General features: G+C 35.0%; 1 protein-coding gene and 1 non-coding gene across 2 annotated transcripts; one reads left to right on the top strand and one right to left on the bottom strand.

Annotated features, from left to right (window-relative positions):
- Positions 1 to 30059: 30059 nt before the first annotated feature.
- On the top strand, positions 30060 to 30149 carry LOC132639029 (small nucleolar RNA snoR8a). The gene has a single exon (XR_009582076.1). It is a non-coding gene; the product is annotated as a small nucleolar RNA snoR8a (small nucleolar RNA).
- A 10852-nt stretch (positions 30150 to 41001) lies between these two features.
- LOC132635908 (NDR1/HIN1-like protein 6) lies at positions 41002 to 42412 on the bottom strand. Its single transcript, XM_060352507.1, has one exon. The coding sequence runs from the start codon at positions 42145 to 42147 to the stop codon at positions 41338 to 41340; it is 810 nt and encodes a 269-aa protein (XP_060208490.1). The 5' UTR covers positions 42148 to 42412; the 3' UTR covers positions 41002 to 41337.
- Positions 42413 to 72089: the final 29677 nt, after the last annotated feature.

Here is a 72089-nt window from a genome sequence, read left to right as displayed (position 1 = left end):
AACAAATAGAGCAACAATAAATGCAAAAATAAAGAAAAACAACCAAACATCCAACAAATTAATTATTAACCTAAGTTGTTATGGTTAAGAACCTAAAAGTCCCCAGCAGAGTCGCCAAGCTGTTATACCCCATTTTAACCGGGTTGAAGCGGAGTACAACATTTTGGTGATTCCTATATGCTTTTGTTTTAAGGAGTCGCCACCTAATTAATTTAACGGTGAATTAGGGCACCTAATTATTAACTAAGGTAAAGCTAACTAAACCATCGTTAATAGTCTGCTTAATCAGTATGATTCTAGGTAAGAGTTCTATATTATCCTAAAGGGAAGGGGTTAGGCATCCTTTAGAGTCCGTTAACTACGGTTATCCGGCCAAACTTAGGTTAATTAATTAAGGTTAAATAAGATGCTTAAATTTTAAGAAAAAAAAAGGAATAATAAGTGTTGCTAAGTTTTAAGAATATATAAAAAACGCGGCCTGAAATAAGATTTAGAAAATATAATAATTTACATAACAGAAGATTTTAAATGCATTTCGAAAATAAGATTTATAAAATGTGGCTAAAAGCCTTAAACAAAATATAATGAGGCGATTTAAACTGAGACTTGCTGAAAAGATAATAGTTTGCACATAAATAATAGCTTTTAGTAAATTTAAACTTTGAATAAAATTATGTTATGTAAATACAGCGATGTAAACAAAATCTAGCTTTATTTTATAAATATGATATAAAAGGACGTGAGTTTCTTTTTTTTCTTTTATTATTTAGCTCAGCTAAACTACATTCGGCTAATTGGACGAATCACGGAAAGTTATTTATAGACATACGTGAATTCATTTTTTGGCATATCCATCATATTTCCAATTTTAAGATAATAAAGAAACAAAAGGAATCCTTTAATTTAAAATATATGCTCACGCTAATTGAAAGTCAATTATTCGAATGAAAACAAATATTATAAGTACTATGAAAATTTTAACAAAAAGAGAAGAATCTTAGGTAATTAACTATTGGTTTTCCTTAAGTTAATTACCCATTGTCCCAAAACTAAGCCCACTAATTTACTAGAATTCCTCTAAATTAAGAAAATAAAATAAGATAGGATGTTAGTCATACAAGCAAAAAATACACAACAATAAAATATGGAAGAGAGGAAACGTTAAATGGGTCTAGCCCATTTTTAGGGCCCAACTCCTGCTGTTTTCATTTGGGCTTTGGCCCAGAATTCGATTTGCTGTTTCTCTGGCTGCGGGTAGAACCAGATACGGAGGAGGCGTCGTCGGGCTTTTAGCCCAACATAGAATGCGGGAGAAGAACGAGCCCCCTCGGACTCGTATGCGGTGGTCATGCATAAAAAGTGGAAAGAAAGAGGATTAGAATATAATCAAAATGAAGAATATCAACCACGTCAGATATACATTCAAACAGATTGTGTATATACTGCGTATAACCCATGTATATCATACAGCAGTAGTATAATAGCAAAGAGGGAAAAGATAAGTAGCAGGGGTCTGCCAATACATTGCAGTTCATATTTTAGGACTGATCATTTAGATGCTCAGGTACCATGACCAAACTTTAATGGATTTCATCAAAAACTAAACTAAAACTAAGGAAGAAGCTAAACATTTTACAACCTGTATACTTCACAACCAACCGAGCCAAGCACTAAGCGTTATTGTTTTTTAAATAATGCATTAAACCAAGTGAATTACTGGAAATTGAAAGTTGAAGTATTCAAACTCCTTAATATGATTTAACTACACTCCTCATTAATGTGTTTCAGTGAAACTATATTAATAATATGCATAAATATACATAATCAAACATATTGCACATTGTAAAGTAAGAGTATATAATGAGCAACATCCCAGCAGGTAGGTAGGCAGGAAAACTAACAGGCTAACCATTTGAGGTTTATATGATATTAACTGGTTGCTTACAGGTTAGTAAAGGGTATGATCCTTTTCCACATTCATACTATTTAAAGAAGTCAAATGAAATGTACAGTTATAGAACATAAGCAATAACAAACACAGAATTAGCATGCTTGAGATCAGTTTGTGAAAGTAAGATCTATTCAAATCATGTGTTCCAGACAGAGATGAATATGTAGACACTGAACTATCCTAGTGAATTACAGCCAATTAGTTCATTCAAGGCACATCAATATTATAAACATTTTACTCATATAAGATTTTAGAACCACTTCAAGCGTACCAGGACAGCAGATGCACTGATTTAGACTGGGTAAAGACAAGTATGTTGAAGTCTCAAAATAGGTTTTTTTTTCCGGTTCATTATGCATACAAAGATCCCATTAAACCAGTTTTGAAACTCATTTTTTAGCATTTTTTGTTAAATTTAAAGCCCCTATGAACCTTAAGAGATGAGAACAGTTACAACAAATCGTATGAACACTCATAAATCATAGTACTAAAGCATTTTAAAAGGGTCAAGTAAGAATTTTGATTCAAACTCCTATATGCATATCTAAACCCCAATTCGACTTCATAAATACAGCCTCATTATACTATTAACACATGATAAGGACCAATATTTTCCGCAAGAATGAATTAACAACACACCAAAAGCCTATAGAATATGCTGCAGATAATCAAGAACGAAATTTGTTTAAACACATGCTGGAAATAGGATCTGGAAGTTGATAATTCTCAAGTCACATCATCTCCACTGTGTAAAGCAAACTAAACCAACATGAACATGTTTGACTGGAATATAATTAATCCAAGCTATCAGGTAGTCAGGCTAAGCGGACCAACACATAAACATTCTAAACAAAGAAAAAAAAACAGGGATAACTAATGCGTAATCATGCTTAGCCGAGATGAAATGATCATATAAGACCTACTGGTCTTAAACTAATCCAGGCATACCGTACAGGTTTAGCTATTAAAACAAAGCAGAGGGCATTATTCAATTCAGACAGCATGGTGAGATGACAAACAAACTAGTGCACCAAATAGGGGTCACAAATGATTTTAAACCTAAGCTCCAAGCAAGTATAAGCATGCTTCAATTATCAATAAACTCTAGGTCCATAATTTAGTATACTGGTCTGATTATAACAAAGAAGAAAGAAAAGAAAAAAAGAAAGAATCAGGGGGGCATGTTGGACATACATTTAGACAGGGTGGTTTCAGAACAGAGTATTTCCACTAGCTATAAATTTCATTTTTTAACCAACATATAGTACATGCAGATTCCAAGAAAAAGCTAAAAAAAAAACATGCTTATTCAATCTATATTTGGCAGAACTTAATGCAAAATCTTAAGCTATACAAGGATTTCCCGTAATCACCTCAAGTCGTGTTATACTAAATCTTTAGCCAACTGACAAAGTTTATACCAGTCTCAAACCACTTAACTGAAGTAATATTACAAAGCATACTAGTGAAGGAAGACAAATTATACTAATCTTATGCACGTAACTTGGACTTATGTAAACTCTCTACGGCATAAGGCAAATGTAAAACATGGACGAACAACAATTTAAAATAGCTTTAAGCTGTATTAATAGCAAGGTAGGGCCTAATTCTACATGATTGAGATTCAACCCTCAATAACAAACTAAGATTAACTTAGAAGGGCTACGCAGGAAGCTAATACTCTTAAACATGATCAAACAGGATTCAAATATGAGCAAACATCTCCAGACTAATAACTAATGAGCAGGTTAGGCAGCAATGATTATCGAACCCATAAGTAAAAGGGTAAACAAGCAATTAACTACCATAATAACGTCGTAGAACACACATAAGCAGAGAAATCATTATAAATTCAAAATAACTAAAAAGAGAAGATTTACTGACCTTCTTCGGGTGCAACGAAGTGAGGCTTCGAGTCTCCGATCTACCTCGACACACCACGAAACCCGAATTTGTATACGCACGAGTATAAACAAATACCCAGGGCGAAAACAGAAACTAATTTAGATTTTTTGACTCGATAGCAAGAAATATTACGATTGCTAAAGGAATTAATATCTTTGAAAAGTTTTAGACGGCTCAATTTATGCTTTGTAGGGATTTTTGCGGCTGAAGAAAAAGACCTAGTTCTTGGGGGGTTTTCCCTAATCCAGAAAAATCCTCAGTATTTGGAGAGTTTTTCACAACCTAGATTCTATGGTTTTTTTTTTTCCGAACTTGATTTTTTCCGCAATCCTTTTTCCGATCCCTTTTCCTTATTCCAAAACTCCTATTTATAAGGGAATTTCCCTCGTTTGCTTTGTACCGTGTTGAATAAAAATAGATACGCGTGGGGAACTGGGGGAATTTGGTAGCAGTGAGCGTGGGGAGCAGGAGAAGATGGGGGTGGTGACAACGTGTGGAAGTTCAGTGGAACAAAGGGATGGAGAACACGAGAAAATGGAGGTGTCAGAGGAAACGTGGGGAAGACATGGGAGAGCAGAGAGGGAGAAGAGAGATGAAGGGGGGGGGGGGGGGGGGGAGCGTGTGCGGCGGCTAGGGTTTTAGGGGTAAAGGGAAAGAGGAGAAGAGAATAGGAGGCAGAGGTGAAAAGGAAAATGAGGGGAAACCCTTGGTTTCCCTTATTTTGAATAAAATGGATCGGACCCGGTCCATTTGTGGACTGGGTCGATTTTTAGACCGAGTATTAAAAGAATGGGCTAATAAATTTAAATATGGACTGGTCTAAAATTTGGGTCAAAATATAGGCTGGCCAAAAAATATTTATGAGTTGATTGGACTTTGATTTGGAATCCGATAAATCAAAATACGGACTGAGTGCAAGAAATAGTTTGGCTTCTAAATTTGAATAAAAGACCCATTTTAATTAACGATATACTGAGCGTGACAAAATATTGCTTAATACAAAATGTGTGATTATTAGGACTCGGGTAATAAAATGCTATGATGTTGCAATAGCCGTGCAATAATATTTTAACAATAAATAAACGTTGTCATTAAAATGCGCGAAATAAAATGCGATGTGTATGCGGAAGTGGGTAAAACATTGAAATGCACATTTTAATAATACTAAATAATAGTAGCGAGTGAATAGCGGTAATAATACTGCTAATAATAACAATGGTACTATTTGTTGTAATGACCATAATAATAATAATAATAATGATAATGGTAAATATAATAATAATCAATAATAATAATAATAATAACTTAATAATAATGATAATAATGATAATAATTAATAATGATAATAACGGTAGTAGTGACGGCAATAAAGATAAATGCCAGGATAATGAAATGTCAGTATTAATAAAAGCTAATAATTATAGTAAAAAATGCAAATAATTATTTTTTAAAGTTGCCAAAATATTAGAAGCGAAAAGATAGGTATTTTGGAGGAGAGGCGGGACAAAATTGGGTGTCAACAGGGGGCACAACACCCACATTGAAGCACGCCACGATAAAGAGAAACGAAGAAGCTCAGCATTTGCCACGGCAAAAACAAAGGCTGGCCACCGGTCATCGCCTTCGATGTAAGGACCAAACGATCATAATGAATCGTGTCCCATTCAGCATTTGCCACGGCAAAAACAAAGGCTGGCAATCGGTTATCGCCTTCGATGTAAGGACCAAACGATCATAATGAATCGTGTCCCATTTAGTGTTTGCTACGGCAAAGATACAAGAAATAAAAATTCTCATATGTACGAACATTTACAACACAAAGACCATGGCATTGGTCGTATTTTGGCATTGTTCGACAAGGTCAACGAGGTCATTACGAACCGGTCACAAAAAATGCCGGTCCTAAAGAAGCGCCTATCACGGGCACGGAAAGATCCGAGGTCACAAAACATCTTAGTGGGCCCTACGGGTAGAATTAATCAATGACTACGGGTCATCTTGTCCGAAAAATGGACCGATAATTCAAAGAAAAATAAAAACAAGCACTCAAATGAAGAAACAAGAAAAGTGCAACTTTCATATATACAAAAGGTACTTTTACAAAAAACACTTTTACATCAAAGGTCAAAAAGCCAGCAAAGGCAAAAGGCAAAAGCCATGTAAAAATCCTATGTTAGATGACTGGAGGCAGAATGATCGGACTCGGTTCTCTTGGAATCGTCTGAATCGGACCCGAGGGCGTGGTTTGCCTCCTCCTCCATTTCTTTGGCCTGGTTTATCAGGGTCGGAAGATCGGAGAATCCGTGCTCGGCTTCTTCGAGGGTGAGCCGCCGAGACTTCCACTTCTCGTACTCGGCGACGATGGCAGTATGAGCCTCGGCCGCCTCCACGCCTTTCCAGGCTTCTTCTAAATCAGCCTCGGCTTTAGCTAACTTAGTCTCCAACTCGGCCCGGTTCGCCACAGCAATATTCCTCATGTGAACAGCAGCTTCTAGCTCAGCCTTAAGAACATCGTTGGCGCTCACCGCCTCCTCCAGCTCGGCTTTTAAGCCCTCACATATCCGAGACCGCTCCTCGGCTTTCCCTTCGAAAACTCTCATACGTTCTTTATACAGAGCGGTGTCGGATTCCAGTAGCCGGTTCCTCTCGGCTAGGCCCGTTGCATCGGCTTTCACCAAATCCAGTTCCCCCCGGAGTTGGGATACGGTGGTCTCCAGCTCGTCCAGCCTCGACGAAAATTGGGCTTTGTCTCGGCTAAGGCAAATCTTCTCAGTCTCGAGGCTTCAATTATAATCGGTCATGGCGACCAATTCACTCTTCAAACGATGATTTTCGTCCTTGGTCGCATCGAGCTCGGGACGAAGGTTGGCAAGAACAGCCGCCCGACCCAACTCTTCCTCTTTTTCTCGGAGGAGATGCTTATATTTCTCCGTTTCTCGGCCTTGGGCATCTAGAAGATCGTCCATCTCGTGTTGGGCACGGATGAAGGCCTCATTGACCAGTATCACACTCTGCAAGAAAAACAAACATGAAGAATCAAACAAAGTGAGCACAAAGTCTGCTGATATATAAGGGTGGTTGAGGGTCTTACCCGGTTGCCCGCGTGCATGCCTTCGTTCATAAGGCACTGCCAGGTGACCCCGGTCATTTTACGCTTGTCCGAGTCGGAGACAAGAGGCCGTAAATAGCTTGCTACTCCCACCGAGCGAGATAAAAATCCGCAATCCTCGGGGACGGTGATTACGGCCGATCTAGTCCTCCTTGGTTCTACGCTCGGGGCTGGGAAGATGGTCTCCAGGTTATCTCTAGAGCCAGATTCTGACTGTCGGTTAGCCGGCCTCGTGGCCCGAGGAATTAGCAGATGGCCGAAACCCGCAGTTTCACCGGTACGAGGAGGAGTGGTTGAAAACATATCTTCAAAATCTACAGCCCTCGGAGCCGGGGTAGATGAACTTGGCGTGGACTCAATGTTTCTGGCAAAGACCGGTGGCTCCGCAGTGGAAACTGGTTCATGGTCGGGAGACGGATGAGCGTGAATGGGGGCTTCGGTCTCCGGAACTGGGGCAGTTCTTTGATCAGCTGCAGTGACAGCCGTTTCCCCCGGTCCCTTCCTCCTCTGCAGGGGAGTATCTTCCGGAGAAGTTTCACCTGAAATGTCGACAAAGTCAACCGACCGGAGAGGAGCCGGGGAAAGGATTTCTTCCGCACCTGAAGGAAGAACGGAAATCAAGAGACCTTCGTTGACAGAAGGCAAAGGCGGAACGGAGGCGGTCTCCTCGGGTACTGGAGCCGTTGACGGAGCCAGGTCGACCCTCCGAACTATGATGTCGGGCTCCGGTTCTTCTCTCGGGGGCCGGGCAACACTTCTTGCCTTCTTCCGTTTGGGCGGTTCCCCCATTTCCGAGGGCCGTTTCCTTTTGGCAGCTTCGGAAAGAACACGGGAAGAACCCGCCGTGTCGAACGCGGACGCCGGAGCAGGGGAAGCGACCCCCGACTCTGATCTGGATGCCACCGAGCCCTTCGGCAAACCTGAACGACAAATGCATAGGCAGGGTTGAGAAAACTGACGACCACGAATGGCTAAAGATGCAACAGAAACGAAGGAAAGTCAAACGTTACCATGATTTTGAGCAATCCATCGACCACGTGACAAATGGGCCCATGTTCGGTCCTCATAGGGAAGCTGGCCAAGGAGTGTCGTGACCCATTCACTCAGATCACGAATAACCGGGGGAACAAATTCGTTTGCTGCAAAAAATAAGGAAAGGGCAATAAGGAAACAACACTAAAAATGGCTAAACAAGTAAGGAAGATTGCTCAAAGGATCGAACTTACGCTTGTCGTTCCACTTCTCCGAAAAAGGTAGATGGGCGGCCGGGATTATGTCCTCGGTTTTTACCCAGACATAGCGTTCTAGCCATCCCCTGTCCCGGTCTTCGTCCATCTTCGAGAAGAACGGGTTCCGACTACGCTTGGTTAGTTTTATGACACCGCCCCGGAATATTCTCGGAGAATACAGGCGTATTAGGTGGCCCATCGAGAATTCCTTCTCAGCTCTGTTGGCCAGCAGCCGGAGGCAAGCAACGACCCTCCAAACGATTGGGCCGATCTGTGCCAAAGTCACACCATAGGTCCGGCACATATCTAGTATGACCGGTTCAACCGGGGGGGTCGAGTTTAAGGGTAAAGGGATAAGAGTACACGTATAAGAACCCTTCCCGGTGGTCGGTAATGGATTCGTCCGGCCCGGGTGCAAAAACCCTCACTGGGCGTGTGTTCCACCCGCAGTCTGCCCGAACTATGTCAAGCTTATCCTCGGTTATGGAAGAAGGATATCGCCTCACGTCGTATCCCCGGTCTGAGACGGCAGAGGGATTTTTCGCCTCGAGGTCTTTATTGAACTTAAATTTGGCCGGTATAATATCCGAGGCCGTAGTCTCGGGGTTACTCCTTTGTTTAGTCGGAGACACAGTCCCGGCTCTCGGGGATGAAACTGAGGGAATTTCGAGAGAAGTGGTTTCAGACATATTGTAGGAATGAAGGGAAGGGAATTTCGGAAGATAATGCAAAGGAAACGAAGGAAATGGTGATTTGAAGAGCAACTGGAGCAAAAGGCAGTTGGCGAGAATGGTGACAAAATTAATCTCCCTTTCATGTAAAAATAAGCGAAGATTTGGTAACAGATTTGCTGTAGAAAGGATGAAGGTAGAACGCAGAGGAGAGAAGAAACGAAAACAAAGATCGTAAAAGTGAAAAAATGAGGAGATGAGGGGCTTTATATAGGCATAAGGAGGGGAACGGTTATCGAGGAGGGCCAATCGGGGATCGCCACGTGTCCCATCATTAATGCGAAGCGACCCGAAACGACGTACAAAAGGCGGTTGGCAGGAGCGGACCATCCGGAGCAGGACACGTGGCCGTCGAAGGAAAAGGCGTGACGCAACTATTCCCGCCAAAATAAGGAGATAAGAATAAGCCATCCGGGAGGTCGGTTGTATGATTCATTCACTTCCCGTTACTCCGATGGATCGTTGGCCCGGGAAGTGTGGGGGTTATCTGTATACGGATAAAAACCGGATATGAGTCAATCCGGAGAAACTATGGATCGGAGTAAGAAAAAGGTCGGGAGTTCGCACGAGGGGCGTCACACCTTTCCGGATAAGCGCTTTAATCGAAGCTGAGCAGAGGCACCATTTGGCCCGGTCTCTATGCCAGCGATGGTTCGGGGACTCTTCCCGAGGGTTCATCACTGTTGATCCGGACAACCGTTTGCCCGTGTGTCCGTTGGTCCGTTATGACCGTTGCTGAAGCGCACCAGTGGTGTCACGTCATGGTCGGCTACCAACTATGCGTGTGTCAGACGGCGCCGTCAGTCCAATCCTACCAAATCCGTGCAGGGGCTGTCCTTCTTATTGCTATTTTATTAATTCATATTGTATGAGGCCCATGGGCTCACTGCTATAAATAGGGCATATCCACCTCCCTCAGGGGGGTTCGGCTCTTCTTACTTTCCAAGAACATTTGTAATAGAGGAACTCTTATATACAAATTCTTCCATCATTTAATTCGGCCAAGGCCGCCTGTTATTGTGATTAGTGCATTTCATCTATCAAGTATCATACATTGCTCACAAACCTTTATATCGCTAACCAACTGTCGTCATTAGCCGTTCTACCAAGGAACCTTCAAATACTTTGTTTTCTTTGTCTAGTACACATCAAGAACAAAACACATATCCTATACCCACCTATAAATTTAATTGATTACCCGAATCCGGGGTAAACAATCAGTACCGTAATTAGAACTTTATGCTCAACAATATTTTTCAAAAGAGTTACTTATTAACCAAAACACCACAATTTACTCTAAATTATTTTATTGAAAGATAAAATGTGATTTTTAAGTTGAAATTAGTGGTTAATTGATAAGAGGAATACGTTCAAGTTTGGAAAAAAAAAATATTCTTTTGAATTTTAAAATTTATATTCCTCATACCTTAACTTTTTAGTTAAGGAGATCAAAAGTGAAATTACAATTACAGTATTATCTGCACATTGTAATTTGTAACAATAATAATAATAATTACTATAATACTACTATATTTTAACGTAATCATAAATATTAAATAATATTAGTTTTCAACTGATAGACTTATTGTTTTCTACATTGAATTTTAAATCTGTCTTTTAGTTTCTTTATAAATTTTGACATAAATAAACTTTTATTTAAATTGAAAGATTAAAAAAATTGAATTAAGAATAAAAAGAGAGCCTCTGAATTTGAATTACTAAAAGATATGTAACTGTTTTTGAATTGAGAAAAAAAAAATCAAATTTAAGTTTGAGCCTGTCTATAAGATTGGATAGGCTTTATCTTATGTAACCATAAACCTTATCATACCTTATTTTAGCATATCAAATTGGAATAGCATTAAATTTAAATTTCAAAGCACAACAAATTATTTGTGTAAATAATGCAACAAAGAGAGGAATGCAAAACGTGCAAGTCTTCTCATTTCTTTGCTTCCTTTGCATTGATAGTTTTTTATCATGATGATATTAAATTTCTTCATTTGAGAAAAATTCATATTTTTCCTCTGTGTTTTCATTATTTAATGAATGTATTTTGATTAACGCAAATGATGTAATTTTGCAGGGCTATGCTAAAGAGGAGGCAAGACCACTAAAAAGAATTTTAGGAGACCTTATAAAAGGAGAATCATACTAACAGCTTTATACATATTCCTTCTATGAATTCATTGTTAAATTTACAGTTAACTACTAAGTTAAAATGACATCATTGTCGTTTAGGTACGTGATGCTTCTCTTGAATAAATTTTGTAGAAAAATAATTTTTGCTATAGTGAAATAAGCAATTCTTGAAGTGTACCTTTACTCTTAAAATTATTTCTTTCCTTTTTGTTTGGCCTCTTATATTTACCCCGTCCAACAATTTATAAATTAATATTATATTTTCATTCCTCTTTTGATTACTGATCATTAACTCTATTCGTGCTTATCAAATTTCGCATGACGAACACGTGGTACTAAGAATTGCAAATTTGTTTTTGTCAAATATTAACTTTGATTTCATTCGTGAATTTCAGGTTTTACAATGTTGATATTTGCATGAATTGCCATGATCACAAACTTGAACGTATTAACGACAAAGAAAGGTAAGAGCGTAAGTTCAAACTCTTGAAAATTATTTGCAATCAATTTGACTACTAAAATTTAAGGCTATGAATGATGATAGATTTATCATCTATAAAGTTATGTGATCATTTTTATTTTCATGGTATGATATGTTTATTGATCTCTAAGTAGGAAATAAAAGTAGGATAACATCTTTCTTAGCATTAGTATGGACATTTCAGTTTTTTTTTTCCATCTAATCAGTTTGTTTCATTATTATTTTTTGGTTATGAATTGATATTTTTTTTGAAAAAAAATATAAAAATTGATATAAAATGGAGGTGTACGTATCTAAAGACTAAAAGAAAAACGAGGGTAATGATGATATTAATCAGTAGCTATTACTTATGTTTGAGTTTCAACAATAAATGATTTTATTTTATGTGATTATTAGGCATTATTAATAGCATAGACATTAAGAAATTGAAACTTAGCTTGATATTTAGCAAATTTCTCCTAATCTTATTTTTCTCAGCTTATATTTTATGTTTTAAATTGCAGATCTATCCCACGTAAAATAAGTGAGGCCGGGTCAAAAGCACGAAGAGGAGATATGAACCTTTTTTATGATGGGACAAAGTTTTCATGTATGTTCAATTGATACTATCGGATGCAAATATTAAGCATAATGATGTTTTTGGAAGAGCACTCATAGATGAATATATAGATGCAAATTGCTTCATTTAGATTGCTATTTTTCTATTTTAGAAAAATTAAACAACATTATACATCAATTAGTTGTAAATAAATGAAGCCAGTTGTAGAAATTTGATCGGACAGAGCTAATTTGGTATTGTGAGACGATGATGGTTATTCTCCCTCATTTAGTTGTTTATTTACTTCTCAAAAGTTATTTTTAATTTTATAGATAACATGATAGTAATCTATACAGATGATTTCGACCCTAATTTTCCCTTCAAGGTTGGAAGGTTTCTCATGATCAGTCAATTGTTTGACTCTGTGAATATGAATTGTTCCACGTGTATATCAAATTAAGAATTTAAATCATATTAATATACTTATGACCACATAATTAACTCAATTGATAAACATAGTTTATTCAATTGAAGCCATTTAGGAGTCGTTCTCCTTTCTTTTCTTTTACTTTTTCTAATGGCTAGCTTAACAATTAATACGAAAACATTTCAATTATTTTCGTATATGTTTGAATTTGAATTTAAACTGAATATGGTTAATTTAAATTTGCCTATATTTAAATGATTTTGCATTATTTCAAAAAATCATCCAGCGGATGAGATCAGGTAGCTAAACTTTTAGAAAATGAGATAAAATAAAAATATTGAATAATGAAAATAAAATGGAGATAATATAATTGTATTTATTCTTTGAATTAATTTCCAAACTAAAATAAACAAATAAAAAGGCTGAAAGAGTCTATTGATACACTAGGGTCATTTATAGAATTTTGAGCTATGATTACCATAAATATGTTATTTTCTGATTATATGAAATTCATTTAAAGTATAATATCAAATGACTAAGGCTATTGTTATTAAATATATCGTTATTGATAATAACTATTTTTGTATATCACATGCATTAGGTATATGTTTGGAAGGTTTCTGTTTTCTATCTCAGATAAAAAGATTGAGTTTTTACTACTATAAGTATAGATAAGCCATAATATATGTTAAAAAGAGAAAAAATATATCGTAATATTAAAAAATCACAATAAGACATTATTTAATAATTTAAAGGGTAAAAAGGTACTTGAAGTGTTCAATTGGGAGAGTGTGGCGGTGGGGGGGGGGGGGGGGGGGGAGGGGGGGCAGTGGAGGTGGGGGGGTGCAATTGTTCAAAGTTGGGGGATGTGTTTTGATTTTTAAAGCAAACTAGAAAGGGAAAAATAATTTTCACCTATAAAAGATTGCGATATATTTTGAGCAATAGTTTAAATAATAATATTAAACATATAAAGAGTAAAATAAATTAGATATCTCTTTAAGGAACTAAGAAGATATTCTAGCACTATATATCATTTATTTCATTAATTTCATAAATATTTTATTATTAAGTACATAGCAATATAAGAAACAATATTACAATTTAATTACTTATTTATTAAAAATAATATGGTCTAATGCACTTAAACAAGCCAGATTATAATTTGTCATAATTATGTTCTTTAACGCTTTCCGCGCATCGCGCGGGTACGGATACTAGTTTTTTAATTAAAACATTATACGTTTTACTTCAAAATACTCATTTTGTTTCAAAAATTAATTTATAAACCTATAATAGTGAAAAATGAGGCCCCAAAATTCTTTATTGTATCAGCTTCACCCTAAAGCTAGCAATGGCTCTTACTCGGATATAATTAATTAGGTTTCTTTCATTTTACTTAGCTTTTTGATGAATAGCTCTTTGCTGAGTGAGAATCATGTAGAACGTAAGGTTATGGTTATGAGAAGACTTCAATTCATGGACTTTATGGTGATTGTGAACGTTGAATATGAAAGACTAATATAGCATTCCTTACATGCAAACTAGGCCCATTTGCTATAAGTGAAAATTGGAACTTTTAATGGAAAAAACAAAAAAGTAGAGAGAACCAAAGGTATATAGTAGTTCAATTTCAACTGAAGCAGAGGCTGTCTCTTTAGAAAATTTCACTTAAGTGATTTCCTCTCTTATACTGTCTTCACTCTAGCATATCTCTTATGTTGTAAGAAAGATATGATTCTTTTTCCTTCTCTTTACTCTATTCATCACTTTGAGTCTTGATGTATAGAAAAGCAACGATAACTTTTAATGACTATGTTCTTTCTCAACTAACTTGCCGTGTGACCCCCACGCGCGGCCTAATGCGGCCTCCCGGCGGCCCCCAAACAACGCGTCCGGTGGGGGAACAGATCCCTAACATGGGGACGACAACATCTACTGAAGATCATAAGCAAAAACCATCCTATGCGACCACAATGTCAACACCTGCACCACCTTCACCGGCGGACACGCGATATGGGTGTCCATCAGTGAAAACTGGAAGAACTCATCACAATGGCGTAGCTGCAGTCATATTCAAATCCAAAGACTACTACGGAGTCATGGCTAAAGAGTGCAAGTACACTATAATTGGAAAATTTCTAAAGGGGCGACCCAAGATCGATGTTGTTTGATCAATTTTTCTGGAAAAAATCACCTTGAAGGAAACTGCTGTAGTTGGGGCATACGACCACAATTTTGTGTTCATTGACTTTACCAATGAGGCCGATTGCAAAAGAACATACTTCAGGAGATCAATTGAAAGCATTGGAGCACAGATGTGGCTACAAATGTGGCATCCAGATTTCAAGCCGGAAGAAAACTCACCAATGGCTCCAATTTGGTACTCCTTCCTAAACTCCTTTTTCACTGTCATGCATGGCACTATGTGAGATAGATATTAGCACTTGTAGGAACCCCTCTCATTATGGATGCTGCTACAAGCAGCAGAACTCGACCAAGTATGAGTAAGGTTCGAGTTGAAGTAGATTTAACTAAGCCTCTCCTAGACCAAATATGGGTGGGTTTGGAGGATGAATCACATCCACTCAAAGGTTTCTACCAGAAAATTGAATATGAGAGTGTCCCAAAATTATGTACCCATTGCAGGAAACTAGGACATTCTTTAGTGCAATGTACATTTGCCAAAAAGAAAAAAGAAGATAAGCTTTTGATCAAGCTGAGACAAGTAAGAATAGAGACATCGAGGAGAAGGACAACTTTGAAGAAGTAGTAGATAATAGACAGATTGAGGAAAAAGCAGTGGAAATTCAAGCTGCTAAGACCAAAAGCAAAAAGCACAGGGAGAAGAGAAAGCAAAAAAGAAGAAGAAATTCTCTAAAAGTAGTGAGGAACAAAGGCAAAGGAAATAACAAAAGCAAAGATAAGAATCAGATGGAGGAAGGAGAGAGAGTGTAGCAAGTCCAAGCTAACAGCAACAACATTGATCAAGCAATCAACTATTAATAAAGAGCATCATGGTTCTGCGGATGAAGTTGAGATTCAGAAGACGGATAAGAATAAGGAGAGGAATGGTCAAACTGAGGGATCAAGCCCATCAAAGGAGCAACAAGAAAATCCAAAGGAAAATTAGACTCTTAAAATTGTGGTAGTAATCACCACCAGTGATAAGGAGGAGAGCAGTACACATGATATAAGTATATTTATCAATCCTCCACTCAAGACTCAAAATGTATTTCAGAGTATAACTTATGACACTGGGCAGTTTGAAAAGGAGGAAGAACAAGAACAAAACACTGAGAATACTATATCTGAAGATATTGTTCCAGGAGCAAACCAAAAGAAAATGATGCACATGAAACAAATAGATACAAGTATCCTCAAGGAACCTCTTAAGAAATCAGAAACTGGTTTTAACAATTACAAGAAGCATGATATGGAGAGTCAATCCAAAGAAGATAGGAAAAGTGAACAAGAACATGATGATAGCCTATCTGAGGAAGAAGTGGCTGATAGCCTAATCAATGCTTTTTCACCAAAACCTAATTAGTTTGTGAGGTGGAGAACCCGATCAAGGAAGCTGTGGAGAAAGGGAATTTATCCCCCCAGAGGAACTGAAATTCCAAAAAAAAAAGCAACAAAAAACCTATTACTTCAACCCCTGCAATGGTCACCAGAGGCAAGGGAAGAGGATCAAAGAAGCACTTTTGAATAGTTCCTTATGATTAATACAATCATATGGAATATAAGAGGGGTAGGATCTAAAGGAGCTTTTGACAGACTCAAAAAAGTCATACAAGTTCACAAGGTCACTTTTGTGGCCCTTCAAGAACTTTTTGTGCACATTGCTATTATCAACAAGAATAAGATCCAAAAATACAAAAGAAAGTTGGGATTTGCTAATGCTGTCATAAACAAGAAGGGCGATATGGTGTTTTTGGGAAGCTGATTTCAATTGTAAGGTGATCAGTGATCACAATCAACAACTTACTTAGAACATCAGTATCACATCAGTAAAACATCTTCTAGGAAGAGGAAAAGACTTTGGGATGATTTGAGAACCTTCAATAGTCACGTAAACAGATCATGGACTATAATGGGAGATTTCAATAACATCATAGATGCTGATGAGAAACAAGGGGAAAGACAACATAGATTAAGCAGAAGTCTGGATTTATATGATGTATGGAGGATTGCAACATGATGGATGCTGGATATTCTGGGGATAAATTTACTTGGACTAATGCCAGAAGATTGAGAGGAAGGATCCTTATGAGGATAGATAGGGTTATATATAATTATCAATGGTCTCAGAAATTCTCTATTGTCAATTTCAGGCATTTACCAAGAACAGGATTAGATCACAGGCTTCTTCTAATAAAGTGCGGCAGTATAGAGCCTCCAAAGGCTAAATATTTCAAACTTTTAAACTTTTGGATTGATCAAGATGATTTCATGGTCATTGTGAAAAACTCTTGGCAATCTGAAGTGAGGGGTAATCCCATGTGGATCTTGCAGCAAAATTAAAAAGACGAGCAATTATCTTAGCCAGTGGTCAAAAAACAACATTCGCAATGTGTTGATAAGGTGAAGGAGCTGGAAGAACAAGTGGAAAATGCTGAAGCTTTGTATGCCAATCACAACACTGATCATAATATAAGTCTGCTTCACTCTAAGTATGCTGAGAAAATTCATTGGATCAACAAGGAGACTTCTATGCTAAGACAAAAAGCCAGAATAAAATGGAAAGATGAGGGAGATCGTAACACTGGGTACTTTCATAGTGTTATTAGACAAAAAAAGAAAGCTCATCTTTACAGGATCAAAAATGAACATGATGAATGGATTCAAGGGGATGACAGAATTGCAGATGCTGCCATCAGAAATTTTAACAGATTATTCTCCCAACTTAAGCAGCATACTGAATTTAGAATTTTGGAAAACATTGAGAGAAAGGTGACCAATGAAGATAATGAGATCCTTACTAATATCCCTAGTAGGGAGGAAACTTATCAGGCTATTGTTTCTCTCTATCCTGATAGTACCTTGGGCCTGATGGATATAGTGGAAAATTCTACCAAGCTAATTGGAGTATTATCAAAGATGATGTTTACAATATGGTCAGGGATTTCTTCAGAGGGGGTAAACTCACCAATTTTTATACTCATACTTGTCTGATCTTGCTGCCTAAGGTGGAATCTACAAACAACTTTTCTCAAATGAGACCAACAGTTTGAGTAACTTCTCAAACAAGATCCTCTTCAAGATTTCTCCAACAGACTTACTAACATCTTGCCTAAAATGATCTCTCAAATCAAACTACTTTCATCAGAGGCAGGCTAATTACTGAGAATGTTTTACTCACTCAAGAGTTGGATTAGGACATCAAGAAGAACAACAAATATGGGAACATGGTAATGAAGTTGGACATGGCCAAAGCCTATGACAAGGTGTCTTGGCTATTCCTTAAAGTTATTATCAGGAAAATGGGATTCTTTGAAGTTTCTATTAATCTTATTCATAGGCTCATATCTAAAGTTTGATACTCAGTTATGATCAATGGCATGGGGCATGGTTTCTTTCATTCTACTAGAGGTCTTAAACAAGGTGATCCTCTATCACCTGGTTTATTTGTTTTGGCTGCTAAAACTCTGTCTAAGGCACTGAATCAACTTCACAACAAAGAGAGATATATTGGGTACACTATGCAACAAAAGGGCCCCTTGATCAATCATCTATGTTTTGCAGATGATATAATTATATTCTCTTCAGGAAACAAAAGAATCATCAAAATGATTATCAAGGTTTTGAAATAGCATGAGAAGGAATCTGGTCAAGAGATCAACATTAATAAAAGTGTTTTCTTGACAGCTACTCACTCACTTGATGATAGGAGAAGGATGATTAGCAGAATTACTGGTTATAAGCATCAATTTTTTCCCATGAAGTATTTGGGTTATCCTATATTTTCCTGGAAGGAAAAGACTATCTTATTTTGCTGATATTGCAAAGAGTGTTAGGAACAACGCTCATGAATGGCAAGGCAACATTCTCTCTTCTGGGGGAAGAGAAATCATCATTAAGCATGTGCTCCAATCTCAAACCCTTCATACTCTTGCTGCAATGTCCCCTCCTAAGGGCATTATAAGGCAGCTTGAAAGATATTTTGCAGATTTCTTCTGGAGTCAAACTGATAACAAAAAGAGGTATCATTGGAGTTCTTGGGCCAATATGTGCTACCCTCAAATAGAGAGGGGTACAGGTTTCAAAAGCATTGAAGATATCTATAAAGTTTTTGCAGCCAAAAGATGGTGGAGATTAAGAGTAGAAGATAATTTATGGTCTCAATTCATGATGGTTAAGTACTGCTAAATAGGTCATTAGTTGCTAGAAAAGTCCAAGGTTGTCATTTCTTTATCTGGAAGGAATTACTGAGAATTAAAGCTGATGTTTTACCTTATATTTTATGGAGGATCAATGAAGCTAAAATATCCTTTTGGTGGGATAATTGGACAGGCCTTGGTCCTCTAGCTCTGCATCACCATTCTGAGAGTAATCCTAGTACTCTCATGGTAGCAGATTGTCTAGAAGGTGACAAATGGGATATGGATTACATTTCAAAGTTGCTGCCATCTAAAATTTGCTATATCATTTAGAGGGTGGATATTGGGCCTAGAAACAAGAAGGATCATGCCATTTGGACTGATAACTCTTCAGGAAAGTTCACCTGTGCCAGTGCTTTTCAGGCCTTAAGAAAGAGATTTCCTGAAGCTCCTGTATGGAAATGCATATCGAATAAAGGAAATCCTTTCAAAATGGCCTTTATCAGTTGGAGAATTATCAAGAACAAGATGCCTATGTATGATAGAATAAAAAATTACTCAAGTAATGCTGATCCTATGTGCATTTGTTGTAATCAGCCTAAGGAGGAAAACATCCTCCATGTCTTCATAGAAGGGGATCTAGCCAAGAACATCTGGAAATTCTTTGTTGAATCTATTGGTATCACTATGCAGAACTAGAGTATTCAAGCCAGGTTTATAACATGGTGGAACTTCAACACTAAAAACTGTATGCTAAGAGTGGCATACCAATGCATTCCTGTCTTTATTTGCTGGGAACTGTGGAAAGCTTGGAGCTCTTTTAAATATGGAAACAAGAAATACTCTGTGGCCAAAATCTGTTGTGAAGTTGCTTAGCATGTGAAATGTATCATGAACAAAAATGGGTATAAAGTAGAATTGAGCTACAGTTGGAGCAGGTTTTGCAATATCATGGAAGCTCATAAAGCTATTTTAACCAGTATTCCTATTATTTGGAGCAAACCTCCAAAAAATATCATCAAGATCAACACTGATGGAAGCAGTATGGTGCATAGCAACAAAGCAGGAATTGGAGGAATTGCCAGATATTCTTGAGGAGATATCATCATGGCTTTTGCTAAAGCTTTACGGTTTTGCTCCAATAACAATGCAGAAATTCAGGCTGCAAGTTTTGGTATCAACGGGATTGATCACAATGATATCAACAATAGCATTATGGAAGTTGAGTCAATTTTGGTGGTTAATTGGTTAGATGGAACATATGACATCCCTTGGGAATTCCTGAAGGAAGTAGAAGCTATGAAGAGAATCATTGATAAGAGAAACATTAAAGTCCAACATGTTTCAGGGAAGCAAACACAACAGCTGAAGCTAAATTTGGAAGCAATACACAGTATATTTTGATAGCTAACTTAAATAATTCAATGCAGGAAATTCCAAAAGAAGCTAGGGGAGCAGTGAGAATGGATAATGCTCAACTAGCAAATTTCAGAATTAGAAATTCAAGAACAATATGAGAAGCTACAAGCAGAGAAAGAAGGAAGAATTCAATCAGAAGCAAAGAAAGGAGTGTGATTTTTTGTACAAAATAATAGGCATTTTTTGCCGGACTATTGGCAGCACCTTCATTAGGAATGTGTTCCAAGTCCATTGTAAAATGAGTAGGCTTTTCTTGTACTATAGTTATGATGTCCCATGAGTAGATATAGTCTTCTGTAATGAGAACATAGCTAATTAGAACTTCTTCTAATTAGTAAATGTTCTCTTAGCTTATAGGGACTAGTAGTAAGAAGAGGATTGTCCTCCCAAATGTAAAAAGGGAATCATGGCATAGCCCTCCTCCCATGTATATTTTTGATATGCTATTAACAAGGCAGGGGTCAATGCCAAACCCCCCATGGCCATAGACAAATGTAGTCTATGGAATTGGTTTAATATTAAAAAAAAAAAAAGTCTTGATGTATATATCAGCTGTTTCTATCAGAGCGGAGGGACCCTTTAATTTCGTTCAACTGTTCCCATATGTAGAAAAAAGTTAAGTTCCCGTGGAGGATGTATCATTAGTGTCCATATTCTTGAAATTGCATCTTATTTGTGGTGTTTCATATCATTGCAACTAGTGAAGTGACTCGCGCTTCGCGCGGTTATAAACGACAATAGTAAATTTAAAATTTATATTATTATAAATTTATTAAAGATAGAAGAGATGAAGATTTTCATGTATATGCATAATCAATTACTATATAATTCTAAAATCACAAATATAAATAATTTTAATGAACATTAAATTTTCATTAGCAAATTTTAAAAAAAGATAAAAGTATATATGAGAACATGTGTACGTGTATGCTTAAATTTCATACATAAATCTTCATAAACAAGTGATAACGAACGATGCAATATTTGTCCATTCAATTACATTTCTGCTATCAATTTCATTTCCTTTTCCTTTTGTTTTAACTGTTGTTCCTTTTTTTCTTTTTAACTTTTTTCTAATCCTTAATGTCTCCCAAAATCTTCCGCCCTTAAATAAGCTTAATTTTTGTTCTTACTTTCAACGTCTCATAATGTTAATTATTCTAAATTGTCAATATTGAGAATAATAAAATCATGATTTTGGCTTTAAAAAAAATGAAAGACTCGCGGTCTTTAAACAAAATCAAATATTATATAATTCAAGACAACCATAATTTTTATGCACAAAGCACATGTGATAACCCTCGCTTGCTCAATTTTAGTGTCCACATTATTTATAATATCACTATCTAATTAAAAGCAATCCGATACCATCTTTAAGAGATGTAACAGTATCGATACTGGTTCTTGATCGCTTAACGCTTAATTAGCTTTATAGCTATGCTAAATATGTATAGAATGATAACATTGAATATTTCTGTACCTTATTGATGATGTCTGACGGCTCTAAGGTTTCACCAAATTGTTAAAAGTACATTTTTTCTAGCTTTCATGGTCTCCTTTGAGTCTCCCAATTCAAACCACCAATAGACACCATGGTTTGAATGGTGTTTTTGTTGCTCTCGCTCTATATAGTGTAAATATACTAATGAATATGAAAAGGTAGAGGAATTGACACATTCATTATTCATTTTTAGTAGAAAACATTAGAAATTTGAATTGAAGGAAAAGATTGATTGGAGGAACTTAATTCGACATAATAATTAGCAGTATTTTACCGGAAAAGAAGCTTTTGTATTTTGGTGAAAGTTCAAGAGGATTGCATGTATATAGCTTGAGTATATCTTCATTGCAATTGCTTATGATAATTCAGAAGTTGTATAGAAGTCTACTCAAGCTTCTTGTTGGCTGATGGACCATTCCTGATCCTATAATTGTGGAAATCCTGCAAAATGAGAAAAAAAAAATTAACTAAAGAAGTAATATTACGGAAAAAAGAGAAAAAAAAAAGATTATTAATACTGCCAGATTCAGTGAAATAATGCTAAAAAATAAGTCCACCTAAAAGTTTTTGAAGCCTTTATTGATGTGAGAAAGACTGCAAGGTACTCTTTGTTGCGACTGTTCATTCTCTTCCATTTACTACAATTATTAATTCTTAATTGCCTCTTCATTATTGTCTTCTTCCATTTACTACAATTTTTTATTCTTAATTTCATTCCTAACTCTTCATTTCCCTTCTCTATTACAACAATAACGAATAGAAGTGGAAGAGAGTAAGAGAATTAAGAGGCATAGTTAAGAAAATTAAGAGAGTGATTTGATATTTTAATAAAGCAAACTATTTTTTAAATGAGTAAAAAATTTAAAAAAGGAGAAAAAAGATAAATGGTCTTTTAGGCCATAGAGAGGTACATAGCACCTTGTTTATGCCTAACTTTGTATAATATATAGCTTAGATGGATACTCTTCAACTAAACAAGAATTGAGTTGGAAATTTTCTTGATTCTCTTGTGATTTTCACTAGTGCTTGAACCTCAAATATATTAGGACATTGTTGAAATTATGTTTCACACACTACAATATATATTGAACTAGTTAATTGACCCGCGCTTCGCGCGGTTAGATACGTTATTTTGGTAATTTAATTAATAAAAAAGTAAACTTTAATCTAAGACAAACACAAAAAAAATCAAAAATCAAATGTTTAAGGAAAAAACTATATATGAAAAAATAAAATATTAAAAAAATCAAATAAATAAAATTTCCTATTGTGAAGGGAACTTATTGCGTAGAGGAAAAATTATGTAATGTAAGTCTTCTCGCCCATTTAAATGCAACTCAGAAATGTTAATAACAATCGTATAGTAATAAGATTATGCAAAGAAAGCAGTAAAACTCTCTTTACTTAATATCTTTAGAAGATAATGATATTATTAATGCATGGACTAACAATTAGTAAAACTAATACACAGTTTCAAATTAAAACTGTATTTTAAAACACAAGTTTCTATTTTATTTCCACTTTGTAAAGGAAAAAAGTAGAAACCTAAGAGGTAAAACCCAAAAAAAATTGATATCACCATGAAGTGTTCACCAGAATTAATCACATAATAATTATTAACATATAGAATATCTCAAGAAGGCAACATAGTGGGCATTTTCTCAAGTATCTACAAAAATAAAATTGTCCAGGGAAAAGTAACTTTTTAAAAAATCTTATAAAAGATGGCATGTACAATACAAACAAAAAAAATGCGTTATTTCCCTATTGAAACTATAATAGTTAATTGCTTTATTAAAAAGAAAAACTACAAAAGGTTCTTAGCTGAAAACATCATCTTTGTCAATTAATTTTTACACAAGTGACGCTGGAACCAAGCACTATATTTGCAATTTCTACATCATTAATCCTTTGCCTCAACTATTGTCCGAGTAAAAAGATAATTGTTGTTGTTGTCAAAAATGCTTGTCATATTACACAAGTTTTAATTGGAAAACAAAAAAGTATCAGAAATAACAACATAATGATACCAATTTAAGAATTTTACAAACTTAATTTATGAAATAGTATTTTTCTAATACTCTAATCTTAAACTAACTATAAAATATATTTTTGCAAAAAATAGAATATCTTTTTTTTTCCGATGATGCACACAAATTCATAACACAACAAATAAGTACTTTGAGAAACTTAAATTTCTAAATCAACACATAACTTTAAGAGAAATAAAAAGAAGAGGTCAAGTTGACACAACAAAAAAACAAAAGCAAAAATGTCCGATGTAGTTAATGTCTTTTCCGCTCAAAATAGTCCGATGTCAAACAAAATTAAACAAAAGGCCGTTAAGATATATTTCTAAACACCAAAAGATAAGAAATCAAGAAAAATGTAGAAATCTTCTTACCTAAATCCATGAAGTAGTTTTGAGGAAGTTACTTCGCATTCTCGTAAAAAACAGCAAGGCATAAACTTGAAGAATATCAATTGAATAATGTATGGATGAATGTTAAAAGGTTCAATAATAACCAGGGGCGGATCCACCTTTTAGGGTGGGGGTGGCATGTCACCCCCTAGGTTAATAAAAATTTTATGTACTTATGTCGTGATTTGCTTAAATTAGGTTAAATATTTGATCCTGCAACCCCCAGTCGTAAATTAGACAAAGGTATCACGGCTGATAGACATAAGTTTGAATCTATCTTGAACATTTTTCAACTCTGATTTTTCTTTGTGTTTTTTTACTTCCTTTGTACCAGTAATTCTCTTTTCGGCTCTCCCAATTTTCTGGTTATCTTTTTATTATTTATAATGTCTTTCCTCTTTTCTATTATTTTATCTGTAATCTCTAGCGAGAACACACAAATATAAACTTCAAAATCCCTTAAATTAAGCATTTTTCCTAATCTCAAATCTGTGAGTATTTAAATCGAAAAACTTGGGTCTTAATGGGAATTTTGGATTGAGATCAAAATTCATTTTTTTTATATAATTTCTTTTGTTTATTACTCCCTCTGTCCATGTTTACTTGTCTATATTTGACTTGGGACACTCTTAATAAGTAATAAATAAAATGAGAAATGAATTAGAGTACTTAATAATAAGGGTAAAATAGGTATAAAATGGTAAATTATGTCTTGATTTTTCAAACTATATAACTAACAAATAAAAGTGGACATATATTTTTAGTATAATGGACGGAGGGAGTGTATTATAAAAATTTATGCTATTCTATAGTTGTTAAATTCAATTTAAATCACTTTACTAGTTAAATTGTGATGGAAATTTCGTAAGCACTGCTTAGAAAAAAACATAAAATTTATGATTTATTTTTTAGAACTTGTAGTTTATCTAATTCTACATTTACTTATGGGGTGTATTTACCTATTGAAGAGTTATTCTATTATTTTTCCTATTTTGATTGGTGTAATTCCCTTATTGAAGATGTTATTTTACTTGTGCAAATTAATTTTTTTTAATATACATAAGAGATGCAAGTCCCTTGGTAGAAAGGTTGATTTTACTTCTATTATTAATGGGTGTTAATGAGTGTGATTCCTTATTTAAGATGTTAATTATGTTCGTTTCTTGATTTTTGAAATGTAATTTTCATATTTGCAAATTAAAAAAAGCCTATTAAGTTGACCCGAATAAACTAAAAAGAGATGGACCCAACCCAAATACATGTTCATATCAAGATGTGCATTGAAGAAAATTGTGGCACCCACCACCTTCAAATCCTAGATCTGCCTCTGATAATAACTAGACAAAAAGTTAGGGACAAACTACAACACTGATAGGTAAATATAAATTCAATACTGACTGGCAACCGTCGTGAATAAACTATAACACGGATGAGAACACCTTGCTCCAAAATCAAAACAAATTTCTGAAAAGTTACTAACAAACAATCAAATTCTTATAAAATATTTCTCCATAATAAAGTCACATTCCTAAAAATAAGTTCAATCATCATAAATCAAAAATCTTCAAAAGAAGAAAATTAAAGCAGTCAAATTAAAAAATAAATTGTTGAAAAGGTTTTTAAACTTTGAATTTCCTAAATTTGTCTTCTTCTTTTTTTTTAATCTGGGTAAGTATTACATTAATTTGGCATAAGAGACGGGATTGTGGGCTGAGATGGGAAACAAAGAGTGATATAGAAAGATGAGAGGACAGGGACAAAGAAAGATGTGTTGGGCAGTGAATAATTTTGTAACTAATATGTATAATGAAAGAACGTTATAGAAAATGAGAAATTAAGTGTGGAATTGTAACTAAAAAGTTTAAATTAAATCAAGGCAAAAGACATAGATTGACCCTCAAACTATACCCCAAATGTCGATATCACACTTAAACTTTCATGGTGACCTATTACACACCTATACATTTAAAATGTGAATTTATTTACCCCTTGCAAGCTGATGACCAGTTGCCGATAGGGATGTGTTGTACACTCGCCATTTTTCCTTTTTTTTTTTTTTAATACCAAATTAGTATTTTTTTTTTTAATCCCATCCCCACCCCCACCCCATTTCTTCCTATTTTTCCGCCACTGCTGCCTTCCTCCCGCCCCTTCTCCTCCTCCTCCCCTATCTACACACCCCCTGCCCCTTTCCTCCATTTTTCTCATCACATTGTTTAATTGGGCAATTAATTGTTACTTTCTAATTTCATATTAAAAAAAAATCCACAATCCAATGGAGTTTGCAGAGATTTAGTAGTAACCTAGGTTTCATGGCTACAAAATTCCAAGTTTTAATGGCTCCAAAATCTGAACCTTTTCTTGTAGTATTTTGATATTTTTTTTCAATAAATGAAGAGAAATGGGTGAAATTGATGGCGGTGGTGGTGGTGGCTATGGTGTTTTCCGGTGAGATGTGGTGGTGAGATGATTTGTGGCGGATGGTGTACTCTTCGCAGAGCTGAATGAGGGAAGAGGGGGGGGGGGGGGGGGGGGAGAGGGGTAGAGGGCGACAGTGATGTTGGAATATATGGAAGGCGGCAGTGATGTTATTCTTTGTGAAGATGAAGAAGAGGGAGGGGCGTGGAGGGGGGGAGAGAGGCGTCGTCGCCGGAGACGAGCTCGTCGGAGCTCCATCAATGGTGAAAAAATGAAGAAGAAATGGGGGTGGAAGTGAGATTACAAAAATGAAAGAAGAATGGGGGTGGGGTGGGGGTGGGTGGGATTACCAAAATATGAATTTTGCAATTAAAAAAAAAAGAAAAAATGAATTAATTGAAAAAATGAATTAATTTTAATCAAAACGCACCTATTTTTTAATTATTTTTACATTTTATGCCACATCAGCTTAGAGGGTGTTATTAGTTCCACCTTTTCATATATTAGGTGTGTAATAAGTCACTAGTAAAGTTTAAGCGTAATATCGACATTTGGGGTATAGTTGAAGGGTCAATCTACGTCTTTTGCCCTTGAACAATTGAAAAACTAAACATTGCATCCCTTGAACAAATGAAACGTATGGTTATAGCTGATTTAAGGCAAAAGACATAGACTAACCCCTCAACTATAGAGTAAAAAAACTTAGAATATTTATCAATTATTGCTTTTGAAATTTGTAATTACTTTTTCACTTTGTGGGGCAGAAAAGATGAGCAGCTAAAAATAAATTTGAGGAAGAAGTTGGTAGAGTTCTTTGGAATCACACAAGAAGACTTAAAAACTTACAACGGACACTTCACTTCAATATGGTTGCGACAGAGGAGAATCCAAAATTATAAGGAAGGAATTCACCATTACTTTTAAGATAAGATATAAAATTTTATAGTGACATCAATTTGACTTCATCTAAATATATTTCTTTTGTCTTTTATGTAATTAAAAATTAAAAAAAAAAGTAATTAGAAATAATATAAAAAGGAAAACACTTTTGCCTTTTGAGTAATTAGAACTAAAGAAGGAAAAGGATTTAATATAAAAAAAGAAAGTTAAAGGCTACTTTTGAAATAAAACAACAAAAGTGCAGCAGGTCAGGTTCGATCCCACAATCTTGAAGAATTAAATCCAGCCCCTAACCGATGCTCCACTTGACCTGGTTTGACCATGTTTTTCTTCTGTTAATATTAGATATATTCTTAGAATAAAGAAGGCGCAGATGGGGAGAAGTTAAGAGACCAACGAAGAAAGAAGAGGGCTTATATAAAATTGAAAGAGGACTAGCTAGTCCTCGTGTGAATTTTAATTGGCTAGAGGGTCCTATCCATATCTTTTATTCTCTCACTAAAAGACATTTTTAGGCGGCGGTTGCAGTGGGTGTGGGGTAGGTGACGTTAGCAGTGTGATTAGATGAAGACGTTGTTGATGGAACGATGATGTGTTTTCCGATGGTTTCAAATCAGTTTTAGGGTGTGTAAAAATGGTGGCAGGAGGAGAATAAGTTAACAGAAGGGCGGATGGGGAGAAGAACTTAAGAGACAGATAAGCGAAGAAGTTGAGAGAGAGATATACAATTACGCGTGGACAAGTCTTAGAGCCCGTTTGGCTTAGCTTATAAGTTGCTGAAAACAGCTCATAAGCTGTTTTCAGTTTTTTTGAGTGTTTGGCTGACCATCTTATAAGCTCATTTGTGCTTAAAATAAGCCCAAAAAAATAAGTTGGCCCGTTTGGCTTAGCTTAAAAAAAAGCAGCTTATAAGCTGCTTTTTTTAAGCTTATAAGTTGTTTTCAGCTTTTTTGAGTGTTTGGCTGGCCATCTTATAAGCCCATTTGTGCTTAAAATAAGCCCAAAAAAATAAGTTGGCCCGTTTGGCTTAGCTTAAAAAAAACAGCTTATAATAGCTTAAAAAAAGCAGCTTATAAGCTGCTTTTTTTAAGCTTATCCAAACAAGCTCTTATAACATAGCTGGTGTTGTTGTTCTTATATGAGATTGAAAGCAAGTTTGTGGTAGCTAACTAGATGATATATTCCTCTTCATTTGAAGAGGGCTAGCTATTGTGCAACCATAGGCGAATATACGTACAAAAATTGGGTCACCTGAACCCATGGTCACCAGACTAAACTAGATATATTATGTGTGTAATTCTGAAAATATATCTAATATGAATAGAAGGAACACATGGTCCAACCAGGCCAAGTGGAGCATTGGTTAGGAGCTGGGTTTAATTTCTCAAGGTTGTGGGATTGAACGCGACCTGCTGCACTTTTTTGTTTTATTTCAAAAGCAGCCTTTAACTTTTCTTTTTTATATTAAACCCTCTTTCTTCTGTTGTTCAAATTACCCAAAAGGCAAATGTTTTTCTTTTTATAGTATTTCTAAAAAAAAAATCTTTATTTCTTATTACCCAAAAGGCAAAATAAATATACTTAGAGGTTCCTCAAAAGTGACTCCAAAGGGTGTTTGAACAAGTATTTTCTTGACAAGGACTATAAATTTTGTTTGTATAACTTTTAGTTGCTGCATTGTTTGTATTTTCCAATGCAAGTTAATAATTGTCCTAAACTTGTTCATTACATATCCTGGAAGACATTCCTTTTTGCGATGAAAAACCTCATCTTTATGTTTTGGTATTTTGTATTAAAAGTTATTGACATTTGGGCTGAGCACTATCTTAGTTTTAACTAGTAGCCTGATATGCATGCACCAGTAATTAACCATAGTGATGAAAGGACTTATGATTTGATTCCCAGTTTGGAATCCATACGAAAAGGTCTTGCAAGAAATTCCACATACTCCTACCAGAGAAGTAAATATTATGCACATTCGATGTATACATCAAAAACGACATTAATTTAACATGCATGAATGGTGAAAAATGAGGCGAGAATGTGTTTTTAATATATTATGGTTAACTTATAACAGTTTATATGAAGGCATATATCTCATTTATTTATTTGGTTGGTGTAAACCTAAGGTATAGATAAATTTCTCTCCTCCTTCACGTATATTGGATACGTATTCGTAGTTGGGTCCTTGTAAGAATAAGAAATTGATACAGTTTTAGTAAATGACTTGGCTAATCCGAATTTGTCAAAATGTAACTTCTTGTTTAGCCCCTGATACATTTATTCGAGAGGCCTCAGTAATTATACTTGGAGAAATGTTCCTTTAATATGCGTTGTTGATATTCACCCCTTTCCTTAAAATTTGACATTTACATTTTCCCCTAACTGCATCTGCTCTTTCTTCTCGTGACAAATACTGAACCAATATTCTGTAAGCTTCAAAATTTCTCCACTGAAAGACCTCCATTTCTCTCGTTTTTCCAATTGAATTTGTGATTTTTCTTATGCTTTTTTTATTGGCTTTCAATGTATTTCCATTGCTAAATTGTGAAAAAACAACGTTGAGGTTGCGATGATTATAAAACAATTCCTCATTCTGGATGTTGTTGCCACGACATGATAGACCCTTTTACAACCACAGATTATGAGCACCCAATTACCTTTTCTACTTTTTGTCTTTCTTTTTCCTATGTATCGGTACCCATTTGCTTCGGTGGTAGCAATTGATATGCAAATGGTTATTAAAGTGTTTAATTTTGGGTAAAAGCTGATGTGGTCCGTTAATACTTTATTTTGTTTCAGGCCTATAATCCAGTGTTTTGAAAATTTTGAGAAAAAAATTTAAGTTCCACCATCAAAAAAGAAAAAGATGAAAAGAAACGAAAATAGTTGGATTTTAATTTCTTAGGAGTTTAATGGGTGAGTAAATTTAATAGAAAAAAAAAAAGGTCACGGAGGCGCCATGTATGCAAATTAACGTGGGACATGGAAATTTAACGGAGTAGGAATAAATATGGCTTCTTTTTGGAGTACAAGGGCAAATATGGTCCTAAAGTAGGATGGTAAGGACAAATATGTTGAAAAGGTATAGCTAATAGCAAACATAACTTATTTGTGAGATTACAAGGGCAATTTGACCCTTTTTCTGTAACATTTATAGTGAGTCAATTGTCCTCGGTATCTTATTGTTCCAATCTTTTTGTGTTTGCAGTACATCAACGGAAGTGACAGAGAAGTTCTTGAAGGGAAGGATAGACTAGACAACTATTTTTCTTTTAGGTGTCCTAAATTTATTCACTGCATTTTCTATGTAAATGACTTGATAGTTCTTTTGTCTCGACTTTGTATTTCTGATAATAGCTCTGCTGCATTGTTTGTGGACATGTGGAGAAATTGCAGATTGCCTTCCGTGATGAGTACAGTCTTTCAGAACTTGTTCACACTAAAATTTTAAGTTATTTTTTTTTGTGATTCATCTCTAGTTTGTCGAATCTATATGTAAATGGATTTAATTCATCCGACTCTATGTTTTTGTATTTAAACTGAAAAGTCGTTCTCAACAAGTGTGAAATGATCTAATAGCATAAACTAGGTTCGCTTTGTTGGAATTTTTCTTCTCTGTTTTCCAGTATTGCAAACAAGCTGTTGCAAACTTTCCTGAAAAATGAATCCCTTTCTACTCTGGTTGAACTGAATGATCACTGAAATGAGTCGAGAGTACTTAACCGCATGATTACTGATATCTGATGTAGTCATCACTATACTTGTCTGTCACATGCTTGTTGCTGCCCATGATAATGAAAAAAAATTCTTAGTTGTAATTGAAAACTCAAAAACAAATATTTCTGAAGATAGTTCTAACTTATAAAAGTGATGTCATGCTTCATTCCTTTTATGACTGGATATGGTAGAATAAAACATGGACTCGACGCACCAAAATGGGGAAAGGCCATTTTATCTATTATTATATGCCTTGTATAGTCTCTCTTTCTTTTTACTATCCTCTGAATGTTTATTGTTGTGCCTTCTGAAATTTTAGGTTAAGAAAATGAACAAGCGGAGATGGAAGCAGTGAAAATCTTACCTAAAAAGTATTGGTTGATCTACAACTTAAGACATTCTAGGACTGTTTTAAATTTTGGACTTTGTGCAGACTTAGATGCATGTAAGCTAACTTTTAAATAGTCAACCAGTATTGTATATTCTTCTTTTATATATGGATAATACTAGTTGGACATTTTGGATTATATTTTTTTTGATGAACACTTTTCTGTCGTTGTTTGTATAAAATTTAGTGCATAATGGTTTGTTTTGTTGCAATAGCACATAATAACTGTTACAATAGCTTCTAATGACTGCTGCAATAGCTCGTAATAAAATTGACAATCAACCATTACAATAGCTAGTAATAACCGTTGCAAAGCTAGTAACAACAGTTGCAATAAGTAATCCAAAACATATCACCAAAGAGTTTTGCAACGGTTTTGCACCGTAACAATAGATACGTGTATGGCAATGGTTTGAAAACCATTGAAATAGACATATTGCAATGCTCTGACAAACAGCGGATCCCTATTTGTTGCAATAGGTCAATTGCAAAGGTTATCCTTTCAATGGAAACAATTTTGGTAAGTTCTTGAGCGGATCCCACGTTAGCCTCAAGATGTTGGTCTCTAACTAGAAAATTAAATGCTTGAGCTTGAGAAACTAACCATACATGTCCTCCCATTATATCTTCTAAATCGCCCATAACAATCCATCCTTCTCCTTCATAAGAAAATTTTAGTAGATATGAAAATATGATACTCGGGCTAAGGGTCAAGTTTAATTTTTCTTACATCTCCCCCTCCCGGAGCCCGGGTATCATATACGCCTCACCCACACATATACATCGCAATTAGGGGGCCCAGTTACAATTTTAACAAAAATAAACTACTCATCACTTACCCTGAAGTACCCATCACTCCCGTAGTTGTATTACATACTAGGCATTCTGTGGTGCACTTCGATGGGGGTGGGGTGGGGGATGAAGTTTGGTTTTAGGGGATTTTCATTTATTTTTCAATTCATTAGAAATTTGAGATAAATCAAAAAGAGAAAAAAAATCAATACCATTTGATTTGTGTTTGTTTTCTGAATTAAATTTTCTTTGCTATTCTGAAAATGCTAATTCTGGTTTTACAAGATTACTAAAGTAAGATGTTCTTAAAACTATGGCATATGATTTCTTTTTCTTTTCCTTATGGCAAAAGATTTAGAAACATGATTTCACAATGAAATATTTCATCTTTTAGTTCGGTTTAAGTGGTGCATCAGTTGAGTTAGTCAAATTTTAAATTGAAAGTGTGAAATTTTATGTGCAGTTGCTAAAACAATTCAACAAAATATAAGAAAAAATTAAAATTTGGCAAAAGAATTATAGAATCCTTTGAGCACATGCATGATATTTTCCATGATCAATTAAATTAAAGGCATCATCTTGATGACCTTCTTTAGTGCTTTTAAGTAGAATATAAAATAAGAAAAAGAAAGAAGAGAAGAAAGGCGATGTATATACACCCTTATAAACTGAAAAATATATAATTATACAGCATTATACATATATATTCGGACTTGTACACAATTATATATAATTATACAATATTGTTAAAATGTGTATAAATACCAATTATACAACCTTTGCACTAGAAACCATCTTTTGTCTACCACTATACTTACTGTAAACGATATATCAACTTATATAAACATGTATAATAGCGTGTAATAGGTATTTATACATTCATATTCACAATTATACATCTTTATACGGTGTTGCTACAAATTGCTATATTGGTTTATTAGCACCTTTAAGCTCAAACATATCATAGATTAAAATCCCTCCAAACACCCTCAAATTTAAGATTTAAGCATTTTAGAACATATTCAATCTTTTAGAGCAACACCTAATTCAAATAAAACACTATTTCGAGACCTCGTAATTGAAGTTCCGAAGCTTCAATGGCTACCTAGGTTGTCTTCCAGTTACAACCTCCAAAGTTTCAGCAGTAATTCGTTGATAAGTAAAGTAATTTCATTAATAAAGCAGCATTAAAGGACTTCTGTCAAATGTAAAAGTGTTGGACTAACTTCTATAGTTGAAGGGAGCTAATCGAGTCTAGTATATCATATAGTTTGTTTATAAAATTCATCGTATACCCAAAAATTAGAATTTTTAAAGACATTTAAACTTTACGGGAATTATATATTCTTAGTTTCCATAAAGACATCTAAGTTTTCTATCTATTCATACTGTTCAAAGTATGTATAAAGATTTTTTCTCTGAATGTGTCTCTGTCTAAAGAACAAGAAAGGCCAAAACAGAGAAATTTTAAGGTGGAGGCAACAATTTATGCTGCAAATATCTTCATTTTTCTTCCTTTGGGTGTGTTTACGGAGAAAAATGTTTTCCATGAAAATTGTCATGGAAAATGTTTTCCTAAAAAATGCGTTCTTGAAAAACAGGTGAATTTGTTACTTATTTTCTCATGTTCAATTGGTTAGTGGAAAACATTTTTCGGAAAAGACTCACCACATCCCAACCTTAACACCACCCCACCACTCAACAAACCCTAGCCCCACCATAGAGACAAATCCAGGATTTCAAGAGGATGAGTTCGTCTTAGATTTTTTTTTTTTAAAAAAAAGACGCAAACGTTGCATTTAGTAGGGTTTGATCCCACAACCTTAAGGGATTAAACCTAGCACTTAAACAGAGCTTCACTCAGTCCAATTTGACCATGTGTTCTTTCGGTTAATATTAAATATATGTTAAAGATTATATACATAATATACCGAGTTTAGTCAGATGACCATGAGTTCACGTGACCCATTTTTTTATACATAGATTCACCCCTGCCCACCACTTGGAAAATATTTTTCGAAAAATAACTACGCACCCACCACTCACCACATCCCAACCTTATCACCACCCCACCACTCAACCAAAACCAACCACCAACCCCCCCCCCCCCCCCCCCTCCCCCGTAACACCACAATCCCACATGCACTTAACCAAGCCTAACTGCCACCAACCATCCATCCACCATCCCCAACCCTCACTCGCACCCCCTTCACACCACCACCACCCACCCCCTCCTCACCCTACCTCCACATCAGTGGCGGCGGGTGGTTTGAGAGGGACCGGTAAGAAAAAGTTTCTCATTTTTTATAAAAAAAAATTATAAAAATAAAATAAAAATATATAAAATATATGAAATAGAAAATTCAGGAGGAGGGGGGGTGGTTGATGGGGCAGAGGTGAGGTTAGATAAAAATTTACACTTTTTATAAAAATAAAATAAAATATATGAAATAGAAATTTTTGGAGGTGGAGGAGGTGAAGGGTGGGGTTGGGTGGTGGGGTGGGTAATGGGGGTTAAGAGGTGAGTTGGGGGATAGGGTTGGGGTGAAGATGAGGTGCGTTCAAGGGTGGTGGTTGGGGGTGGTTAGTGGAGTGGTCGTGGGAAAAGAGGGTAAGTTCGAGGACGAGGAGGACACATTCAATATGGAATGTCATTTGTGGGATTTGTTTTTCCTACTTTCATTAGGAAAGTCATTTTTCTCATTTTTTAAAAAGTGTGTTTTCCTAAAGAAAATATTTTTTAAAATTTTTAATTGACCGAATATGAAAAAATTAAAAAACATTAAAAAAAATGTTTTCCTCTGTACCGAACACCCTAGTTGCAGAATTTTGGAGAATTTCATCTACACGTCTCATAGAAAAGTTTTAGATAAGGTAGGGAAATTGCTCTAGTTGGTGGAGGTTGCCACTATATAAAACTCATTCATGACTAAAAACCTTACGGCTCTTAAAGATATGAATTCGATTTAAATGAAACTTTTTAATTATATTCTAAAACTACCCTCCATGCTTTATTTTTTCGTAGATGTAAGTTTTATAACGAAAACCTCTTCCCAAATACTATTTGTATTACACGTTTGTATGAGCATATACAATTTCTTTACATTATAAGAAACTTCTAAATAAAATAATCTTTGTTATTTTTGGGTTTTAAAATCAAAATATAATATTACAATTGTATCAAGCCATAATTCTTTTTATTAAGTAAAATGTTAGAAATTAAGAACACGTGCATTTTCTCAAGCTACTAAAATTTTTGCGCAACTTATAATCTCGAAAGTGGAAGTATTCATATCTGGAAAAAAAATCACACTTTTAATAATAATTGCAATAAATAATTTTCCATGTTGTATGACCCATTAACTTATTTTTAGCCGCTCAATGTTGGCTATATACCTGCTGAATTCATTGCTCAAGAAAGTCAAACAACTCATGCAATAGAATTGCTCAGATTACGAGTTCAATAGCTCAGGATTACCGTTCCAGCAGTTTATAATTATTTGCTAGTTTTGCCTGATTGATTTCGCCAACTAATTAAGCACAATTGTTATATATATTGAGCATTAAAGTTGTCCGAAATTATTACGGCAGAAAAAAATATAAATCAAATTTAAGCCCCTTTTAAACTTTGATTAGTTTGGTTTCTATTTTAATTGAACTTTTAATGGTTAATGTTCAAGTCTGATAAAAAGAAGGATTATTGTCATCATTTCTTATAACTTTAAAATTGAAAAAAAAAAACATTGTGAAATGATTTAAAATCTAAGATATATTAAAAAAAAAATAGATATATATGTCACGTGAATAATAATGGAGTTGAAAATATATTTTTTTTCTTCAGAAAATGTTTACAAAACTAATTAAACAAAAGAATATCATAAATGACAATTTAGTTAGATTATAACTTTATAATAATTAAGTTAGAAAATTATTACAAAAAAATTAATATAAGAGAGGTAAGCATGGCCATAAAGGAGGTAAGTTAAATAAAATCAAACTTGAGGGAAAGTTTAGGTAATTATTCTTTTAGCTTTTTGGTTATATGACTTTGTTGATAAATATATTAATCTAAATTGAGTGACTCTATTGATATGAAACAAACATAAGTGATTTTAATAGTAATCTACTATAGTTAAACGACCTTTTAAGTTATTTACAAGTAGTTGCAAGTTGGGTCTAGACTTAGCCGAAAGAGAGATTTAGAGCCTGTTTAAATTGGCTTATTTTACTTTTAAGTCAACATAGCTTTTAAGCACTACTTGTATAGTGTTTGGGTAAAATGAAAAGGTGCTTTTAAGTATTTATTTTTAAGCCAAAATAACAAAAATAAATCAAAAGCCATAAGTTAGAATTTCTAACTTATGGCTTTTGAGTTATAAATCAAAAGCAATAAGCCAATGCAAACAGGCTCTTAGAAGTCCGTCTTTAATGTTGGGTTAAAGCATGAAAAAGAAATTTTAAGTTAGCATGTAAAATATGGGCCTAAATTGATAGCATTGTTACCCCAATCCACATTCGATTCATGAATACATGTATAGCAGTTGGTATACATATGATGTATACATCATATTCATGAATATATGTATAGCAGTTGGTATATATATGATTTTATCCGTCAAATTTATGAATACATGATAGAAGTTGGTATACATATGATATATACATCAGATTCATGAATACATGTGTATAGATATTTGATATACAATGCCTAAAAAGTATAATTTGTCACTGATTTGTATACATGAACTATTTCTGTATACAGAGGTTAGTGATAAATCTGGGGACGAGCTATACACATGTTGATTTGTATACATAGACTAGTGTACACATATTCTATAATTTGTATACTCATAATGTGTATAAAAAATGTTCGTTGATCATTTGTATACTATAATTTGTATCATGTGTATTTAAAATATATACATAGGCTAGTGTGCAAATACTCCATAAGTTACAAGTTATATGTATACAATACATGAATATTAATTTTTATTTTGTTAGATACTTGGTGTTTGCTTAAAATTTATTATGTGTGTTGTATTTTAAATACACAATTTGATTTGTACACAAATAATGTGTATAAAATCTGTTTGTTGATCATTTGTATATATATCTTTTTTTTAAAAAAATAAATAAATTAAAGGCCACTGGGCTTTTTACCACCCAGGGCTATTTTATTAATAAATGAAGAAAGACAAATAAGCTACTAGTTCAGCAACAAAAGCCAAACAAAACAGACCGGTGCAAAAAGTTTGAACTAGAGTAAATTAGGAAAGGAGTCCGGAGCCTAAAGGGTATAAAAATACACGATATTTATCAAAAGGGGATGATCAAAAATTTATATACCAAAAGGGGTATATCGTGGATCAGCCCACGATATACCCCAAAAATTTTTTGCCGCTGTCAGAACCAAATCAACGAAAATTAAAAAAATAAAATAAACGTATAACGTGGACTGATCCACGTTATACAATATATTTTGTATAACGTGGATATTGTATAACGTGGATCAGTCCACGTTATACAAAATATATTGTATAACGTGGATCAGTCCACGTTATACCTCTAAAGTTTTTTTTTTTTTTTTTTTTTGCGAGCACTAATAAAAATTTGGTAAACATTTTTTTTTTGCAACACTTAGTGTGTTTTTTCATACTTTGACCAATGATTAGTCGTGTGTGAAGACTCCGAAACGTCAATATTTTATATAGAACCTGATAGTTTTTTCTGCGTACAATAATGTAGGCTCAATACATCAAGTATACGTAGACGTTCGGATAGTCATTTTAGGGGTTGAAAAGGTACCGGAAATAAGTTTTGTTTAAGGTTTAAGTGGTTTATTTTTTAAGGTTTTGATTTAAGCGTGTTATTTTTTAATCACGACATAAATTTATTTTGAATATAAATATAATTCTAAAAAATATAGGGAGAAAAACTAGTTGTAAAGTGGTCAAACTTTAGATGGTCATAACTTTGCGCTCGGACGCCCGTTTTACGCGTTTTTTTTTTAACTTGCGTATTTTTTCGAGATCTATGCGAACAAACCGCCATAAGGCGGTTTGGCCGAGCCGATTTTAAAAAAAAACACCTTTTATCCTATTCAATTTCAATTTTCCCCCAAATTGGCCTGAAATTTTCAGTTTTATTTACTTATAAGATGATGATACGCAATAGATTTCAACGTAAAAATCCCGGGGTAATGTAGCTGTGAATGTCAATTTCACTTCTGCGGTTTAAATTTTTGAAAATAAAGCTGACTAATTTTCTCGACATATAAAGTTGACTAAAATAACCTTACAGTCAAACACTAAGTTTTTTCAAACAAAACTTATTTCGGGCTCCTTTTCAACCCCTAAAATGACGATCTGAACGTCTACGTATCCTTGATGTATTGAGCCTACATTATTGTACGCAGAAAAAAATATCAGGTTCTATATAAAATATTGACTTTTCAGAGTCTTTACACACGACTAATCATTGGTCAAAGTATGAAAAAACACACTAAGTGTTGCAAAAAAAAAAGTTTACCAAATTTTTTTTTTAGTGCTCGCAAAAAAAAAAAAAAAAAAAAAAACTTTAGAGGTATAACGTGGACTGATCCACGTTATACAATATATTTTGTATAACGTGGACTGATCCACGTTATACGTTTAATTTTTTTTTTTTTAATTTTCATTGATTTGGTTCTGACAGCGGCAAAAAAATTTTGGGGTATATCGTGGGCTGATCCACGATATACCCCTTTTGGTATATAAATTTTTTGTCATCCCCTTTTGGTAAATACCGTGTATTTTTATACCCTTTAGACTTCGGACTCTTAGGAAAGTAAGGCCAGATATTTCGGTGGTCGGAAAGGCCCATTCTTGGTGGTGTTGATGTCGTCGCCGGTGCTCCCACATCCGTCCTATCAATCGATTACTTCTTGGTTTTGCTCTGGACTCAGGTTTGTTGCTTGACTTTCTCTTCAATTTCCACGATTTGTGCTTCCATTTCTTTTTCATTGTTGGTTTTGTTGGAGGTGATTTATGTTGTTGATCATTTGTATACATCTAAAAAATATTCATCCCTATTATATAGCCACCTCTTTGTTTAGTTACATTAAATAAGGGATAAGAAAATATTCATCCATACTATTTTGCCACCTCTTTGCTTAGTTACCTTAAATAAAGGATAAAAAATAATATTCATCCCTATTATTTAGCCACCTCTTTGCTTAGTTGGTTAAGTTGTGCTAAATTTTTTAGGCGTACAATTTGCTAAAACTTTTTAGGTTAAAAAGATGCCAACAATATATAGGAGTTGTACCATTTTGTCAAGTCGCCTTGATAGATAGGGTAATTTTTCAGTAAATTCGTATTCAAAAATGCAAACTATGCACAAAAAAAAAAAAAAAAAAAACAACAACATTCAAATCTTGTATTATACAACAATTAAAATACCTTTTTCAAGTTAATTATTGAGTACATTTGATATTTGAAATTCAGTGATGTAATTCATGTTGAACGAGTCTGGTAAAAAAGGTAAAACGTGTTGAGTAAGTCTACAAAAAAGGCAGTAAAACGCCTTTTCTTAAGGTTTGTTCAGTCACAAAACAGAAACCTGGAATCTCTAATTATCGGTGAAAAGAATCTCCATCATCCGATCACATGATGATTTCGTACTTGGAAAATATACTACTCTCTTCCGTTCAATTATAGTTAAGAGAGATTTTGGTTATAATATCCTTTATTATTATTTTCTTTTCTTTTTAAGTTGACATAATTATTACTGAGGATATGAGAATGTGTCAAGAGCAAATTAGGAAAAGAGAACTAAATAATTTCTTGATTTTGTGAAACATCAATTATTTTGGACCAACTTTTGTGGATAAAAGCTCAATTATTTTGGACAGGAGGGAGTACGTATTACTCCCTCCGTCCACTTTTGCATATCAAGAGAAAACAATTTATTTTTCTTGTTTTACGGTTAACATTAATTACTCAATCCAAATTATTTTTCAAATTTATTAAGACTATACACCAATTAATGATAAATTATGCACTTTATTTATTATTTATTAAATGGTGTGCAAAATCCATAATCGACAAATAAAAGTGAACAGTCGAAATATTTCGACTAATTGCGTGTACAGTGGAACAGTGGCATATTGTATTAATTTAACATGGGCATTGAATTTAGCACATCAGTAGCTGACTACTGTACCATCCCCATGTTCATTTTTCAAATCTTACAAGCAATAATAATAATACTCATTAAACTCTTCTTAATGACTCCATGTCAACTTCATATTACTATATTCCCCAAAATCCTGAATTTCCCAGTGCGATCCCATGGAGACCCCACCCCACCCCCACTCATCAGAAAACATGTCTTTCAGTTTCTTTTCCATGGTTAACGTACCATTAATTTCTGGTACTTCTTCCACATCTTTGCTCAATTTCTACTTAGTTTACATGTTAACTAAGAAATAAATTCGAGAAAATTGAGTCTTTTACATGAGAAAAAAAAAAGAAGAAGCAGCAGAAGATACAGAATAGTCAAGCTACAGTTAAAACAGAGCAAGGTGATTTTTGTAATGTGAATAACACAAAAGAGAGTGCCAAGAAATTGCTAATTTGTGATTGAGATCTTCAATTCAATGAATTTAAGCCTGACTAATTAACTTAAACACATAACTATGAGGAGAAAAAAAGAAAAGAAAAACCTTATAATACCAGCCCCTCAATGTCTTCACAATTCTAGGAAAAAAAAAAACCTGATCTTTCTCAATTAAATTTGGCAATCTTCCTAGTCTCTTTCTTCAGTTTACAAACAAATCCCAAAAAACCCAATATATAAAAATAAAAATAAAAAATAAAAACAGAGGAGCCAATTTGAACCCCAAAAGAAATTATAATTATACTTAACTCAAAAAGGAAAAAAAAAACAAATTAAGCTAAAATTAGAAGGTCCATTTCAAGATCTTGATTCTCAGATCAACCTTACACTTAGCATTATTTGTTGATGCCACAGCTGGAGCTTTCCCCTTTGGAGTTTGTCCATGAATTCCTTCACACGTTACTCTGATCCCTACTCTCTTGCTTTTTAATTTGTCCATTTTCACCACAAGCATTGTATCCATCAAAATTGTCACCGGCAACCCAGCTTTTCTCTTCAGATCTGATTTCAAAGACGAAACGGAATCAGCATCAAGCACTTGAGACACCATCGATAGAGTCGAGTGTATAATTGTAATGTTACTCGGACTGCTAGTGAACCCTGGAAACGATCCGTTTGCTAAAACAACTTGATTTGACAGTGCAGTTATAGCGATAGTGTTATAGTTGTATATCAGTTTCTTGTTCGGGTTTTTGGTTGAGAGCGTGAGGTTCAATTTTGCAGTGAGGTGGGTGATGTCGTCAGTGGTGGTGGTGAGGTTGAAATTAGAGATCTTGAGTGAGGAAATTGAGAATGCGGGGCGTTGAGGATGGTAAAGTACGTAGAAAATGGCACCAGCAATAGCTGCAAGGAGGAGAATGATGCAGATGCTGAGGATGGTCCAAAAACAACACATACAGAAACAACGTCGGCAGCTGCAACGACGGCGGTTGTGTCGGTGGTAGGCAGTTGGTGTCGGTCGGTAAGGGATGCGATTTGGGTTGTTGTACATCTGATTCTTGATTGGGGCCGCGTTTGGATTTGCGGCGGTGGCAGTGGGGGCAGTGGTTGCTGTGCCATTAGGCTTGGCTGAAGGGTAGACTCTGTCAGTCATTGTTTCTTGGGAGATTGAGGTTAGATGTAAAGACCAAAGCACTACTTATTCCAATAGAAAAACAAGAACAAGATGATACTGTATATGAAAGAGTTTAGGAAAGAGATTGGTTTTGGTTGTTTGAGGAAGAAAATGAAAATTTGTGAAGTAAAGGCAAAGCAAAGTGTCAGTTTTTGTTGTGTTCAATGGATTTGTTTTTCTTGATTTGGTGCAAAGTCCTCAAAGGGGTAGACTATAAACCATAAGGGGGCAAAAGGGGATACTTACACCTCACCAAGAAATGGGAATCTCTTGGCTGGCTTGGGGCTTGCATTGCTTGTTTTGCTTTCTTATTTTGTTTTTTTAGATTTATCTCTCTGCTATGCCCACTTGGTTTTGTCTAGGTTATTTTTTCATGTACTTCCCTTTTTTAAATAGATTGTATTAGTTTAACTTGACATGTAATTTAAAAAAAAGAGGAATATTTTTTGAAAGGTGTGGTTCAAAAAAAGTGTAGATATTTGTGTGGCTGTAAATTATTTCATAAAGTTAAATTATTTTTAAATATAAAAATGTATCAATCTTTTTGGGACAAACTAATAAGAAAAGTAAGACAATCATTTTAGGACGGAGGGAGTATGTAATTGTATTTACATTCTATGGAAAATCTTAAATGCAACCAAATTCACGGGAGAAATGATTTTGCAACCATTTACAAATTCTTTGTAGTTTATGATCTTATTACAAAAGATATGGAAAAAAACACATAAAGAATTTGAAAAGGCCATTTTTTTTAATTTAAACGGTAAGAGAGCAATTGATTAGATATACACAAACATGTGTTTACAATTTTGTCTAATCTCTAGAGGTGGGGGATGTAGGGCTAGGGAGTGTAAACCTTGATCAACCATTTTGATAACAGGATAAACGAAATAGGTGGAATAAATGTGAATTGTATTTAAAGTTTTAAAATTTTTAAATGTTATTAGTGTAATTTAACTTCTAATAGATGTCAGTTACTCTCTCCTTTCTTTTTGTTTAGCAGCCTATTGACTTGAAATTTTCTTTAAAAAATAATTTATTAAGGGTTTGCTTTACTATATTACTTATACATCAAGTATATTTTGAAAATTTAAATTTGATTATTAGTATTCTACGTAGTTAGTTAATGATAAAGGTTAACAGTTGAAGAGCTTAGAGTCCGGAGCTAAAATGGCTTATTTTTACAGCCATTAGACAAAAATTGTATGTTTTTTTTAAGACCAAAATGGGTATTTTGTTGGTTATCCAACGAAATACCCACACAACGTACTGTTCCGGTGCCGATGATTTCTTGCATTTCGCTACATGTGTAGCGAAATGCAAGATTTTTTTTTTTTTTTTTAATTTTCCTTTGCATTTCGTGAATCAATTCACGAAATAGGCATTTTTAATATTATTTTTTTTTGCAATTCGTGTAATTAAATAAAACTGTTTTTTTTTAGCATTTCGTGATGCAATTCACGAAATGGATTTTTTTTTATTTCGTCAATTAAATGAACGAAGTTGATACGAAATGCAAAAAATTGCAAAAAAAAAAAATAATAAGCAAAAAACCTATTTCGTGATTTGATTCACGAAATGAAAGATTTTTTTTTTTATTTTCCTTTGCATTTCGTGAATCAATTCACGAAATAGACATTTTTTTTTAATTTTTTTTTTTTGCAATTCGTGAAATTAAAACTGCTTTTTTTTAAATTAAAATTAAAACTTTATTTTGAATATAAATCTAATTGAATTAGATTTATATTCAAAATAAAGTTTTAATTTTAATTTTAAAAAAAAAATAGTTTTAATTTCACGAATTGCAAAAAAAAAAAAAAATGCCTATTTCGTGAATTGATTCACGAAATGCAAAGGAAAAAAAAAATCTTGCATTTCGTGAATCAAATCACGAAATAGGTTTTTTGCTTTTTTTTTTTTTTTTTTTTGCAATTTTTTGCATTTCGTATCAACTTCGTTCATTTAATTGACGAAATAAAAAAAATCCATTTCGTGAATTGCATCACGAAATGCTAAAAAAAACAGTTTTATTTAATTACACGAATTGCAAAAAAAAAATATTAAAAATGCCTATTTCGTGAATTGATTCACGAAATGCAAAGGAAAATTAAAAAAAAATCATCGGCACCGGAACAGTACGTTGTGTGGATATTTCGTTGGATAACCAACGAAATATCCATTTTGGTCTAAAAAAAAAAGCATACTATTTTTGTCTAATGGCTGTAAAAATAAGTCATTTTGACTCCGGACTCGAAGAGCTTAAATAGACAGGTAAAGAAACCTTAGTATTAGAAACTAGTATAAGAAAATGATGAATCAAATTCCCAATTAATGTTTATCATTAAAATATACAAATTACTTTATTAGTGATATTATTATAAAATATTTTTGTACTACAAATAAATAAGACTTAACCTCGTGAATGATAACAAGATAGATGACCTTAGGGTCGTTTGGTATACGGTATAAGGTGGAATATCACAGTACTAACGTTAGGATTAGTTTTGTACCAGTTTAATGTTTATAAGGTGGATATTTCAGGATAAATTTATATCTTTTATCAAACATGATACAAAATTAATCTTAAAGTTAGTACTGGAATATCTCACCTTATACTATTAACCTTAAGATTATTTTATCTCATCTCCTAGATGGGATAAATTAGTCTCAAAATTATAATCCTGAGATTATAATTCCGGATAATTTATTCCGCATATCAAACACTAACGGATCCTCAAAAAGCGTTCATATGTGCAAAAAAATAAAAAATCAAATCCATAAAACATATCTGCATTATCTACACGTTATTTATCCATAGATTACCGTAGTGATAGATGTAACGGATCCTCAAAAAGTGTACAAATGGCAAAAAATAAATCATGAAACATAAAACATAATTGGATTATTTACACGTTATTTATTCATATACCATCTAACTTGGATTACTAAGGTCAATATTAACATACTAGTTAGACACAAAAAAACATAAAGTATCTCGTTTTCTCAAAGATTGACAAATACGTATTTTTCTTTTCCAAATCCTGATTACGATCTTTTTCCTCCTTAATTTATTTACTTATTTCTAATTCTGAGGTGGTGTAGCATACCTTTCATGAAATCTAGGTGTGCGGATAGAAACGTGGCAGCAATAGAAAAGCAATAATGGGTGGACCATCATATATGACTGTTTGGCCACAGAAAAATAAAATATAAATATAATTAGAAAACTAAACAAAACAAAAGTTGCACTTGCATATTGATACATCATTTATGATCCAAATCCTATTAAACACTTTTCAGAACTTTATCTTGAGTTTGGATATTGATACATCGTTTAAGTTTTGTGTGCTTTTTATTACACCCCATATTTATTAAGGAAATATATTTGTTATAGCCCTTGGATGATACAAAAGCTACCCCTTGTATGGAAAACTTCATTTCATTTCCTCTACCTAATGTAATAAATACATTCCACTTGACATGTTACTATCAAATACTATATAAATAAGTGATAATAATAATAACAGATTCTTTTTTTGTGAACTGAAAGTGAGTATCCTTTTTATTTAGATTCTAAATAACACCAGAAATTTCTTAAGTTCAATTACATGAATAGGAGAAACCAATTATACAATTTGAAGACTTCATTTCTTCCATGATATTTGTACTTTTATCTCGATGGAATTTCCATAAACTACTTTTCACAAAATTAATTACAACAATTTAGAACTCGGAAACATGCATTTTATAATCACTAACCAGTCAACTAAGTAAACGAGTTATTGGTTATAAGAGTGGATACAAGTATTTCAGAATTGAAATAACACCCGCCACAGGTTATTTCCAATGTTTAATTTCCAAATGTAAAATCCCCCCTCTTATTTTTTTCAGAAGTTTAGTTCAATTTCTCTACAAACGGCTAGTGTAACAATTTATGCGACATTATTATTATTACCAAACTTAAACAACTTTTTAACAAGAATGTATAATTTGTGAAATTATTTTAAATACGAAAATTATGAACTTTATTCTTTTATGTGATATTTATATTTATGAATTTTGCTTTTTAAGAAGTTAAAGCTCAGTATCCGTTTGCATATCGAACAATAGATACTTTGACCGACATATTTTTATTTGTTTTATGATCGGGGCAAAGCTAGAATTCTAGCTTCAAGTTCGGCAGCACCAAGTGATATTGACCAAAACTCTGTATTTGTTTTAATAATTTCACTTAATATGTATAAATAATTTATTTAGAACCTCAATATATTATCTTTCTACGATTCAGGTCCAAACACTTAAGATTTTAAATCTAATTCTCTTTTGAGATAGAAAGAGTAAAATTTGCCAGCAATTAGTTGATCAAGATATTGTAAAGCAACAAAAAAGTTTCTCTTAGCAAATAAAGGTTTGCTCTATGAAATTTCCTTTTCTAACTAGATTAAGAGTCTGTTTGGATGGGCTTATGCTTATAAGCTGCAAACAACTTATAAGCTAAAAAAATAAGTTGGGGTAGTCTAACATTTTTTTTTTTTTTTGGCTTATAAGCTGTTTTCAGCTTATAAGCTGCTTTAGATAAGATAAATTAAATGGGCCCAATTATTTTTTTGAGCTTATTTTAAGCACAAAATGACTTTAAGCTGACCAGCCAAACACTCAAAAAAGCTGAAAACAGCTTATAAGCAACTTATAAGCCAATTCAAACGGGCTCTAAAATGATGGCCAAGAAATTAGAGTCATCAAAGGGGTGATTATGAAAAAGTTGGAAGTTTTGCTTAAAGTTCGCTAATTGGATAACAACGTATGTAGCAGGCGAGGTCATTAACAATAAGATGGAGCACACCGACGAATTAATCCCCTTCCAGCATCTGTCATGTACTTTATTATTGGAATATAACAAAGTAATTAGTGGAACTAATCTGTTCATTATTATTCTTAACTGAAAAGGCAAATGAAAGTTCGAAGAATACCTTTTCTCAAAGAAAAACAAAAGGACTGTTATTTCAAGAATTAATCCAAAGTCTAATCCATGTTATACACTCATTAAGAAAGATATTTAGTAATTTTAATCACATGCTATTTTTCTAAACAACTATGATGTATCTCTTGTTAAGTAATCTATTTAATTAATACTCCATTAATTGTTGAAGGTAGATTTTAAAAGAATAATAAATAATTAATACTCCATTAATTGTTGAAGGTAGATTTTAAAAGAATAATAAATAGATTTTAAAAAATAAAAAAAAATTACTGCAGTAATTATCTAAAACATCAAATTTATAAAAATAAAAAATATTTGAGATCAGATAAAGTAATTAGTAATGACGTTAAAATAATAAATAATTTCTTATTATCTACAACATCAAATGTATATATTAAAAAAGGCAAAAGTCATAGATAACTCTCTAAACTTTGCCACATTTTCCTCATAGCTAACTAAACCTAAACTTGTTTCAATTTGATACCTAAACTACTCTGAATTTGTATCACATAAGCATTTTTTTTACAATCACGAAAAAATATAAAGAGAGTGTAGTCCACTCGCAATGAAGTGGCAAACAGACTAATTAAAAAGTGACATGTGGCATAGGGTCCAAAAGAATTATTAAAAAATTAATTGTAAGAAAAACATATTTAAAATCCATTAAATAATTAAGAAAATATTTTAATAATAAAAGAAAATAAAAAACCAACCCACGCCACCCACCAAAGCTTTCCAAATCTGGGTTTGAACTTCAAGCTAGAAAATACGGTGGTAATGAGTTCAACAACCAATTAGCAGCTCCATCCACTAGTAAACCTCACAATTTACTTAGATTCGGGATTTTGAAGTCGAAATTTCCAATCAGTTCGTTGTGCGTTCTTAACGGATGCTCAAATCCTTTTTGAATATCTCAACAGCAAGAAAAGATTCAAATAGACTTACACAACCAGTTACTCAATCACATAGACACACTTTTAGATTCAGTATTGACGTAAAGAAGACAACGAGATTTTGGATCTTTTCGGTAAAGAGCACCAAAACAGATTTTCGATAAAATACTAAGAACAACACGGAAGAAAAGAACAATTTTTCAATTTCAGTTTTTTTTTTTTTTTTTGAAGCTACTTGCAGCGTTGTTGTTGCTGCGTTCTTGTGTTGCTCCTGCTTGATGTTCTAATGGTTTTGTGGGATGGTGTGTGAGAGTTGGGTCTGGTGGATGATAACAAAGAGATTTTTTTTTTTTTAAGGCTTGATTAGATGCCTCTCACGAAGAAGGTGAATGACTGGCAATTGAAAAAGAAGCGGAAGGAGCGGTGGATGGAGGTGGCGGCGGTGACGGAGTGTGATAAGGAGATAATACCCAATGAAGAAGAAGACCAAAAAAACAAAGGAAAATTGGGCAAAAAAAGCCTCTCACGCACCTGTGACGTGTGTATCACACGCATTTTGTCATGTCAGCAAAAAGTATTCAATAGGTACAAATTTAAAGTGATTTAAATATCAAATTGAAATAAGTTTAGGTTTAATTAGTCATGAAAAAAATGTAACAAAATTTAGGAGGCTATTTATGACTTTTACCGTTAAAAAATTAGAGATCGGATAAAGTAATTAGTAGTGACGTTAAAACAATTGGCTATAAAATTTTGGTTGAGTCCAGTACTTGAGCCACCGACACACTGGTGACTTTTTTCTCAACACTGGTTAGTGGTGACTTGACTAAACAGAATAAATAGTACACCAGTACTATATATTGAAGAAGGCGAATCCACACTTAGTCTTTTTGGAACTATTTTGTTTTGTTTATTTCAATTGATACTATTGGGAGTCTCCCTGAACTCTGAAGTTTGTCCTAGTTACAAGTTTTCCTTATTTTCCAAGAAATTACAATTACATAACCATATTACATTTTTAACTTCATGCTAAAAATTATTTAAATTTGCAAAGAACTCCAGCCACATCTATAGCAATTAATACTCTATTAGAATACATCAGCAAAGATTTATATAGTATTCCGTTTGGTAAGAAAAACATACATAAATATTTTTTAAAGCAACACAACAACAACATATCCAATGTAGTCCCTTAAGTGGGATTTGGGGAGGGGTAAGGATGTACGCAAATTTATCCCTACTTTTGTGGGGTGGAGAGACTGATTCTGATAGAATCTCGACTCGAAAGCAAAGAAAAGGATATGAAGAATGGTATCAAGAAAAATATGACAACAAAATTGCAAGATAAAAAGCAGTACACCTTGAAGAAAAGAATCTACTTGACTACTAACTAATACTATTAATAAGGAGAATAACCGGCTACCTACTAACCTTCTATCCTAATGCTAGACCTCCACACCTTCTTATAGGATCATGTCCTCACTAAGCTGGAGTTGTGTCATGTCTTGTCTAATCACCTCCCCCAGTTATTCTTCATCTTACCTCTATTCCTCCTAACTCCTGTTATAGCCAACCTCTAACACCTCCTTAATGGCGCATCCACACACATCCTCTTTACATGTCCGAACCACCTCAATCTCGCTTCCTTCATCTTGTCCACCACGGGACAACTTCTACCTTGCCCCGTATAACTTCGTTCTTGGTTATATCCTTCCTAGTAGACCCACGCATCCATCCGAGCATCCTCATCTTCACTACACTCATCTTCTGAACGGGGTCATTCTTGACTGGCCAACACTCTGCTTGGTACCTTTAAACTCATTCAAACCCTATATAAAGCGGATTTTGGACGAAAGCAAAACACAAAAATTCATCCAACTTGTAAATCAGTAAAAATTGAGGATGTTCTAACTGTTAGGGTTTCTTTGTTTTGGGACGGAGACTATTTATGAGTCTAATAGTTCGTGTTATAATATTCCCCTAAAATACCATGTTAGGTTGCCACTTCACCTAAAATATTCAAGACTACTCAAAGCCTTGTATAGTAGACTTAGAGTTTGTAAGTGAGAATTTAATTTAAATGTAATAGGGAGATAACCCATATCTTTTTCACCACAAGGATCAGTTAGTAATGACGTATGGAATATCGTAGACGATGTCTCTTTGAATGATTATTTGAAGGCGCCGGATGATTGTAGGGAATGTATCACTTTGAACGTCCTTGAGATGTATGTCGAGAAGTTCCCCATAAATCGTCTTCAAGTCCCGGCTAGAGCTCCTCGGGAAGCCCCCGTCTAGAATTCAATGGGAAGTTCAGCCTAAAGTCGCTGATGTGCGTCCTACTCATGTTAACACTTATCTTGACATGAGTTATTGTGGAGACATTTTGATCGGTCAAATGTCTCTAGAAGCTTTAAGCCAGCAATTTGATGGGCAGTGGTAAATATTCATTATTATTATTATTATTAGTAGTAGTAAATATTCATTATTATTATTATTATTATTATTATTATTATTATTATTATTATGTGTAGTAGCATGTGTTTATTATTTGTGTAATAGTGATGTTGATTATAATTTTTAGGGGTTATACACCTGATATGAATAATATTGGGCTGTCCTCTCAATCGGGATGGATGAATCAGGATGGAACATACTCAGCCTATTAAAACTATTCAAAAGGATGCTCCTTCCTCAAGTTTCTGTGCAGTTGATTACTATCGATAGGTCTACTTTTTGAAAATAAATAGTATTATATTTGATGTTTGGTAATAAAAATACTCTACTTTCTTGTGCAGGGAAAATTTTACACAAAATGAGCTAGTGGCACCAAATGTGGATTATTCCTCAAACCCATGCTATGTTAATTCTTATCGGTAGGTCCATCGTTTTTATATTAAATAATCTATATACTTTGATGTTTGGTTGTTAATAATATATTTTACCTATTTTCTATAGGATAAGACGTTTACTGGATGGCGTTGATTGTCCGAATTATATAGAATCACCATCGAGTGATAGTGACGAAATATCTAATGCGGAGGAATCAGGGGATGAAGTCCCTTTTCAGCGAGTGAAAAAAAGGATGAGAATGATATTAATCCTCAAAGTCAAGTATGATAGTTAGAAGCGATGATGCAAAGTCTGTCACACCAGGAAGAACTGAATTCACAGCACCCAGTTCACCAGCAAGAGTCGATGCCACAAAGCCAATTTTAGCAACAAGAACTGATGCCGGAATCAAGCCTGATTTGGTGGCATTCCAATGAGATTCCCTATCTTGATCATCTTTAGGATCACCCTGATGCATTTGTCTTTACTAGGGATGATGATCATATTCGTCAAAGATTGTGGAAAGAGCCAAATGATCTTTTAAAAGAGGATGTTCATATTGAAAAAGACATGATATTCAAATCGAAAAAGTCACTGCAAAGGGTTGTTAAGGTTTTTATCATCAAGAAGATGAGAATTTCAAAGTTGATGATTCCACTCGAAAATATTAGTGATTGGTCTGCAAGCGAAAACATCAAGGTTATCAACGGATGCTCCGTGGTAAGGAGACTAATGATAAGATGTGGACTATTTCAAAGTACTACCAAAAGCACAGTTGTGATATGGGTGAATGTCCATATGATCATTTCAATCTAGATATCAATATGATTGTTGTTGTTCTAGTTGGCGACATTTTCACAAAGCCCAAGGTACCCCCCCCCCCCCCCTCGCTCAAGTTTATTATAATTTTGATGTTAATATAAGGTTCCTCATTGCTAAATGCTGATATTGAAACTTCTTTAGGTTCAAAATTAAAGATTGCATTACAACCGTTCTGATCGCAAAACCATAAGTAGGCGAAAGGCATATCTTGGGCGTATGCGTGTGTTGACACCCAATTTTGTCCCACCTTTCCTCCAAAATACTTATTTTTCACTTCTAATATTTTTGCAACTTTAAAAAATAATTATTTGCATTTTTTACTATAATTAGCTTATTAATACCGGCATTTCATTATCCTGTCATTATCTTTTACTACCGTCATTACTACCATTATTATTATTATTACTATTATTATTTTTTATTATTTTGTTACTATTTTTTATTATTACTAGTATTATCATAATTATCATTTCAGCATTTTTTACCGTCTTACGCACACGCATCGCATTTATCTTCGCATAATTAAATGACAGCATTTACTCACTGTTGAATTTCAAATATTATTGCACTGCTATTATGACGACATATAATTTATTGTCCGAGTATTAATAATTGCACATTTTATATTAAGTAATTTAAATTGATCTTTTATTTAAATGTAGTAGCTCAATCAACTCATACTATTTTCGGACCAATTCACGAAGAACCAGTCCACATTTTAATTTACCTGACATTCTTTTAATTTTGCCCAGCCCATATTTTAGCCAAAACTGGCCCATTTGTTAACCCGACCCGGAGGCCCAATTCCCGTCCAAAATAAGGGTTCCCTTCTCATTTTCCTCCTTGACCGCCGCCTTCACCCCTTCTTTTTCTCCTCTCCTTCATCTCCCCCACGTGATCTCTGCCACCCACACTCCGCCTTGTCCCCCCACGCTTCTGCCACCCCACTTCTTCTGTCCCCCCGCTCCTCTCTCTCTTCCTCAAAACGAAAACCCTAGCCCCAAATCCTAAAAATCTAGCTATAAATAATCGTTCCGAGAATGAATGAGGCCCCTATTTTTTTTTTTGATTTGCGAAAATCCCATAAAATAAAGAGTTCTTCAGCCGCATGAAAATTTCCTTAAACATCAGTCCCTTTAGCAGTCATAATCTTATCTAATATCAGGTCAAAATACTAGATCCAATTTGTATTCGATTGCCTTGTTTATTGTTGTGAATCCGAGCATCGCAAGCCCGGATTTGGTAGTGTTCAAGTAGATTGGAAACCCCGCGCCTCATTTCGCTGCACCCGAAGAAGGTCAGTCGACGCCCTTTTATTTATTTGTTCACGAATTGAGCATTTTTCTGTTTGTGTTATGTATTTCCATACACTGTATACGTTGGTTAGTTAGGCAGTGTGATAATGCTGATAGATGTAATTCCCGTTCTGCTTAGATTAATTTGGTTTAGTGCTTGTTTGGTTTTAAGTTCAGTATGTTTTACTCTTTAGTGGACAATTTGGTCCTCGTTATGTCGTTTGAATGATACTAGCCTCTGGTCAGCATTTGAGGCTGTGTGTGGCCATTACCTTTACCGTTTCAGGCTGGTTTAGATTCTCATGTGTTGGTTTCCTATCTCAATTTTTCTAACTATATTATGTTAATGCTCCCGGTGTTCATGTCTGCTTATCTCTGGCTTAGTTTTATTTGTGTAGCTTGCTTGCATACTGTCCAGTTGGTTCATGGCTAGTGTTCTTGACAAAAGTTTAGACTAGCTTGAATTTGCTTTAGCCTTGTTGTATTTTCTAGTTTAATCTAAGTTTCTGCTTCATAAATCGTCGCTATCTGTGTAAATCAGTTCATTCTTGCTAGTTAAAGGAAACTCTTTAGTGAACCTACTAATCATGTTATTATGATAAACTACTATGGTTTCGATAGCTATTAATAAGGAAAATTTGTTTGATGGATATTCCTTAGCATTGTCTCAAACTTGAAGACCAAATATTATTTTCTTGAGTGAATGAGAATTTAATTGGCTTCCTTTAAAGGGTATTTCAATATGCTTAATCCAGAGTCTAGCGTGATTTGTTGTTGTGACTCGAATTTGTAGGGTTTGAATGTTTGTTATTAGTTTAATCCTTGGTCTTGTTCTGTTTTCAATCAATAAGTTTGTTTTTTTAGAGTTTTGTTTGAGTATTGTTTCTAACACGAATAGATTGCTTTCCATAACTTTGTTGCTTTCCTTTTGGGCTGAGATAAAGCTTGATGATAACAGATAATATGAATCAGGCTTAAGCCAATAAGGAATTGTTTTTCTTGTCAAACTAATCGATCACTAAACTGATTTACTTCCTGGCTGGAGCATTGTTTACTTTCTTTCCCTTTATTAGTTTGCTTCTCTTTGAATTGGCCTGAGAATGAGTAACAAAAATGCTTTAAACAGATGTGGTTCCCCAAAGTACTTTGCTATCATCTCTTTTAAAGGTTTTAAAATGGTTTTGGAATTGAATGAAGAGTCTTAAAATAGCACTGCTCATAATGAGTGGGAATAGATGTTGAGACTCACTAAAATGATAGTAGCATGTTGAAAGGATCATTCTCTGTTATGTGTAAACCTATCTTTACTCATTAATGTCATTTAGAGAACATTATGTGGATCAGTCGAGTGCATATCTCTATGTATTATTTGTGGGAACTTGAAGAAATTGTGATATTGTCCTATTCCATTTCATTTCAGCTCTCTGTTTTAATAACTTTATCTTTCATTTGGCTAAGTGGAATTAATACAGGCTTTTCTTTGGTCTATGTATGTTCCTTTGTTTGTCTGTGCAAGCATATATGTTGAGCTTATGTTTCTTCCTCTTCTCAAATCTGTTACTTTTTCTACTTTGACTCATTAAATGAGAAATCCCAATAGCTGCCAGTTAATCACTCGAGGTTGATTGTTTTTTCCTTTGTACTAGTTCTGCATATGCTCACATATAAAGGCATTTCTGGCCATTTGTCGCTGTACTCGAGCCATAAACTGTAGCTCTTTCGACTCTGTCTTAGTTTAGAATTAAAGAATGGAATAAAATGATATGAAGTGATCCTTTGTTTCCCCAAACCACTGCAAAAGTGTTAAAACTTGGCTAAGTTTGTTATTATAACACAGCCGTATGAAATGCTTCAGCATTTTGGTTGGATATTTGTTTCTTCATCCTTCTTTTCTTTGCATAGCTTGGGGATTTCTCCAAATATGCTACTGCCTTTGGAAATATTTTATTGCTGCACTTGAATGCCATTGCCTTGGTGAAACTGATGCATTGTTGAGCCTGTCTCTGTCACATCTACGGCCAACTTGTGGCATTATATATACATATTTTAGCTTTATTGGTTGTGTACTAATCCTTTTCCTTTCATTTTTTGCATGACCACCACATACGAGTCTACTCGGTGTTGGGCTAAAACCCCAACGAAATTTTCTCCGTGTCCAGCCCACCCGCAGCAGCATACATATTTTTTGCTGGGCCGAGGCCCAACAGCAGCAAAATCACAGTCGTCCGAAAATGGGCCGAGCCCATTTAACATCATTTGCTCCTCTATTTTATTCATATGCCTTAATCTTGTATTGCACAGTTAATACTTTATTTTGTTTGTTTGTTTCCTTAGATAAAATGAACCTTAGCAATATTAGTAGGTTTTAGTTTTAGTAGTGGGTAGTTAGTTTGACGAAGACTAATAATTAATCCCATAAGTTTCATTTTCTTCTTTTAAAAAATAAAGGTTATTCATGGTATCTATAATATTTACTGCTAGAATAACTGATAGCATAAATTCATATTTTTTGAGTCAAAGGAATCATATTTCATTCTTATTATCTTAATTTCAAAACATCACTAATATGCAAAATGTAAATTCCAGTATGTTTTATAAATCACACGTAGTTTAGCTAAGTTAATAAGAGTCAATAAAAAGAGAAAGAAAATTCACTCCCTTTGCATCCTATTTATAAAAAATGAGTCTAGATTTTTACATTGCCATATTCATATCACATGATTTTATTCAATGTTTAAATGTGCTTAAGTCTTTTCCTAAAAGCTATCACCTATATGCAAAATATCGTATTTCCTGCAAGCTTCATTTTAAAAATAGCATTTTTTATTTAAAACATTAGTTCGTATTTCCTGCAAGCTTCATTTTAAAAATAGCATTTTTTATTTAAAACATTAGCAACATTTATAGTTTATTTTAAATAGCATTTGAGGTCTATTTTGTGCAATTATCCTACAAGTCTTGTTTTAGATAGCATTTTATTTAAAGCTTTAGCATATTTCTTAAGTCTTATTTTAAGCAACATTCTTATATTTTCCTTAAAAACTTTAGCAACATTTCCTAACCCTTTTCTTAAAATTTAAAGCATCTTATTTAGCATTAATTCATTAACTTAAGTTTGGCCGGATAACCGTAAGTTAGCGGATTCTAAAGGATGCCTAACCCCTTCCCTTTAGGATAATATAGAGCCCTTACCTAGAATCACATTGGTTAAGCAGATTATTAATTAAGGTTTAGTTTTAACTTTGCCTTAGTTAAACTCTAGGTGTCCTAATTCACCGTTAAATTAATTAGGTGGCGACTCCTTAAAACAAAGTAATTTAGGAATCTCCAATATGTTGTACTCCGCTTCAACCCGGTTAAAATGGGGTATAACAGCGTGCACATGAGATTCTCTATGGAAATTGAGAGGGCTCTTTCAAGACGTTGCCAAGATACATGGCAACTCTACAACACTTCAATGCTGGTACTGTTGTTGAATGGAAGCTCAAGTCGAAACCTGGTGTGGCCGGTAATATTTTTCAATTGGTTTTGCTCATTGTCGGCTAGAAATATCAATAGATGGCACACATATGTATGGGCTATACGACATCAAGCTATTAATTTCAGTTGGAATGGATGTGAATGGGTCTATATTCCCTCTGGCTTTTGCAATTGCAGCTAATGAGAGCACAGTGACATGGGGTATGTTTTTGACCTACTTGAGGGAACACATTATTAAGGATCTAATGGGTATATACGTTATATCAAACAGAAATACTAGCATATTGAGTAATATGTGGGACTTGTATAGGTGTCAGCCATCATATGCCCGCCATCGTTATTATGGCATTTGAAGGCAGATTTTCAGAAGGCATATCGAAGTCCACCACTGAACAATTGGATGTGAGTAGCTGCAACAGAGCATCAGGACAGGAAGTTTCATATGCGGATAGAGTTGAATAGGCGGACGGATTAGGAAGCCTACCACTGGTTGAATAAATTGGATAAAGAAAAATGGACATTACACAAAGATGAAGGTAGGAGATGGGGATGCTAACAACAAACAACTCTGAGTCATTTAATGGCTTGTTGAAATCTACATGGGGACTACTAGTTACTGCAATTATGAGAATGACTTTTAAGCAAGTTGTGGAGCGGTTCGTGACTAGATCAAAAGCAGCCAAAGGATTTGTGGCAGACAGTCTGAAATTGATGCCAAAACTAACACAACTATTCGAGTATCACAAATATAAGTGTCAGCAATACTCAGTGAATGAGTACAACCCGGCACAACGTATATTTAAACTCACAAGAAGTGTGAACCAAGGTCGTAGAGGTAGCATTCACACAGTTTGCGAGATGTCAAGAACATGCACATGTGGAAAGTGGAAATCATACCACATGCCATGCTCTCTTGCCTTCAAGTGTTTTCACAAAATTAGAAAGAACTCCTCGCAATATTTGACTTTGGAATATATCGTGGAAAATTATGCAAAAGCATATGTCGGTCGGTTCTACCCACTTGGTGATGATAGCTATTAGCCACCGGAGTCATTTTCCATGGTTCCTAACAAAGCATTTATCTGTAAATTGAAAAGGTGAGCACTCACCCGAATTCCCAACGAAATGGATGTTCAATTGGGGAGATACACTCGAAAATGCTCAATTTGCAATGATTTTGGTCATGAATGTCCCCAATGGAGTCATGGTGAAAGTACCTCTCATGGTGGCAGTACATCTCGCGGTAGCAGCACATCTTGTGGTAGCAGAACATCTAGTCACGGGCATCAATTGATGAATTTATTTTAACTATTTTCTTTGATGATATATTTTAAGTACTTTCGGTTTGTTATTAATGATGTACTTTATGTATTTTTAGATTGTTATGAATGATGCAATTTAATTATTTTGAGATTGTTGTGAATGATGCAATTCAGAAATAACGTATCTTAAAAAAGGATAAAGAGATAACAATGATAAAGTCTCGTAAAATATAATGATTAAGTTTTGTCACTTTCTGGGATGATCTCGTCATCATCGTCATTTTCATCTTCTTTACTTACTTTCTCTTCTTCGTTGACTTTCCTCGCTTCATCTTCATCATACTCATTGTGGTCTAAATCCCGACTATCATCATTAGGAGCACTTTCTTGGTTTATGCAAAAATATGGCACTCCACAATTTAATGTTTGTGGTAAATATTTGGAAGGCATATCCATTCTTGAATAACTGGAAAAACTGGATAACAAGAATCTTGGAGAAGACTTTAGTTTTCTAACAGTTTCCAATGCTCTTCTTCATCCGCTCCACGAAAGTTAAGATTGTCCAAAGCATGATACATGTCTAATGCTTTTTGTATTTCTAAAATTTCTTTCATCAAGTGCTGGATGACTAGTGCTTCATCCTTGAATTTGGAGGTTTGAAATGTAGCCAACAATGCTTGTGGCACGACCAAATTATGCCAATGACATAATACCTCATAATCACACCTTTTTTTAATATAATTCAACCCATTGAAGCTTTTCACCCCAAATTCAAACTCCCTCGGATTTTGAGGAGTGTGCATCGCCCTCACTGATATGTCCAACAACTTTTAAATCAACATGGATACAAAGAGGTCGATTTTCAAAGGGCCGAACAACACCGCACCATTTTTCATCTGATAAATCTAGGTAACATCCTAATATATCTTTTTCAAAATAAGATTCAATTGTGTTTGTTTCTGTCCTACCATGGGACTTCCTTGAGCTACCTTCACCTTTTTGTCTATTTCTAAACCAACTATTGAATGTAATATTTCTAGGCATTCTAAAAATGTGGTTTTTTTTACCTCAATGCATATAATTATCGTTGTGTTTATAACATCATAAATCTACCATGCATAACACATATAAAATTATCGCTATATATGTGTGTCATATAAAGTGGTCAAACGCATGCATTGTATTGTCAATCAGGGTTGTCATTCAGAAACGTCATAAATCCACTATGCATAACGCATGTAAAATCAGCGTTATATAAGTGTGTCATATAAAGTGGTCAAATGCGTGCATTGTGTTGTCATTCAGAAACGTCATAAATCCACCATGCATAACGCATGTAAAATCAACGTTATATAAGTGTGTCATATAAAGTGGTCAAATGCGTGCATTGTGTTGCCAATCAGAGTTGTCATTCAGAAACATCATAAATCCACCATGCATAACGTATGTAAAATTAGCGTTATGTAAGTGTGTCATATAAAATGGTCAAACGCATGCATTGCGTTGTCAATCAGAGTTGTCATTCAGAAGCGTCATAAATCCACCATGCATAACGCAGGTAAAATCAGTGTTATATAGAAATAAAGTGCTTGCGAGTGTTATATAACATAATTGACGAATAACTAGCAACCACGCAAGATCGAGTTAATATGTCATTTTTTAACCAATTTGAATATATTAGTCGTATTACATTGCTCTTTCCAGGAGACATATTAGAAGCAATGGGTAGGGCATGGGAATTGGGTGAATATTTTGAATACTTGAATAACCCGAACGAGAGATACAATCAACGTTACAACAATACAATGACAAATGAGTGGAATTGGCATGTTAGGGAGGCTGCAATGCTTGAACAATACTTGAGGGCATTTGGACTTAAACGCCTAAAAAGTCGTGCTATGTCAATGCCTCGTGGCACTCCACAAGATTTGAATTTTTCTCTTAATCGTTTTCGCGAAGAGAACAATCGAATGAAAATACGTTGCATTACGGCTGGATATAGTCAAAGTGGTTACGTCATATCCAAGTGGGACTCGGACTGTGAGATATCTTATGATGATGATGATTCCCCATGATCTTATTAATGTTTTTTTAAAATAAAGTAGGTGGGGTCATAGTCATGATCCCACAACCTATTGAGTTTGATACCTACATACGTAGCCTTTCGCTGCTTAGTAAACTACAAAAAAATTAATGTCGAATGTTAGAAATGTAGATTGGTCGGTACTCTTTCCAAAGGATCCGAATAGCAGTGGTGATGACAACTCAAATCATAGCAGCTATTCCGGTGATTCCTCAACTGATAACATTTAATTCATGCTAGACGATTTGAAGCCCCACCTTTTAATAGATCGTAATGACGACTTTCGTGAGCTGAAATATTCAAATTCAGGTGAATATTATTTCCACTTACATCGCGAATGGGCATATCGGTAACGCCGAATCACAACGTCTTGTTCGTGACTTGAAAAATCTCAACGCTCTAATCCCAACAAGATTCTTAATGAGCATGCCTCTAACTGATCAAGATTCTTGCGAGGTTGCGGTAAAGAGGATTAGGAAAGAGAACAACCGAATGCTAGCATGACGTTATAGATTTTACATGCTCAAGTTCGACGAAGAACAAGCATCATCAACCGGTAGGGAACTAACATCTACAGAAAGAAAATTTGTCTTAAGAAACCCAAGATATTTATTTGAGGATGATATTGACAACTTTAATTCTGATGATTAAGAATATTGTGATTTTAATTATATTTTTAATGTATGATGGTGTCATTAATTAGAAGAATACTAGTATGTTTAGTTTTGCACTTATTCTTATATTTTATTAGTTACTTACTTAAGTGTGTTAATATAGAACACAAATAAACTACTACATAAAAAGTGACGATTACATAATACCTTAGAAAAACCATAGAAAGTACATACATAATACATAAAAAGTGAAACTACTAAAAACAAAAACAAACTACATAGGTAATAATAAACCAAATCGACAATGAAACATTTCAAAATTACAAACAACAACAAGAGACCACAAATCGTCCTCCTAAATTTCACTTTCTCTTTCAAATCATTTGTCTCGCGTTGAGAGTCTCTAAGATTATCCTTGAAAAAACTCTTTTTTTCTTCCGATTCTTTTAGCAGCATCTCCACAAGTTCAATTCTTTCTAGAGTTTCCATAAGTTGACACTGCAAATCAAACTTCAGGGTAACTACATTGCTTCGTGAAGTCACGTTATCTCCATCAACTATTGCCTTTGTAACCTTTGGCGCCACCGTTTTATCCACGAGAACTTGATCTTCCCAACAAGAACTTGATCTTCCCACCGAAAATATGTGCACCCACCATTTGCCTAATAAAATAACAAATAAAAAATAAGTTTGCAAAGTAGAAAATGTAGACAATGTGACAAAAACTCTATATAAAGTTGCAAAATAAACTTACTTCGGGCACTTTACAACGCCAAAAACGACATCCCAGATTTTCTGTGGTCCTTGATATTTTGAGCCAGCAATATACACCGCAATAACATACGTGGGGTTCTATGGCATGAAATGATGATTCGGAGTTTCGAGACATGACTTATGGGGCAGGGGTAAAGTATAGCATAAGAGTGAAAATGGAGGAGAACGGAGAAGTGTTGGAAAATGGAGGTTCTCCCCTAATTTTAATGACTTGTTTAACGCAAGAAATTTCTGCGTTATACAAGGCCCTATAACGCAGTGATTTCCTGCGCTATAGGACTTTGCGTTATACAAGGCCCTATAACGCAGTGATTTCCTGCGCTATAGGACTTAACTGAGCCGTTATAGTTAAGTTAACTGAGTCGTTACAGTTAAGTCCTTGAACACAAGAAATTTTTGCTTTAAGGGTACTTTGATACCACTTTTTTTTCTTGGGGTATTTTTTTTTTTTTTTTTTTTGGGTCATTTAGGTTCCGGACTTATATATAATCCAATTTGAGCGATGCCCCCTGAAGGGATAGATAGTTTACCTGTAGCATTTTAGCGCTGTGCCACTGTAATATAATGTACTTGTATAAAGTAAAAAATAATATTATTAACGTTGATTTCGAAGTTGCAAAATATCCTTCCAAGGTCAACATTTTTTGAGTCCAGAACCAAAATGACTCAATAAAAAAAGACTTGAACCAAAATACTCCAGCAAAAAAAGTGGCACAAAAGTATCTTTAACGCAGTATTTTACTGCGCTATAGGACCTATTTGGTTTGGTTAAACTGTTATATCCCGCATTTTAGTACAATCGGATAATTCAAGGTAATTGCGGGGAGATGACAAACAAGGTCTTACTTTTGTTTTGTTAAGCATATGAGTTGCTTATAAAGGATTTAGAAGCGGAAATATTAAAGAAAGGCTAGGGGCAAGAAGGTAAATTCGCAATATGACTTGTGGAAACGTGGAGGAAGGCGAAGGGCAAATTTGGAATTCGGAAAATAATTTTTCATGAATTGCAAGACACAAAAAAAAAAAAGTGGGCTTGTGGTGTTGGGCCATGCTTGGCCGTCCAACATGGTGGTGGGCTTAAGCCCACATATGGATTTTAATGAAACAATTTAAAAGATGACTAAGTCATCTTATTTCATAAAATTTTCTAGAAATTTCAAGAGAGGGCAAAGAACAAAAGAGAGAGGAGAAAAACTTCTAGGCCATTCGGCCATAGCAATAGCAACAAGAACTTTGGGAATTTTTCCATCAAAAATTTACCTCTCCTAGTTAAACAATTCCTTGAAGGGTTCTTAACATAGTGAAGAGTTCTTTGGAGCAAGGAAAACACAAATCTTGGCAAGTTTGCAAGTGTAGCCAAGTGAAGATTCAAAAAAAAAAAGAAGTAAGATTTGAGCTTTTTCTTATATATTATGGATGCTTAAGTGTGTTGTGGAGTACAAAGATGGATGAAATGCATGTGTTGTGAAGGTGTGTGTGTGTGGCCGTGGCTTGCATAGCCCAAGCCGTGAGTAGTATGGTGTTGTTGGAATATATTATAAGGTCGTTATTGTTTTTTTTATTGGGGTTGGAAGGCTTTGAAAGAAGTAGTAAATTGATTGAGTTGTTATAATGTATCTTGGATTGAATATGGAAATTGTTAGTACTGCTGTTGACGTTATGTTGATAATTTGGCCGGGTTGAATTCCCGGGATTGTTGTTGATTGAAATTGGCCAAGTTGAACTTGGTGGGATGGTGTATTTACAGGGGAAGTGCTATCTTAAGATTCCAACTCTAAATGCTCTAATCAAGTTTGGTAAATGTGACCAATTTGTAGATTTTGGCGGATTTGCGACTTGAATTTGGAATAGCATACGGAGCGGAAAGAGGTATGTAAGGCTTCACTCTTCTTTCTATGGCATGTCTTAGACGTAAAATGTTGGATAAGAACCTCGGGAACCCCTCTACCCTCCAGAAGCTGCACCTAAAGTTTTCCCTTTTTCAATCAGTAGAATTGAATTAAAAAGTGTGCAAAATGGTGAAAGAATTTCCTAAACCTCTAGAAGTCGCATAAATAGGACCCGACTACCCTAAAACCCTCACAAATAGCGCCATGACACGTAACATATGTAAATTTAGCACGCCGCCTCATTTGACCCGAGGTGGGCCCATTGTTCCCGGATTCTTCCCTAATGTTCAGTTATTACCCGATAAGTGTTACAACTATTCTAAGGAGAGTATTTCTATGATAATAATGATAACGATGATGTTAAGGAAGAGAGTATATCTATGATGAGTATGAAAAGAGTGATTCTACGACTAAGAGTCTTGAGTTAAGGACTCAATATGAGGGCGAAAGTGTCAAGATAGTTATTGATCTTTAATGCTATTTCTTGGTTATGACCCTATTTTCTAAAGACGTCAAGTATGTGATTTATGATGTTTATGACTTTGTCCTATGTCTTCCCTTAACGCTATTCTTCGTTGATAGTCTCGCCTTATAATACTAGTCCCTTCAAGGCGAGATAAAGTCATGATGGTTGTTCCATAATGCAATCGGAGGTTTCCGACCTTATGTCACTCCGATAGAGTTGTAGCTTTCATTTGGGCTCTCATGCATGCTTTATACTTATGTATGATTTATTTTATGACACCGCGCCGTCCAACGGGCGGCTGGGCAGATATACACACTACTATAGTGGGCAGCTTATACCCCGGACGCGGGAGGCCTGGACGCGGGCTCACACACCGTTCCTACATGGACGGGCAGTCTATACACCGTTCCTATTGGGACGGGCAGCATCACACCGCACCTATAGGGTCGGGCAGTTTACTTACAGATTTTTACATACTATTTTTAAAGCTAGCATGCATGGCATTCGCCCTAAGGGGCATCCAGATGAACAGTCATTTCTTTACCCCATGGTATGCTCAGATAAAGTTACACCGTACCTCTATGGTTGGGCTGCACTACACCGTACCTATAGGGTCGGGCAGTATTACACCGTACCTACGCGGTCGGGCAGTGTATTTGAGATGTTTATACGTTACTTCTAAAGGTAAAGTTAAACTGCATAAGTATCTGCCTTAAGAGGCAAACAGAGGTACAGATTATATCCCTCCTCCTCTATGCCATGTTTTATGTTCTCTAGTATGATCTTATTTTACTATTCATGCCTTACATACTCGGTACATTATTCGTACTGACGTCCCTTCTTGCGGACGCTGCATTTCATGCCGCGCAGGTAAGAAGGTTGGCGGACTTGATCCTTAGGAGTTCCACCAGCGGTATATTGAGAGTGCTCCAGTTCTTTCGGGGCTCCAGCTTATTGGTACTACTTTTGTGTACATGTCCGGACTCGGCAGTTTCCGATCCTTTTTGTGCTGCTATGTATTATGTTTAGAGGCTCGTAGACAGACATGTACAGTTAGATGTTTTGTACTTTTGAGGGCCCTCGCCACTGTATAAGGTGCTAGTAAAGTTTAATAGCCTACGTTTACGATTATGCTGTTAATGTTAATGTCGAGTAACAAAAAAACATACGGTATAGTTCATATGGCCCACTTAGTAAAAGGAATATGATACGAGATAAGGGGTGCTCGGTACAAGTATCGGGTACTCGTCGCGGCCCCTAGTTGGGTCGTGACAGAAGCTCTCTTTCTTTTACATTTTCACACTTTTTACGTACTTAACCATATATTAATCATGCTTCGAGACCTCGGAACTTCAATATTTTATATAGAACCCTACTTATTTTTGTGCGATTAATAAGGTAGGCTCAATACGACAAGGATACGCAAAACTTCGGATTGTCGTTTTAATGGTTGAAAAGTGCTCGATATCCTTTTTTTTCTTTTGAAGACTTGTTATCACTAGCCTTAAGTTATTTATGTTTTAAATTTATTTTGAATATGTCACGATTTTTTTTGTTATCAATTTAGGAGGTGACACTATAAACAATAATAAGGACTAAGATAATATTTATAAATATAAATAAATACACAAAAATATATAATGTTTACTTAGACTGTAAAACTTAATTGTATGTACACTATCATGGATGGATCCCATATGTGCTATGCTTGAGACAATCCTTAGGCCTAAGACTCATATCATCCCCACTGCCGTTACCATTGTCTCCATCCCCCTTTTTCCTCTTAATAAGAGGGCGCTCTAAGCCATGATCATTCCTCGCCCTTGCGCCCTTCTGCATAATGTACTTTTTCTTGGGATCTAGCCCCACTGGTACGCTTGGAATCTCATCCTCGTTGGGAGATGCCACCGCAGGCGCCGAAGGATGATCCTGAAAAATATATAAAAATTAGTATCATTTCTTATTTATATTGAATACATTAACGTTTGTTGAATATCAAACTTGTGTATCAACGGGTGCCTGAGTAGGCTCCTGAGATGAGTCTGGTGCAGAATATGAAGTAGTCTCATGGACGAGATGTTGTTCGAGGTCCAAATAAAGGTTAAAAAAATTAAATAAATATTCACCTTATATTGAATAAAATTAATTTTTACTAAAAATCTTACCTGTGGCTCGACAGTCTCATGATAAGACACCTCTGGCTCGGCAGACCCATCAGAAAATGCCTGAGTGGGTCGCTCTGGTGGATCCATTGGCGCCGAACCAAAAATATAAGAAATTATGAAATAATAAGTAACATATATATAGTTAAAATAAGTACTTTAAATAATCAAATAAGTATTTTAAATATTCACCTTATATTGAATAAAATTAATTTTTAATAAAAATCTTACCTGTGGCTCGACAGTCTCATAAGAAGACACGTCTAGCTCCACAGGCCCATGAGAAACGCCTGAGTGGGTCGCTCTGGTGGACCCACTGGCGCCGAATCCTAAAATATAAAAACTTACGAAATAATAAGTAACATATATATTTAAAATAAGTACTTTAAATAATCAAATAAATATTTTAAATACTAACCGGGATTAAAAAGTCATTGAAGTCAAGAATCCTGGGACCGTCTAAATTTCTCACTGGCTGCTCATCGTCTAATGATGCGCGAAACGCCGCCCAATCGATGTCATCACGTTTCTGCATGTTCGCATTCTGGTTCGGCTGAGATGAAGACCCAGTTATCTCCACAAGTAGGCGGGCTGGCATAAATGTAGGTGACTGTTCAGCTGAGCTTCCACTGGCCTGGAACGGCTGAGGATGGAATAAATGGGAATGGCCTCTGGAATGGGAGCAGCGTCATCTACCAGATGGTGTCCTCCACCACCAGGTCCTCTAGCAGCACCGCGTCTCCTATGAGCACCGCATCCTCTGGCAACACCACGTCCTCCTCCTCGCGCCACCGTATACTCGCCCTCTGGAACAGGATCATCCATGCGCCTAAACTCTCCTGCCTGTCGGATACCGTCCTCGGATATCCGTACCATCTCCATTGCAAGCCCCGCAACCCCGGGGTAAGACATATGTGCTAACCCCAATATGCGTAATCGTTGTACGGCCACCAGCTGCATTTGTGTTCAACAGTAAAAAATAGTTATTTTTAAAAAGTAATAATTAATACAATTAAATAAATCTAAATATGATAAACTTACCAACGCCTCGTACTACCCCGCGAGTGTTGCGTATCCTACATCCCTTGCGGGAAGCAAAGCTAGGTTTCCAATCAATCGACATGTGATCCCATGATACCAGTGCATGTAATCAATGATGGGAGTTGCATGACCGACCACCATTAAAGTCCCTAACCCGTCCTACCAATGTTGGAGCTGGACACCCACGAAAGCCAAAAATGCATCAGTGATAGCCGCTCGATCGTCCAGCTGGTAGTGTCGGAGCTCATGACGAATGTCGGGGGGTATATTCTGAGTATGCCCAAACTATCATAAGACGCGCTTGGGCATGTGATCCTCAATGATGTCTAGGTGTATGAATGGACACCACGACCTCCACACAGCCTGACTAGCCCTGCAAAAGGCCGGCAACCTATTCAAAATAGCAGCGTACAACATCCATATAAATAGCTGCATAAAATATAGATACAAATTAGTGATCACCAAGTAGAAAAAGACCTTTAATTAAATTAATAATGTAAAGTTAAATAGTTTTATCGCATCGTCCGTCATCTGATCAAGCTGGTCCTGGAATGGAAGAATACTGTAGTGCATATCCACATCCCGGTCAAAACCTATAGTCCACCTCCTCGTATAGGGCATGTCAATACCAAGGTGATGCCTAGGTAGGGCTGGGCATAAAATACCGAAAACCGAATTACCGAACCGAACCGGCTATTTCGGTATTTCGGTATTCGGTAATTCGGTAATTCGGTTCGGTATTCGGTACTGAAATATGAAATTTAATATTTCGGTTTCGGTATTCGGTATTCGGTATTTACAATTATACCGTTCGGTATTCGGTAAATACCGAATACCGAAATTAAATCACCAATACTATACGTCTGTAGGGCCTAAAGGAGTAAAGGGCTAAAGGCCCATTGTAAAAATATTCAAGTCCAGCCCAAATCCGGAATACCCCAATACTAAGTGTAACCCTAAGAGTCTAAGACCCTAACACAGTAACATTTCACCACCGTCCACCTTCATCTCTGAATCTCCTCAGGCTTCATCATCACGTCCCAAGCAAGGGATATCTTTTGGCTTTGACGAAATTAATTCGGGAAAGCCAATGACTTCTGGTAATTTTCCCTTCCCACCCTCATGTATAATATAGATAGAAGTTTACTCTTATTTGAATGTTTCCTTCTAGGACTGAGAAAGGTAACAGACGACATGAAGACAAAGAGTCGTGCTGACAGATCTGGCATTGTTAATGCTGTTGAAAAGGAAGCCCGTGTGAGCTCACCCTCTGTCTCTAAAACTGGACCTCCAAAATTGGAGCTTCAGATGGGCCGTAAGTGAGTAAAGAATAGGCTTCAATCTATCTCTATGTGTAGTTTGCTAGATCATTTCTAACTTTGTTGTCATGTTGTTGGCAGATGGGTGGTTGAGAATCAAGTGGGAGGAAAGAATTCAGTTATTGATGATTGTGATACAAAGCAATCAGTATTCAGTATATGTCTACGGGTGCAAAGGTTCAGTTCTGCAGATCAAAGGTAACTTAATTCTTCTCTATTAGTGAAGTAGCATAAACTGGACAATAACGAGGTGGGCTTGTGTTGCACTTCTACTGATATACTGGTGTCAAAATTTATGGTTCAGAGGTTAAAACACAATGGTCTACAAAAGTGAAGTTTAATAAAATTTGAGTATTAACAATTTATATAATTATGATTTCATGAAACTTATGTCAATCTCCTTTAATGCGGGCTACTAGGGCTCGGCTCCTACAATTTCAGTGGACAATACAAATGGCTGCCAGTTATCCTTGAGCAAAGATTCTTTGAACGGTTCTATTACCACAGCAAAGTCAAGTGAAATCAATGTTTTGGTTCCTGGTGCAGGGCCTGATGATGATTGGGTAATGTTGTCTTCTCTCTCTCTCTTTCAGTTTCATTTTAATTGGTATTGTGCTGAAGCTTTGCATTAACCGAATACCGTACCGAACCGAAGTTTGATTTACCGATTACCGAATTACCGAACCGAAGTTTGAAAGTTCGGTATTTGGTATATACTTTGAATTACCGATTACCGAATTACCGAACCCGAACTTTGAAAATACCGAACCGAATACCGAACGCCCAGCCCTATGCCTAGGTACGGGCTGAAAAGGCAGTATCCTCTTCCACGCCCATAACTGAAAACAATATTAGAAAATATGATTTTTAGTCGTCGTTTCAAGAGGTTTGTTTACATTAAAGGAGCACACACTTAAAATGTTACCTTGAGAAGAGCAAAAAATGCACACACTTACGGCCAATAGACGCTCAGCATAGGCATCGGTAGAGGTACGCTAAAACAGCACCGCCCAGCTGTAGTCTCCCAAGTGTTCCAGATGTTCCAAGAAGATCAAATACCATAAGTTGACATAGGCACCCGATATGTTCGAGAACAAGATGCCCTCGAATATAATAAGCAGATACAAACATGCATGAGGATCAACAACGTCCTGAGGAGTGCCTTCCTCAATAGGAGGCTCTGCGAGCAAATAAGTGCAGAGTGCACTAATCTACACCAGACTCAATCTCAAGACCTAGGCCGCAGCACCAGGCATGAAGTGGGTGAGCCTAGTCAACTCTGACACCCATGGCCTACCAGGAGGAGGCTCGTACTGATTGTCTAATGGCTCTCCATCTACCTGCAATCCAAACCAGAGCTCTACATCCTGAAATGTAATCGTGGCCTCACCAGTGTGTAGACGGAAAGTATGTGTCTCCGGCCTCCACTACTCAGCTGTGGCCGTAATGAGCGCCCAATCATGTTGTACCTGACCAACGGACACTCAACGATAGCTACAGCCCCGAAACAATATCTCTAAGTCACGGGGGTATAGGTGGCGCTCGCTTAGAAGAGCCCACGCTCTTTGTAGCCTACATGAATGAAGCCCAGTCGCTATCCCTATAGCACCAGTCCATAATAACTCGGACCTATGATTATCTTGCAAAGAAAGTACTGATCTATCATCGGTCTTCGGGTGAACATTCAGATCCATGAAAGAGCTGTGTCTGTAGAAACTAAAAATATTCATTATTCTTTAAATTAAAGTGAATTATATCAACTAATTAATCATTTATAGGGAATATGTGAATTATGTTGTATTATATTTTGTGAATAATTATATCTAATTACAATTATTCTCCTAACTACAATTAAATAAATAACGAACTAATTTATTTAACGATTAACATGGGAAAAATAAATAATTAACATGGGATAAACAATTTCACAAATAAATAAATCAACAATGCCATAATTAACAAATATTAGGATTGGTGATGTTTTTTTCCCCTAATTAAACAATTAATAAAGAATTAACAAATTAATAATTCATAATCAATTAACAAAATATCAATTCATAATCAACAATTAAAAACTAATAAATTAATAATGGAATATTTTACAGTTAGCAGTAGATTACTATATTAAATAATTCATAAACAATTAACAAATAATAAATTAACCAAAAAAAAATAGAAAATAGTAGCAAAAAGCTATTGCCAGCGATCGACCACCAAAAAAAGAAGAAGATTTTCCCCCCAAAATTCACAACTATTAAACGTTAAACTGTCACGACTCATTTTAGGACTGCGCAAGCACCTACCTTTTTCCACCTCGGTAGGTGAACCCTCTTATTGAATAACACATCAATTGAATCGAGACAGTTCATTTAAACCAATTGATATTTAGAAATAACAGCGGAACATCATAATATAATAAATAAACTTAAGTTTTAATAAGATTACAACAATTTAGTAATTACAGACTCAATCCAACTTCCCATGACCTGGTCTAGACTAGTACAAGAGCGACTAAATGTATTCCAGATTTCCCACTACATTCTAAGACTCAACCTCCGACCCGGAATGAAGTGGGAGGAGGCCTTCCAGATAGACACCGCACATTTCCACTTCATACCACAACCAAACACCTAAAACAATCTACACCTCAAAAAGGGTGTAGCAAGTGTAATATCAGTACAATCCACGCGTACTGAGTAAGCATCATAAGCTGACAATGGTTAGAAACACATATTATTAAAAGAATTCACAGATAAATATGATAGTAACCAAATCAAGTCATATGTTTATCCACCGCGCATATAACATCAAACACATTTAATCATTAACTTTCCTCTAATAATCACAAGTCAATTTCACATGATCACAGCTCATTCTACCATTCATTTTTAGTCTAAGAGTCAACTCCTCATTATAACACCTTTTACCCTACATCACTTAGAGACCACACATGTAATTGATCTTACGGACAATCTAAGGTATAATTCAACAAGTACAAACAACCACTACTACGCCAAGCATACGTCATCGCCTAAGTAGAGCATCTAATCCTAAATGTGAAAAGTCTAAATATATCAAGTTTGAATCCAACATCACAAGTATAACACCAAAACATCAATAAATTATAAACCATGGTGCAATGCTATGCAAATACTGTGTACACATGTGCTCCAGACGGAAATATCGACATCTCGGTAGCACAACCCAGTGTGACTCGCGAAGTCTAATGCCACCCGTCCCGAATCTTTGCCCAACATATAGACGGGACCCTGCATCTTTGCCCACGGGGGGTTCTCACCGGCACCACTCTGGGAGACCCGCGGAGTCCATGCACTCACTCAATCAACTATTCTGGAACTAACATCGGATATCGGCCATCTCATGTCACTCAAGTAAAATCGAGCCCAACTCATCAAGGTGTTTCATCAAATATCATCAATTTCTCAACAGTGTATCATGAAAATGAGAGTGCATGCAATGCATGTATTCATATCAATAATCATGCTCAATGTCACAAGTACCAACAATGGGTATGCCAATAATATATCAGAATCACAAGTACCAACAGTAGGTACGCCAACAATATAATAGCCCAGATGGGACAACAGATGTCAGTATCTACTAACGACACTTGACATCAAGCCAACACAATAGAACAATCAATCACCATATAACGGGACGGCTGGTCCCAAACACACAACAGGTTAATCCAGTCGATATACATTATTACCACTTCCCTCAATCAGCCTATTAGCTTAGCATAAGTAATTTCACCTTCTACCCATAATCATTCATCACAACTCAGCCTAGAATTCGATCACAATAGTTGGTACATTTTATCCTTCTATTATCCAACTAGATTAACTATTAATGGCATAGCACAATTAATCACAAATTACGGAAAGTTCTCATCGTGAGGCATAGAAAAATTAGGTATCACCCACTAATCCCAGTCACATAAATCCACCGATATTCAAACAAACCAATCAAGTATCCTAAAGAATCTAC

This window comes from Lycium barbarum, chromosome 4, assembly GCF_019175385.1.
Source record: "Lycium barbarum isolate Lr01 chromosome 4, ASM1917538v2, whole genome shotgun sequence".
Classification (NCBI taxonomy): Eukaryota; Viridiplantae; Streptophyta; class Magnoliopsida; order Solanales; family Solanaceae; genus Lycium; species Lycium barbarum.
The sequence above is the reverse complement of the archived record's forward strand: the minus strand, read 5'-3'. Positions and strand labels throughout refer to the sequence as shown.

Excerpts from the sequence above, each read along its gene's own strand:
- LOC132635908 (XM_060352507.1), bottom strand. The coding sequence starts at position 42,147 with ATGACTGACAGAGTCTACCCTTCAGCCAAGCCTAATGGCACAGCAACC.